The following is a 71,151-nucleotide window of genomic DNA, read 5'->3' on the forward strand; positions in this document are numbered from 1 at the left end:
TGTTGATCAATGGCGGCGCACAAATAGCGCCGAAAAAAGGGGAAGAAACCTACCGGCACAATTGACCGAACAGGTCGTGGGTGGCACGGAAGGGCGGCGGAACCGACAACGTTGGCCCCAAAACAGCTGGCAGGTACGCGCCGGAGCCAACCGCGAGTACGATCCTGCTCTCCCGTGCGGCGACAACGGAGCCAACGGCGAGTACTGCGGCGGGACGGCGGCGGGTGGGGTTGGGGTGGTGGCGTCGCACTAGGGCAGCAAAGAAGGGGAAAAAGAAGCAAATCGAAGTGGTCGATTTCGATGTCCCTGACTTGCGGGACCGGGTAGGAAATGGAGGACGCTCGGCGCGTCCGCGCAGCGTCCGCGGAGACGCAAACCTGACGCATATTTGGACTAGGTTTGCGTCTCCGCAGACGGGTCGGTCATTTTGCGTCGCCCCGCTAAAGCAGGGCCAGAGGCATTTTCGGTTAGAGCATCTCCACTCGTCCCCCGAACAGGCCCCCGGCGAGCGTTTTTTCCATCCGGACGGCGTAATTCGGCCCAGTCGCGCCCCCGGTTCCTCGTTTTCGTCCGGATTTGGGCCTAAATTCATCCGGCGATCCCACGCCATCCCCGGCCACCCGGGAGCGCTCGGGGACTCCGGACGAAACGAAAGCGCGCGAAACGGCGAGGAAACTTCCCGCGCGTGCGGTGGCCCCAACTTGTCGGCGAGAGAAACCGATCGTCGTCCTCATCGCATCGTCTTCCGCGCGCTGTAAAAGCCTGCCGCCGGTGCGCATTCGCCGGCCACGCGGCGAGTTAATGTCGTCGTCTTCCGCGCACGCATCGTCTTCCGCGCGCACTAAAGGCTGCCGCCGGTCGGCTCGCCGCGGACGCGTCGCAATCCACGCGGCATTTAATCCCCGCGCCGGCCACGCCTATATACGCCGGTCCGCTCGCCGCGAGGCGCACCCCGTGCTCCACTCTCCCTCCACTCTCCCTCTACTCTCAAGATGGCGTTCTACGACGACGACGGCGCGGCCAACAACGGCTTCCCCCGCCGGTCGCTCCACGCGTGGGAGGGGCACCTCCTCCACCGGGCGGGGTAGCCCCGCCCGCCGGACACGAGGCCTCCCGGAGGCGGTTGGCGGCTAAGTGCTGGCGGCGTTCCAATCCCGCCGCCGCCGCGGGCCATGCCCTCGACGTCGCCATCGAGGAGGCGAGGATGACGATGACCGACGAGGAGCGCGCCGACCCGCGCCACCACCCCGAGAACTACACGCGGTGGAACTCCTACTTCCTCCGGCGGTGGGAGCGGGAGCTGGCGGCCTACGACGGCCCGCCGCCTCCGCTCGCGCGCAACAACGCCGCGGGCCGCCGACGGTGGTGGAGCGCGCGGAAAGGACGGCGGCGAACGTCCTCGCGCACATCGAGGGCGGCAACTTCCCGGTGCTCACGATGCCCCTCCATCGGCATCGAGGGCATCGGCGAGCCGCCGTCGGGGAAGCGTCCGGCGGCCACGGCGCATGGCCGCCGGCTCGTCGTCTTCCGGATCGGCGTCAAGGTCATCCTTGGCGCCGGTGAAGAGGGAGGAGGCGACGTCGCCTTCGACGCCGGTGCGCGTCAAGAAGGAGCCGGCGTCTCCGCCGGCGACCGAGAGGGCGCAGCGGCGGCGCCCTCGTCATCCGCGAGCGGCCTTCCGCGCCGCGGGCGGCCGGAAGAAGACGAAGAAAGAGGCCGCCGCAAGCCGGCTCGCCGAGGAGGAGGCAAAGCGCGCGGAGGACGCCGCGATGGCGGAGGCGATCGCCGGGTCGCCGCACGACATGGAGGAGGAGAAGCGCGCGGACGACGCCGCACCGGGCCCGGGCCGAGCGCGGCCCGGGAGCGCGAGGAGGCGGAGCGGCGGCGGCGGGCTGCGCCGGACACCGGCCGCCGCACGCCAACTCGCCGCCCGCGCCGCTCCAGCCGCCAACGACGATGTAGCGCGGTACCGCCGTCCTGCGACACCTCCATCCGGCGTCGCTGTCCCCGTCGTCGACCTCGAGTCCTCCGACGACGACTGGTACAAGCCATCCCCGGGGTGGGGAGACGCCGGCCAGGGCAGCAGCAGCCAGGCCGCGCAGCCGACTACACGGTGTTCTACCGCCATTTCGGCATGTAGAGCGCCGTGTTTTAAAATTAGCGTTTGAATTCCCCTAGCCGAATTCGAAATATAGTCGAATTCGGCCTCTATGTATGAACTCCTCCCGTAATGTAATAAATATCATTAAATTTAGTCTATATTCACCCGTTTTTAGCCGTAGTTTGTCAAGTTTCCGTTTTTTAAATTCGCATCGTCGACTTCGTCTGGGCACGCGGCTGGGAAACTACTACTCCCCACGCCAAATCTTTCTCCAATCCGGACGAAAATTTCGCCAGATTTGGACGTGGGAAGCGCCAACGAGTGGGGATGCTCTTAGCTTGCGTCGGCCGCTCGAGATGCAAGCAGCGGGCGTGGCGCAGAAAATCCTTTTCCATATAAACCGCTCTCCACCGCTCAACCGCCGCCCCCTTCTTCTTCTTCTTCCTCCCCAAGCTCGCTCCCCTCCACCTCCTCCTCCCACTCCACGTCTACAAATGCGGTTGCTTTCCAGGTCCCGTCTCCCGCGGACCGCTCCATTAGCTGTAGCCGCAGTCGATTTCTAGGTCATTCTACTGTACTTCTTGTCAAGCAAAACCAATTCGTCGACATCACTTAGGATTTAGAAAAGGGGAAAAGCGGGAGAAGAGATGGAGAAGACAGCAGGTGAGAGTACCATGTCTTTTCTGGATTCGAGATTCACTGCTGATGCGTGTTCTTTGCCCTTTTACTTTGTTATACTACCTGTATGCCGGATTTGTGAGTGATTCTCGCCGGATTCGTTCAGCGGTTCTTGCTCTTTTGCGGGCGGACTCTTGATTCCGTTGTGATCCAGGCCCTCGCTTGCCCATTGACCTGCGCGCTTCTGTACAGATTAGTTAAGAGTGTTTCGTACGTTTTTTTCCAGAGATTGAGTGCTTGTATCTACTCCTGGTATATGCTGATTTTTTGTGCATTTCCCTGCAGTCAGCACTTAGCAAGTTCCCAGTTTACAGTAGATGTGGTTAGGATTTTGTTTTTATTGTTTTGTGTTGAGCTGTGCCCAATAAACAACAGATCCTTATTTTATTCTAAAAAGCAACAGATTCTTATTGATTGGAGTAGTGAGAACACTGAGCAGTCAAAGATTCAGTTTTACGCTTTTCGAGAGATTGTTGCAGCTGGTGTATGCTGAACTTTTGTGTATTCCGCCGCGGCCTGCAGCAATGTTAGAGTAGGGATGTTGTTTTTCTGTTAAGCTATGCTAAACAAACATGAAACTTTTATTGATTTGTGAGAACACTGAACACTGGAAGCTTAAATTCTGCACGTGCTGTTGAGAAACCAATGCTGAATTTCCGTTCGCAGGAATGGAAGACACCCAGTCCCCAGACACCGAATCGTTTGAGTACATGCTGCTGGAGAAGGATCCAGACCACTACCGGACGGTCTTCTCTGGCCCGAGCCAGATTAGCCCGTGGATCGACCCGAGCGTGCTGAACCTGAAGCACCGGATAGGTAGAGGCCCCTTCGGGGATGTCTGGATAGCAACGCACCACCAGAGGACCGAAGATTACGACCGGTACCACGAGGTCGCCGTGAAGATGCTGCACCCGGTCAAGGATGACCAGCTGCAGCTGTTCTCTGCCAGGTTCGATGAGATCTTTGGCAAATGCCAGGGTCTAGGCGATGTTTGCTTCCTGCACGGCGTCTCGACACAGAATGGAAGGGTATGCCCTTGTCTTGTTGATGGTGTGTTGGTCATTCCTTTTGTCTTTGGCAAGGAGAGCCTTGCTGTTGGAGTGCCTGTTCAATTAATTTGGCCTCATAGCTCAATTTTGTTTCATGGTTTTACAGATTTGTATAGCGATGAAGTTTTACGAAGGATCCATTGGGGATAAGATGGCCCGGCTTAAAGGTGGAAGGCTCCATCTGTCAGATGTTTTAAGGTATGGTGGATGTCTATACAGACTATGCAAAATTGATGTTGTGAATATTCATCGTCTTAAATTATTAGCATACAGTCTACCACATAGGCAATTATACCATCTCTAGCTGATAAGGCACATCCAAATTTCCAAATTTCTACCAGTGATGTGCTGAATGTTGGTTGGTTTTGCACTTGTGATCACCTGATAACAGGGCTGCTGACAAAATGCCATGTTTGTTTCTTAGAATGTATATGATGTTCTATTTTATGGGATATTTTCTTGAGCACTTTTTTTTAATGAATCCTATTATTTGCAGATATGGGGCTGATCTGGCACGTGGTGTGCTGGACCTACACTCCAGGGGAATATTTGTTCTAAATCTCAAGCCTTGTAATTTTCTCCTTGATGAGCATGACCATGCAGTGCTGGGGGATTTTGGGATTCCATCCTTGCTGTTTGGACTCTCACTGCCTAATGCCGACCTTATCCAAAGACTTGGTACTCCAAATTACATGGCCCCAGAACAGTGGCAACCAAACATTAGAGGTCCAATTAGTTACGAGACAGACTCATGGGGATTCGCTTGCAGCATCCTTGAGATGTTCAGTGGAGTTCAGCCATGGCGTGGCAAATCACCAGATGAGATCTATCAGTTGGTTGTCCTCAAGAAAGAAAAACCAATATTCCCGTACAATATGCCTCCTGAGATCGAGAATGTCCTTTCTGGCTGCTTTGAGTATGACTTCCGAGACCGGCCCATGATGACAGATATCTTACATGCATTTGAAAGGTAGCATACTAAATTTCTCCTGCTTCTGTGTTGTCAGTAACTTGATTTGGTTAACTTCCGTTAGACGGGTAATTTTACCATTGCTTGTTCACTTCTGCTATTACTATGCACAGTAGCTAAGTTGTACTTGAAGTATGTCATGTGAAATTATGAAACTGCTCTCTCTCTACTCTCTAGTGCTCATATGATCTTAGTCGTGTCATACTCATATATGCTTTATATCCGGTGAATAGGCATTTATTTTTCTTCTGTGGTATATTTTACCATGTCCTTGCAGTACTCATATATTGTTCTTTTGTTTCTTTAGTGCTAAAAACGTGGATTATGACAACACTGACTGGGACAGTTCTGACAATTTAAGGGCAGAAAGGTCAACTCAGCCAAGTCGCATTAATTGGTTACACTTTAAGGATAAACTGCAAATCGGTGACAAGGTCCGCTCAAGAAAGCTTAAAACATCTTGTACTCCTGAAACAATGCAAATTCCTGATGGAACGATAGTTGGGTTGGAGGAGGATGGAGATCATGATGCTTACATTCTTGTGCGCGTCCATGGTTTACATGACCCTTTGAAGGTGCGCTCTACGACAGTGGAGAGGGTAACATATGGTTTTGCAGCTGGAGACTGGGTGCGGCTCAGGGAGGAGGACAAGAAGCGGTCTCAGGTTGGAGTTCTTCATAGCATTGACCGTGATGGCATCGTGTATGTTGGTCTGATAGGAATGGACACCCTCTGGAAGGGGGAATATTCGGACCTCCAGATGGCTGAAGCCTACTGTGTTGGGCAGTTTGTGAGGCTGAGAACCAACATCTCAAGCCCCCGGTTCGAATGGCAGAGGAAGAGGGGCGGAGGGTCTGCTACGGGTCGGATCTCGCAGATACTCTCGAATGGGTGTCTGGTTGTGAAGTTCCCTGGTAAATTCAGCCTTGGTGAGGTATGCAGTTGCTTGGCAGATCCTTCTGAGGTGGAGGCAGTGAGCTTTGACAAGTGTGACGGGGTTGTAAAGAAGTATGAGCACCTCGAGGACTTCCATTGGGCGGTGAGACCTCTGTTCATCGCTATGGGTTTCTTCACTGCTATGAAGCTAGGTATCTTCATTGGGAAGGGCGTCACCAGGCCAAGGAGTCGCAAGGTTGCCAGCGTCTCCGAGCAGGGTGGCGATCATCATAAGTCTCAGCAACAAGAAGTGCAGAATAGTGCGAGCGCAACGTGGCTACCTCCACCCGTCGTAAACATGCTGTTCGGAGAAGGTTATGCGCCTTCAGGGTAAAATCGCAAAATCTGTCTAGCTGAAGATTTCTTGAAGTATCTGCATCAACGCTTGAAACAATTCATAATGTGTATATTTAGGGCTGAAACTTTTTAGTTTTATCGAAACTCCTGTAAATATGTGTCTACCTCTGCAACCTTGCATGCCTGAGCCTGACCATGTATCTGCTTCCAGAATCATGCAACTACATGAGGTTGTTTCTTTATGCCTGACTGTTTCTGCTAACCCAGGTAGGCCTAATTCCTAGTTTAGACCTACCTAATGTTTCCCTAAATTTATCAATTTGACAACGATCTTTGGAGATTATGCTGTCAAAAAAGCACGTCATCAGCTAAATCGGTCACCAGCATATTATATATAGGGATGAAACTTCAGAAGAAGATTTGGTGCAATACATACACATGTTTTGAATATTTGTGCAAAGTTTCGTTAGAAATTGCAATGTATTTTGAGCTACAGCAGAAAAAAAAACAAATTTGTGGCTACATATAAAGGTAGATATTTGTCAGAAATTTATCTTTTTTTGTATAGCTCAAAATACAACATATTTTTCTCCAAAATTTTTACCGTACCTTCGGAATGTTTATATGTATCTAAATATTTAATTTCAACATTTTTAGAATCCAAAAAATATGATTTTTAAAAATCAGGAGCTGCCAAAAACACTTTTCTTTTTTCTTGCCATAGATTCTGCAAATATGTTTCTGCTTCCCCAAACATGCCTAACTATTACTACAGTACTAGTTTACAGCTGCCTCATGTTTTCTGCGAACCTACAATTTACTTAACATTCAAATTCAGAAATCTGTCACCATCATTAATACGAACAATGTCAAATCTGTTGTCATAAGGAATACCCTGTTGAATCCGCTGCCGACAGCAACCATATAGAACTTAAACACAAAAGGTATACAGCAAAACTGAATGATACATGAAACAGGAAAGGCGCCTCCACAACGAACTGAAATTTCTAAAAGTTGCATTCTGACTTCAGAGCGGCAGATACACAATAACCAACAGCCTTTCTCAGCTACTTTTGGTTTCAGTATTCTATAAGCTGAACAAAAGACGCGGTTGCTCCAGTGAATGCTTCCCTCGCTTCTGAAAGACCCAACTCCAGTTTCGATTTAGAAATCAAGCTGTGAGCTCTGGGCTGACGAGGAGCAACTGCCTGATGCACCTGACGAAGGCCCGCTCGACCCGTCCACCGGGGCCTGATTCAACCGTTCGAGCACCAGCGACCTCCTCTTCCGCAGCTTCAGAGAAAATGTGGATGCCTCTAGAATTACAGGAACCTGCTCGTCGATGCAAACAGCGTCAAAACAAGGGAGCACAAAGTTTGTTTACAGCAGCTATGACTACGAGCCTATGACGACCTGCATACCTGGCTATTGTTCTGTGCCACCTTATGCACATGCAGAAAACCAACCATATCCTGATACCCTGTTAGAAGTTTCGCCAAGTCCTTGTCCTCATCTAATGATAAAGGAGATTAGCAGTCAGGTTATGCATGACCGGCAGTCACAGTTGGAATGAACAAACAGATATTGAAGTGTTAGGCTTGCCTGGAATTGCTTTTATTGACATCAGCGTGTCTGCCAGATGCTGCCATCTCTTACAGAAGGAATCTGATAGGACCGTGTATGGAAATGTTATAACGGCAACGGCATTAGAAGCGCGTACCATGGCCTTCAGTGATCTGATAAATGAGACCATGTCCCAGTCCTGCAATGCATATAAAATTGGCTTCAATTTTTGGAGCACAGCATCCACCAATAAAGCATACATTATCTCAGTCATATATACTTGCCTTTCCAAAATATCCACACTGTGGTGCACAGAGTGACTGTATAGCAATCCGTCCAGCATTCAGATTTCCACCATCTTTTCTGAATACAGAGAACACAAGAATGTTCACACCAGTACATCAAAATGCATTCGGTCTAAGAAGACTCAAACTTTGTTGTTACACTAAACAATAAACATCATGTTGACATAGAATAATCTGTCATAAATAGGTACGAAAATCTTTCCCTACAGAAAACAATTTTGATCATAGATCCATGAATTGACCTCACCTTGGATGTCTTGATATGAAAGTGGAACAACGATCCTGGAGGTCACCAAGAGTGTCTGCATCTTGAGTGCTTACACATTCAATATGCTGTGCATTTAGTAAATGTCGTTCCAAGGGCTTCCGCAAATCAAAATCATTGCTAAACTCCTGCTTGTTATCTGCAACAGCGCTACATGGGTCAGCTCTTTTCACAAACATCTTTAGACAGTAATGAGTGCATAAACTAATTACCAGTTTTAGAAATGATGGTTACACAAATGAGGTATAATAGGTATATCAGGCAACAATTATACAAAGAATGCAATATTTCTTTTATTTTAAAAACTTCCAAGCACATTATCCACGAACACTGAAAGAAAGTTAATGGGTCTTTGCGCATTGCAGATTATTAACCAACAAGAAAACAAAGAAGATAAGTATAACCTCTGTGTTCGGCACTAGAAGTCCTCTCATCCCCAAAATATTTCCTGTACTGCCAAGCTATCCTCAAACCCTCATCCTGCAAAATCACACATCCAGATCAGTACAAAAACAGGAACACTACTAAGGACACAGATTTATTTACTGTAAAACACATTCTTCCACAAGACATACGCTTGCTCGTGCATCGCCGCTTCCCATCACCGCTCTTTGCCGCGCGTCCTCCTTTGAGGACGCAACCGGAGCAGGCAGCGCACCGAGGAACGTGCGGGGCTCCTTCATCGGCGCTGCGAAGAGCAGTGGCTGCTTGTGCACAATGCCCTGCGCCATGAAGGCCCGGAGAAGGAGGAGGTGGTGCGGTGCGTCGGAGTCCTCCATGACCATCACAACCGAACCGAGGAGGAAACCGCCGCCCAGAATACCTGCGGCAAAACACTGATAAATAACGATGGTACTTGGTAAAAATTGTCGCCTTTCGTGCTCTCCTGCCCTGACCTCAAGAAAATGTATCCCTCGTGCATACTGAATCATATGTACTAGGTAAAATATGTTGCAGGTAATTTGTACTGCTTGTTAAGGTACGGAGCATCTAATTCACAGTTCACACCCAAATCGCAGGATTTGATTTAAAGGTATGGCCTCTCACGCCGTTCCCACTAATCATTACAACTGGCTAAATCAAACTTCCGCTCTAGTCAACAAAAATTGCAGCCTGGCTGAAGGAGAATGCTTATGGGCACGGTCAGGCTTACTGTCGAGGTCGGGGATGCCGGAAGAAACGAACGCTGCGCCGTTAGGGCCGAGCTTGACGCCGGAAGCGGTGGGGGAGGACGATGAGGAGGCGGTCTTCGACGAGGCGGCGCGGGAGAAGCTGCTCCGGCCGAGGGCTTGCCCCCCTACTCCGGCGGCGGCGGCCATGGTCGTGCTGCGTGAACCGTCCTCGGCAGTCGGCTGCGACCGGGTCGGCCCCTATGGAGTGCCACGAGCCGGGGCAGTTTAGTGGGCCGCGGCCCATCAGATCAGTAAGCTCTCCTTTTTTTTTTCCTTTTTCTCCCTGCTTTTTTTTTGTTTCTGTTCTGTTTATATTTACTTTTTAAAAAAAATCTAACACTTAAAAAAATGCGAGAAAAACTATCTTTCAAAATTTGAACATTTTTAAAATTTGAACATTTTTCTGAAAAAGGCAAAATAGAACTCATGTTTCCCTTCCAACATTGTCTTCTTTCTGTGCATATCACTATTGAAAAGAAGATGGAAATTTGGCCGTCCATACAACACATGTATTTGTACTCCCAAAAAGGATGTCATAGAATCGTCAAAATTGGGATGCATCTAGACGTGATTTAGTGTATATGTACAGCTAAAATTAGATAAAATTATGACATATCTTTTTAGGATGGAGGGGGTAGTATCTATCCAATTACTTAGAACCATCATTAAATATAATCTCATATTATAGGTATTTAAATACTCTATATGTTGCGATTTTTATATTATTGGTCAACTTTATAATTTTGTTTACTATGACCAAAACTAAAACACAGGGTAATTTTATAAAAGATGAAGTACCTATCTAAACATCGAACACTACTGAACGTCTCGGTTCCATGCATATGACCCTACTCAGTTTGAGAATCTCATCTCATTTTATCTAACTATGAGGGGTTTCTGACCATGTTGCTTTTGTTATTGACTCGGGTATTAAAGAACCGGTGGTTTTTAAACAATTTTGTTTTGAGTTGTGTTGGCTCAATTGGCCAGACCTTATTGATATAGTTACAAAAACTTGGAATGGAGTGTATGAGGGTAGAGATGTTCTGCATGTTATACAAAATAGGACGAAGAAGCTTAGACGGGTACTAAAAGGGTGGAATTTAAATATTGAAAGTGTGTACAGAAAAGAGAGGAAGAGATTGTCTGATTTGCTAAATTTTATTGATATTAATAGTGAGACAGTTGGGTTATCGGCTTCTGACTATGAACTAAGAATTTCCTTACATAACCAATTAATTTTTTTACTTAGGGAGGAAGAAATTAAATGGAGACAGAGAGCTAGAGAGATTGATATTGGAGAAGGAGATAGAAACACAAAATACTTCATGGCTAGAGCTAATGGAAGAAATAGAATACATAAAATCTTTCGTTTTAATCAAGATGAGGGTGTTATGGAAGGTGATGAGAACCTGTTAAGATATGCTACAAATTTTTACGTTTGTTTGGATATGTTAAGTTTCTTCCTATTTCTTTGACATGGACCCTTGACTCGGCCTTGTCGGATGAGTCGAAAGAAAAACTCGCTGATAGATTCACCATACAAGAGATCAAAGATGTAATTTTCTCAATGAAAACTAATAAAGCATCTGGTCCTGATGGTTTTTCTTCCTATCGAATTTTATCAAAAAAATTGGAGTTTGAATGCTGGAGACATCTTTGCTTTGTTTCAAGATTTCTATGATGGTAAGATAGACATATCTAGGTTGAATTATGGGACAATTATTCTCATTGCTAAAGGGATGGGGCTGATAAGATTCAGATGCATCGACCAATCTGTCTATTAAATGTGTTGTTTAAAGTCGTAACTAAGGTTATGAATAATAGAGCTATCTTAGTTGCCGATGAAGTCATTTCTAAGATCCAATCTGCTTTCATAAAAGGAAGGTTTATTCTAGATAGTGTGGTCATTCTACATGAAACAATGCACTACATTCATAAGAAGAAGAAGTCTGGGGTTTTCTTCAAAGTGGATTTTGAAAAAGCTGATGATAAAATTAATTGGGAGTTTATGTTTTGAGTGTTGGAAATGAAAGGGTTTCCAACAAAGTTTATTGAATTGACTAGAAAAGTTGTAGAAAATGGTAAGGTTAATATTATGGTTAACGATAAAGTAGGTCCGTATTTTGTTACTAGGAAAGGGTTGCGCCAGGGAGATCCCTTTTTCCCATTACTTTTCAATGTGGTTGCGGGTGTTCTGGAAACCTTGGTTTCAAGGGCCCAAGAACAAAGTTATATTAAAGGTTTGATACCAGAGATGTATGATGGCGGCTTATCTTTATTGCAGTATGCAGACGATACAATTTTCGTGTTCGGGGATAAGCTTGAGTATGCTAGAAATTTAAAAATTATTTTATGCACTTTTGAACATCTAACTAGGTTGAAGATTAACTTTTCTAAAAGTGAGGTTTACTGTTTTGGTTCAACTGTAGAAAAGCAAAAGGAATATACCTATATATTCACTTGCAAAGTTGGAGATGTGCCTTTTAGATATCAAGGGATGCCAGTACATTATAAGAGACTATGTAAAATTGATTGGAGACCAGCAGAGGAAAAAGTAGAAAATAAATGTCCCTGCTGGCAAGGGGGTTGCTTTCTTTTGGAGGGAGAATAATTCTTACAGAAATTTTTCTTAGTAATGTGCCTAGTTTCATGATGCCTTTTTTTAGAGTTCCGAAAGGAGTCCTTAAACGCTTTGATTTCTTTAGGGCTCGAATTTTATGGCAAGAAAGGGAAGGGATCCGCAAGTATCACCTTGTGAAATGGGCTGATGTATGCCAGCCGAGGGATCAAGGTGGATTGGGACTCACAAATCTTGACATAAAAAACATTAGCTTACTCTGCAAATGGTTGTGGAGACTATAAAATGAGGAAGGTGATTGCCAGAAAATCTTAAGTTTAAATACTTTAAGAATGGTATTATTAGACAAGATAGAAAATATGTTGGATGCTCCCATTTTTGGTCAGGTTTGATGGAGGTGAAAGATGTTTTTTATAGTTGTTGTAAAAGGTTTTTAGGGGACGGATGTAAAACTAGATTCTGGGAATATGTGTGGGTGGGAGAGAAACCGTTGTGTGTACTCTTCCCGAGGCTTTATAACTTGACTTTTTCACAAGTTGTTCGGTAGCTAGAGTGTTTGCACAAGATTTTAATCGCATTAGATTTAGAAGATGCTTGTATGAGGAATCTTTGGAGATGTGGAACAAACTACTAGACATGTGTGGTAGCACTACCTTGTCACATGAGCCTGATAGTGTGAGCTGGAAGTTAACTAAGTATAGAGTTTTTTCTGTTAAATCGATGTATACTTATTTGATGGCTAGGCGAGTTCTTTCCCCGTATAAGATGATTTGGAGGATGAAAATGCCTCTCAAGATCAAAGCCTTTATCTGGTTGATAGTGAAGAATAGAATCTTGACTAAGATTAACTTGGCCAAGAAAGGTTGGAAAGGTAGTGTCTTGTGTGAATTCTGTGGGGGAAGTGAAGATATGAACCACCTTTTCTTTGAGTGTCCCATGGCTAAATATAACTGGAGTGTGGCTAGTTGTGCTTTGGGTATAGAGACAAAACATGTGAACTTCTATGATTTGTGCCAAAATTGGCTTCGGAAATTCACTGGCCGTGATAGAACCGTAGTTATGTTGGGTACAGCAGCTTTGTTGTGGAATTTATGGAAGACAAGAAATGCATCGTGTTTTCAACGGAAATTCCCAGACAATCTTGCTGAAGTAATTTTTTCTATGTGTTGACTAACGGATGACTGAAATTTTCTTCAGAAACAAAAGGTTCAAAAGCTTGTGCGACGTGTCTGAACAGATTCGGAGCATTGCGAGCGAGATATTCTGCAGAATACATGTGTGGGCGCCTATGACAAAAGATCTATGACAGTTGACTCGCTTCATCCAAGAAAATATGGATTTCTTTATGTCTTAGAGACTTGCTTGCCAATGTGTTTGTTATACTTTGTTCAAAGATGGCTGGTTGTAGAGATGGTTCTGGAGGTTTTAGTGCTCAGTTTAGATGGTTTTTTAGTTTGTGTGCCTGGAGGGTTTAGCTGCTGTGACTTAAGCACCTTTCTTTTCCCCTGATGTTACACTGACTCCAATTTCTTTATTGAAATTGGGGGCCATGTGGCCCCTACAATAAAAAAAAATCTAACTATATTAAGCAGTACTGTAGTGTATATTCATATTGTTCTCCTGGCTCACTGTCTTCAACACGTCGCGAAGCTATAGAAAGAAAAACGGCCGGCAATGAAATCAAACTCGGTCCGGCAGATGCCGGCCGGCCAAGGTCAACATCATCAGGAGACACGTTAATTTAACCTATCTCTGTACAACAAAATAATTCTATCTTCCTTGTTTCAGTACGGATCACCTCTCTCGCAGATTCTTCCGATATTCCTTACCGGAAGAAGACAAACACCCATGCATTGTACACGTACGTCGGGGGTGCATTATTGCACAAGTTCGTTGGGAATGTGTAGTGCATGTTGCTGTGCCACCCGTGCATGCAAACATGAGAAAAACATGGCCTAATCAGAAAACCGATGCATGTTGATATGAATTTGGTCAAAAGTTAAGCTTCTCAAATATGTTCTCCAAGCATAATTATTTCATATTATAGATATTGATACTTTCTTTTATATATTATAAGTAAAAATTATTTATAAGTTTTACACAAAAATACCCATAGGTTGATCTAGCGCACAATAACCTTGTAGTTTCGTTAACTTAAAACCCTTTTCAGAGAATGTATATGTGTCAATGGCAACGTGAAAATCGTAATATCTAAGTTTACAATCTTGAATAGTTGAATTTCTAACTAACGGAAAGTAGGTAATTATATATTTTCCAAGCTATATATATGACCTACTTCAAGTTTGCATTGTGCAATTAAGGCACATACAAATATAATGAGTCGGATATCCCGACTAGTTAAATAATAAGCGGGTTGCAAAAATCATAAAGAGGAAACCCAAGATCTAGGCACAGCGGAAGAACATCTACGACAATGTTTCCTCCTTGTACCCTCTGCCTAGACAGCCATTTTCCGATGTCTCGCCTAAACAAGGACATCACCGTATAGTCGATACCACCACCCACCGAACGAGAGGGAAACAAACGCCCCTATGGATTGGCCATGCTGACTTTGTTAGAGGTGAAAGTGCACCTCCAGAACTATTGTTTGACCATCCAACATTCCATAGATAATCAGAACTTCATTTGTACACCTAAAAATAAACACATTTTTTTGAAATTGGGTCGACCTAGAAAAAAAATTGAGCGTCTTATTGGAAACATACACAAAAATATATATAGGTTTCTCATCGAATAAAATCGGGCGCCTTTTTTTATGTTCCATTTGCTTACCAATCCACGTCAACGAATAGGTAGAATGCTTACGAATATGTACTATATAGCCGCTTATATAGTTTTTTGGAGCAACCGGCAGGAGCTCTGCCTATTCATTAAGAAGAGGGAAATTTAGCCGGTTTATGAGGAAAACCGCCCGAAAACCGATACAAACTCGACACCCGTGTCCGGTTTATAAGGAAAACCAGACAAAGAAAACCTACACGGCATAGTTTTAAGGAAAACCGGCGAAAACCACACTTGGCCACACGACCTAGCTCAACTAGGTATGGAGCGCCATCGAATGACACCAGCACGACGGCAACGGAGAGCACCACGACTTCCCGGTCCACGTCCCTGGAAAGGAAGTCGGAGCCGAAGGAGACGGCTAGGCCTTTCAAGCTTCGCGGGGAGAGGCAAGCCGCAAGAAGCAAGCCAGCGGCACTCGCACACCGACGGTACCCGAAGACCACGACCCAAACCAGTGGTGCAGGCATCGACAACAAGTGGCTTCCAAGACTCCAAAAAATGACGCCTCCAACGAGGTCACGACATCCAAAGACGCCGCCGTCATCCAATCCGGCAAGCCGGATTTGGGTATTCACCCTGGAATGATGGGCGGAGGGGTGTCGGGACTCCACAACAACGCCTTCAAGAAGGAAAGCGACGCCCGAAGGCGACACCGTTGTCGGCACCGACCAAGTTGGGCAAGATTTTCATCCGGAGACCCATGACCGCCGCCTCCACAAACGCCGGACGAGCACATACCACTAGCCAAAGAGACGTCGCCCACGGAAGCATGCCCTGCCGCCCACGCGGCCAGAGGCATAGCAACACCACCACCGCGCTCCCGGAGCCGCCGCTCCGGCTTCCACGCGCAACAGGCTGACCCCTCGCGTCAACCTGTCACCGTCCCGAGACGCTGGAAACAGCGCCCCGCCCACCAAGAGCCGCGCCGCCATCCTTGCACTATGGCACACCTCCGCCACAGGCCTGCAGAACTAGCAAGGGCTGCCGCACCCCAGCTAGCCTGCCACACGCGGTGGCCCTCCGCAGCCCCCGAACTCCGACCTTCACGCGACCGCCACGCCAAGGAGAAGCCGGGCCGGCACATCCCCGTCGCCACCGCGTCTCCGGGGCCGCTGCCCCGGCATCCTCTTCTCCGGCCAACCGCTGGCGCCGGAGATGCAGACAGGCCTCCCCGCCGGCTGCCCGCTGTCGGGGGCACGACCCCGACACCACCAACGCCACCAAGACGTCCCAGGGCCGCCGCCCTGGCCTCCTTGAGCGAGGCCGACCTGCACGCCCCCAAATCGAGCGGATCTCGATCTGGGAGGACGCCGGCCAGGCCGCCCCGCAAGGCCCCGCGCCGAGGGTGACCGCCGCCGGAGCAGCCGCGACCACCGCAGCGCCGGCGAGCAGCCACCACCGCAGCCCCCCGCCCGAGCCCGCCGGCTCGGCTTCCTCAAGCCCCGACCGCCACCGCCCCCACGAGCCGGCCCTCCACGTCGCGCCCAGAACTCCCCGGCCACCTTCGGCAGCGGGGTGCCGCCACCGCCGCGGAGGAGGCCGGCGGCGGCAGCGGCGGGGTAGGCCCAGGCGGGGAGGAGCTTGGCGGCGCTAGGTTTTCGCCCCTGGCGTCGCCTGGGGGAGCGACGCGAGGGGGTTTTCTCGTTATGGGGAACTCAATTTTAGCCGCTTATATATCAGTATCACATTCACGTACGCCAGGAACTAGATCCGTTCACCGTACGAACGAAATTCTGATTAGTGCCACTCCCACTAGATGCTTTCTTATAGACTATCACTTCGTCAGGCAACTCAAGGAATTTAAGGTTCATGCTCCTATCGTCCTAATTCATAGGGAATGATATTTTGGCACATAGGAGCATGCTCCCTTTATTTTAAAATGCATGTTAAATATATTTTGAAATTTTAAAAAATTTGCACGTACATCTTCATATGCTACACACTCATAAAATCGACTTGTGTGGCGTGCGTAGAAAAGCAAAATTCGGTGCTAAAAAAGCTTATCAGAAGATAAATTTTCTCATTTTACATAGATTACAAAAAATATCGTTTTTTCGCGAAACTTGATGAACACACATATATTATGGACATGTACACGTATATTTTTTTGTCAAAAATTGTTGCCACTTCGAAATATATTTTCTTGGTAGAGGAATCACATACATCTGGAAGCCGAATTGAGTTTCTGTAATTCATAGTAGTATATATCACTCTGCTGATCAGCTGATGTCCACACATCATGCAGGACAAGACATGAGTGACGAGCCTCCAAGTTGCCTGATCAGGTATGCGTTTTGATTACACCATGAAACATGTCATGCTCCTAGATGACAAATCTTGGCTAGTCAACCTTTGTAGAGAGCATCTCTTTTCTTGGAGTCGTCCTAGGTGTACCGAATGCCGGAGTGTCACCAAAAGGTTAGCTTTGAATGCTAGCTCAGAGTATCCCATGGAATAAGCTAGATAGGTACCTCCATGGTAAGACAGAGAAATTAAAGGGCGTACAAGGAGTTGGTAAAACATGACTTATAAAAACCCAAAACTGAAGAAATAGAAATTCCATGTTCTTCACTCATAGAGACGATAAACACGATTTCAGGTACCTAAAAGAGGTAAAATGTATAGTAATATGCAAACAATTTACAGGATTTTTCTCCAGGTGCACCGGTGTTCGCCCGTGGTTCACTGGTCACTGACCGGTTTTACGCACCACACAGGTTATGGGTCAGATGTGACTTTAGTCACCATTGACCAGCAAAGTTTTTTAGAAAATAAAATTCAATGGGTGTTGAGATGCTCAAGCAAAGAACCGGTCTTCACGCAAAATGGATTATTCCGTACAGATTGTAAAATAAGCTTATTTGAGCAAAGCACAAATTTACAATAGAACAGCCCGCTTCCGTGATTACAATGGTTTACAGTAGTACAGTACAATAAAAAAAATAGCACGGCCGGCCGGCCGGCGACATCAAGAGGTGGATTAGACGTCGGGCAGAGGCACGCGCAGGACGGGACGCAGCGAGAGGCCGGCCTTCCTCCTGGAGGTAATGCCGAACGCCTCGGTCATGTCGAACTCCGCCGGATCAGCCACCCCCGGCGCCTCCCAGTCGAAGTGCAGCAGCAGGCTTGCGAGCGCGAGCTCGACGTTGGCGAGGCCGAAGCCCATGCCGGGGCACATCCTCCTGCCGGCGCCGAAGGGCAGCAGCTCGAAGTCCACCCCTCTGAAATCCACCCCGTCCGCCGCCGCGCCGGCCTCGAAGCGCTCCGGCCGGAACTCCTCGGGGTCCTCGGGCCAGTACCGCTCGTCGCGGCCCAGCGCCCAGACGTTGACGAGCACCTGCGTGCCCCGCGGCACGTCGTAGCCCAGCACCTTGCACGCCGGCGCCTCCTGGCACTCCCGCGGGAGGAGCAGAGGCAGGGGCGTGTGCAGCCGGAACGTCTCCCGGATCACCAGGTGCAGGTACGGGACGAGGGTGGCGAGCTGGTCCTCATCCACGGCGCCGTTGGTCTCGAAGGCTTGTCGGACCTCCGCCGTCGCCCGGCGCATCACCTTCGGGTTCCTCACCAGCTCCGCTATGATCCACTCCAGCGTCGTCGCCGACGTCTCGCTGCCCGCGCCGAAGATGTCCTGTGTGCCATGCCATGCGAGCTAGTTAGAGTGATGACGTACACGTACGGAGATAAATGACGGCGCCCTCGCCCTCGTGCACGAGGGTGGCCAGCTGGTCCTCTTCCACGGCGCCCTTGGCGGCTTGGCCTCGAGGGAGAATGTCGACCGGCAGCAGGGATTTATACCTCAATGTGATGGACTTAATTGAAACCTCAATTTGAGCCAATCCGCCGGCCCACTGGGGACATACCCGCCGCAAACGGACGCCTAGTCATTTTCGTGTCTGTGGGCCGACGCAAACTGACACATGCGGTCAATTTGGGTGTCCATTTTGCGCCAGCCCGCTCGAGATGCCATAAATTTGAATGTATCTACACACTATCTATCTACCGTGCGGATACATCCAAGTTTACACAACATTTGTATGTTCCCGACAAAAAAAAGTTTTCTTATAATAAACTTAAGACAACTTTATTCAGGTACTCAACATGTATGATTTATAAAAAAAATGTTAACTCTGCCTTTTACAATAATAACAAGGATAAGAAAAACACCAGGGTCTGAAAACCAGGATACCCTCATGTCATGCCTTGAACTAAAGCGAGCAAGTTCACGCCTACCATTTCATGTGCAATATAGCCCATTGCCACACGTGTAGACTCTTGCTTCATACCTTCTTCAAACAAGGGAGCCACCCCCCAGAGGTTTCAAACGCCGCCAAAATCGCCCCGATAGGACCCATACACATAAGTTACAACACTTTGCGGGTGACCGGTGCACCTTTCGGTTGGAAAGTTAATTTTGCCCATGCATAGCCCATGCAGAGAGCACACGTGTTGCGGACCATTCTGGGACTGCGCGGGAGGCAAGCCACGACGCCACATTGACCTCGAAGATAACGTCGTCACGATGTTTGGGTGGGAAAAAGTGACATCTCTCCAAGTTAGGGCAAGAGGGCAGACCAAGAGGCATGACGTGGCCCTCAGGACTAGAGAGGGAGCACGGATCAAAGACGCCTCGGCATGCACGCTGGTGTACTCAGTGGCGAAGGACGAAAAAAATCTAAGGCAACACGAACCTTGAATGATGAAAGTACCAAAATATATTGGGGAAAAACAGTAATGATGTGTATGGTTCAAACACAATCATTTAATAAAAAATAAAAAACATTTCTAATTATAAATATAACCTAAAAATAACATACCAATAATGCCAACTCAATGGCAAAACTTTACCTCTTTGGAAAAGATCTAATGTAATTTAAACAATCAAGATGTTTGATTATTTCTCTTTCCATAGACAACTCGGTCTTCATTATCTTATTTATCGGGAATTTCGTTTCAATTGTTGATGCCACCATCTGTAAAACCAGTGTAATATTTAATGGTGATAATGGGGCCAGAGAAAGTACGATGCCCCTTTCAAATATCTAGAAATCTCTAAAGTCTCCAGCTCTACGAGTATGAATAATGAATAACATGGGCTTATCTTGTATATACTACTAAGACCCAGTCAATGTTATATCTCTGTAATACAAGCAATGTTATTCACATTGAGTCTACAATATGAGTCTATGTTTGGAGATAAATAGTCTATGTTTTCGGTTTGTGACCAATTTTATGCAGTGTTCACTGAAACAAGCATAACTTTGTCATGCGAAGTCCGTTTTCGATGTATGATCACTCGATTTGTTTAGAAAAACACGCGTATCTAAGTGTATTCACAAAAAATCAAGGTAGGGAGGCTTACCTAAGTTGCCCTACTGGGATCTTCGCCCCTGAGTGTACTCTTCGTCGCTGGCCTCGGTATGAGCAAGAAAGAAACTAACTAGAAACAACTCCTAGAGCAAAGCTCCACTACAAAAAGAGGAAACAAAGGATAGAAAGACTAAAACTCTATTTCTAGTGCATCACAAATGTAAGAAACAGTCTAGCTAAAGAACAACACTCCCATGGCCTAAGGATTAGCACTTCAAATTTTAGAAACAATATTTCTAGATAAGGATGGGGTAAATAAAAATATCTCACTTGGAATCAAACTTTTGACATAAAGCAAGGCGTAGACATTGCATGGTAGGAAAATAACAAAAGGTTAAAACTCGACGAAACTACACCGGGTCCACCATCCACCCCATCGACAGTACTTATGTTGGGTCTCCCTCGTCAAGGACACCGCCCTCCGCAAAGCCCATCAACACCCCGAGGACGCGCCGGCTCTCCCACCACCTCATCGACACAACCAAATGAGCTAAGGCTAGGGCTTGTTCGAGATAGTTTCACCATTGTTTTGGTCAATAGAATATGAATTATGTGTCAACAAATTTTTAGCATTGGAAACATTTGTTTTGAGTTTAATTAGACGGTATTGCAAATATAAATGTGATGGTTTCTTCTCTTTTGAAGCAAGTATACATGTGTTTTGAGTTTAGTTAGGCACGTACCATTGGATTTGCTCCTAGCATGCTGATGGTGACTAGCTAGCTGATGACGTCCAAAACAAGCTGGAGGCATTAAACGAGGCGCGCGCATGCATCGGCCATGATTGTGGAGAAAACTGAGGAGACGTGAATCAGATATAGATTTGGGAGTTGATTAATAATTATGCATGTAATCGAGGCGTCCGGCCGGCTGCCCTCTTAATTAGCCTGCTGCTAATAATGTGATTTGGAGCACTGTTGTGGAGCAGTAGTCGTGAATCAGTCAACAGTCCCACAACGCCCCCCATCTTCCTCCGGTGACCACGCCACCGCCGCTCTCCCTTCCTCGCTCAAGCCACCCAACCCGGAGCTCGCCGGCCGCCAGTAGCCGTCCCCCACCTCTCCTTCGCCAACCCCATCTTCCTCGACAGAAGCCACCCAACCCAGGGCTCGCCGTGCCGCCTCTCCCTCGCCAACCCACCGTCTCGTGCCTCCAATCGAGCGCGGAACCCTAGCGGCCCCTGCCGGCCGTCGTCGAGTGCAGCTCCAGCCCGACCTCGCGCGGCTCTCCTGCTCCCCGACCCCCTCCACTCGCCGATGTGGTCCTGCTCCGGCGCTCGTCCAGGAGGAGGACAACGACCGGTTCCTGCATATGAGCTGCCGGCGACGCGGCCCGCTCTCCTCTGCTCAACACTCCCTCCTCCCTTCACCTCACGTCATCCCTTCTTTTGCAGCTAAATGTTCCCTCTTTGCAGCTCGACGGAGCCGCAGCACCACCCTGGAACGCGAGCCACGCCCTCGCCGCCGCCAAGTTCCCCCACTCCTACCCAACTCCGACCCCTCCCCTCTGACGCGTCCACCGGTGAAACCTCGCATCATCCCTCGCCCCAACCCTCATCGCGTCCTGTCGCACCAAGCTACCCCGGCCCTGGTTGTATGCAGAGAAAAATGCCATCTTTCACCTCTACACGATTGCATCCATCCCGAGTGATGGCGCCGGTCTTTGCTTATTCACAAGGAGTTCTTGACTTGCTCTAGGATTGCTGCAGCTGCTTTGCTAGTTCCGATTCCAAGCTTGCTTGCACACCTATTTGAAAGTTCAGAAGTTGGAGCACCCATGAGGTGTTGCTACTTGAGGCAGCACCCGTAACTAGTAATTGATCTTCTCATTTCGTGAACATGTCCAGTTCAGAAATTTCAGAATTCAAATGCCAGCGCAGATTTTGGATCCCTACCGGTTTATTTCCAAAACCAAGTCCAGATTTTGTTTCTAGATAGATAGAATTACACATTGAATCTCTACTACTTTGCCCTTCAATAATATGCCACTATCTGCAAAAAAGGTTACAGTCAGATAAGGAGTTTGATTCCAAAATAGAAGTAGGAGCCGGATCTGATAACTTCGCCTTTCGATTATATGCCATTTTGTTGTTGTTTATGTCCTTTAGGTTTCAAACATCTCTGAAATTCTCTTTGATTCAAATTATATGAAACACCGAATGATTGCTTTTTCTGCATTCAACTTTTATCTCCTCATCTTCTCTGAAACGGGTATAGCTTGAAATTTTCATCACATTCGTAGACATAAATAAATATGTGAAAATGCGCTTCACATACTTGGATAATTTTTTTCCATTTTTTTGGAACCAGCAATGCTTTTATATGGAAACTCCATAACCTTAATTTTTATATATGTCTTTTAAATTCCATGTATCTCACTTTATGCATATGCAGTGACGTAAGGGAAGAGCTATTGGAGTTGTCTGATGACATGTAGACTAAGGCGGCGGTGGGTGCTAATCTAAATGTTGTAGTCCTCTGCCTCTACCAAAGGCGTCCACGTCATGCAGGAGCTTGCTGCCAAGGCCAACCGCCATGACCCTGACACCGCTGTTCAGGAGCTTGTCGGCATCGACAACATCAGGTCAAGATTCTTCCTTTGAATGCTGGTAATATGTTGGAATATGTATGGCTTATATATATTTCCTTGTAATGTACAATTGTGCATAAACCAGAATGAAGTGAGTTCGGCATCCTATGCCAACCATGAAATTGATAATTTCTTATTTTATTTAATTGGTTTGATTAGTTGATGTATGAGAATTTACTTCTTCTTTTGGCAGAGTTGTAAATTATCTCACAGTTAAATCTGAAGGCTGGTTGACCGAAGGCGTCCACGTCATGCAGGAGCTTGCTGCCATGGCCAACCGCCATGACCCTGACACCGCTGTTCAGGAGCTTGTCGGCATCGACAACATCAGGTCAAGATTCTTCCTTTGAATGCTGGTAATATGTTGGAATATGTATGGCTTATATATTTCCTTGTAATGTACAGTTGTGCATAAACCAGAATGAAGTGAGTTCGGCATCCTATGCCAACCATGAAATTGATAATTTCTTATTTTATTTAATTGGTTTGATTAGTTTATGTATGAGAATTTACTTCTTCTTTTGGTAGAGTTGTAAATTATCTCAGACCTGTGTTTGGGTACGAGTCGGTATTGGAAAAGTGAAGTCAATATAGTGTCCATGCCTATATTTAGTGGTTATTTCTGTCCCCTATTCATCACGTGTTGAAATTTTAAAAAATACTCAACATATTTGTAAAGGTTGGGGGCGGGTGAGAATTTGTGTAACAGATGGGTTTCACTGAAACCCATGGATCACATTAATTTCCGCTTCTGGTAGGCCTCTATTGCCCTTATGATGATGCAACACTACCCTTTTCAAGTCACCGTTCCCGTCGGTGCACGTGATAAGTGTACTATTTCAGTTTCCCTCATTGCAAGGCATGGCGGTGATCGCATTTTGCTGGACGCCACTCAAGCCGTGTATAGAATCATCCAAGAACAAGTTGTGTATAGAATCATCCAAGAACAAGTTGAGATCCTACCGAAATCTAATGCTTCAAATAAAGAGGCCATGAGTGAAGAATCTGCTAAGGCTGGTCATAGTGGGGAGTAACTTAGACTAGTAACATATGCCATGTTACTAGTCTAGGTTACTACCTTCATAGTGGGTAGTAACTTATATGTGGTGTCATGCATTGTATAATTTATTATGTCGTAGACTCATCTTGCCTTGAGGTGTGTGATGTTATGGTAACATAGCTAGTTACCACCTCACTCTCTTTCTTCATTTATTAGCATGCCATGTCACCAAAATGCATTGAGATGTGTGATGTTACTAGCTTGTGTGATGTTACTAGCTATGTTACTCCCACTATGAGCAGTCTAAAGAGAAAGTCTGTTCTTATCTTATTGGTCATCTGGAAAGGCAGCTATATCATTTACACATATTTTATTCAATATTGGACTGCGTCTTGTAGTTTTCTAGTGGACTTGCTTGTCGATCTAAAATCAGATTTGTACTGTGTACTTTTGTGAGTTTGGCTGCTCACCAAAGGTTAGAGTTCTTTTTGTTTGCTGTTTTACGAGATGACAGAGGGAGCGTTATTTCAGCAAGTAACAACAATGTAGACTATGCTCTTGATGCAGCTACGTGCGGGGCGGGGCCAGGATTTAGGTTTAGAGGGGGCAAAATGGTGACACTCAGAATTGAGATATAGTATAAGATGATTTAAGCCTAAAAAGCATAGCAAGCTATATTTTCTAGTGTATAGTGTACCTTGGTAAACAATCTGGTGGAGCGGATGTATGGCAAGAGGGCGGCGATCGATTATGAGCGTCCGGCTGGCCTCCGTTGTCCGCTACTACTTGCTGCATGTACAAGCCATCCAAGTCACCGGCTTGGCAAGCAGGAGCGAGCAGTGGCAGGATCCTAAGCATGGCAGCGGCAGATTGGATCAATCTTTGACATGATTCAAAGCCGAAAATAGACGACGTGAACCAGACGATTGACCATCAATGGCCTAACCTAGCTGGCTTATCATGGGTAAACACGGAGATGGTTTGTTGCCACCAGGCTTCGGTGAATACTACTACTAAACGGAACGTTGATTTCTACCATGGGTGGGCTCCAATACTAGTAAATAGTACGTGATTAACCATGACAAATCAGTACATATATACAATGTACATGTGCTCGCCCCTCCCTCTGCTGATGGCTATGTGTGAGGCACTAGCGGTAAGATATGGGATCTACTTAGCTAATCAGGTAGGCTGCAATAGATTGCTTATTCAATCTGATTGGCTGGAGATTAGTAACTCACTGAACGAGGGGGGTTTCACGGCGTCGGCAGCTGCACCGATCCTTGTAAATATTTTTTTATCCAGGCAACATCTTTTTCTTGAGTGGAGTGATTATGTTCCTAGAATGCCAATAGTGTAGCTCATGTTTTAGCGCAAAACTGTGGAGGTCAACCATGTGTTTGGAGTGAGGAACCACCTAGTTTTATCATCCCTTTGTTAATTGATGATGTAAGTGTGCTTTGATAAATAAAGTCTACAGCAGAGCCGGCTGTTTCCCCTAAAAAAGGTTGGAAATCATTTTCCACTTCTCTGTACTAAACGTTCAATGAATGTTTAATGTACATATTAATATTTTTTAAAATTCCAAGATGGACTGAAGAGAGCAATAAGTGTGTATTCCCATCTACAAGCTCACAATCAAAGGAGCATTCCAAAAGATTAAATTAAGTAGTGAAGGTTTGGAAACAGTGTTACTCATACTCTCCCCTTAATTTCGAAATTGCTAGACAGTAGTTGAGGAAATGCACGATGGATCATTTATATAGTTTGTTTGCAACAAATCATGGTATAATAACTCATATGTTCAGCTCACAAAATGAAAATTCTTATGATATAGCTTATGCCCATGTAGATTTCCTTTTGTTTTCCTTTACTCATGTTAGTTGAGATGATTTTTAAGGTTGCGGTAATGTACTTGTAGGTTGGTCGCTTGATGTGGTGGCTAGTCATTGCTGTAATTTGTTGTAGGTGGCTGTCATATAGTGGGTAGTCTCATGTCCATTACATAGTATTCGGTAGCCACGAGTGATTGAATTCTTGCCGGGTTTATTTCCAAAAGTCAGAGCAGATTTTGATTCTAGATAGAATTAAATACTGAATCTGTACAACTTTTTCCCTTCAAAAATATGCCACTGTTTCTTTATTTGTGCCAGTGCTGTACAAGTTTGCAAGAAAGTTACCGTTAGTGCATAAATGAACAAGTTTTATTCTTTATATGGATTTGATACCAAAATAGAAATAGGACCTGAATCTGACTAATTTTCCTTTTCGTAATATGCCACTATGTTTTTGTTCAGGTCCGTGTTTTATAATTTTGCAAGAAAGCTACGCTAGTGTGTAATTGGCAAGTTTTCTGAATTTTTTATAAAGATTTAAATGGAATTGGAACTTAATATGTTCCACTTCTCAATTCAGTTTGAATATGAGCTGTCTTTATTTGTGCGAGCGTTGTATAATTAGCTAGAAAGCTATATTTTATCTTTATACATAGTGTTAAGTGAAATAGGAATCAACATGGAAAATTATTTTATAATGTCATTTTAATATTTGAATTTGTGCTAATTTACATTCTGTCAGCTTTTGGTTGATCATCATATATTCGATATTTTTAATCAGTTTAGTATTTGTGCCAGCGTAACAAGTTTCCTACTTCGTTTCAAACAAAAGCAGTTGTGTGCTCTAACTCTTGGAAGTGTCTGTTCTAAGTTGTGTTTTGAAATTAAGCAGATATGGGCTGCAATGGCATCTCTAATTTTCTGCTAGCAGACATGCTTAGCTGACCATATTTATCCAAGTAGAAAAACATGTATGAGTTTCTCAACCTTGTTTAGGAGCACTTATTAATGTTCTAGGCTAGATAATCTAAGTCGATTGGTAGTACTACATTATATTCTTAATTGATCAAATTGTTTCTTCCTAGTCATTGCGCTTTAGAACCTGCCTTCACAGGGCAAACTAGAATGTTGAAGGTGTTTTTTTTTCTTGAATGTGTTTCGAAGTTCATTCGGCTACACATTACATCTTATTTGGAAGCCATGACTGGTCTTTAGTTCCACAACACTTGTGTGACCTTAAACCTTCTAACTTCCATGATTTTCACTTCTTAAAGGCCGAGGCGGTAGCGGTGGTGACGGTGAGGATGGGCGGTGACGGGATTCGAAACAATGATTTGCTCCACTTGGATGCCGCTGGGGATAAAAGCGGCTATGACAACTCATAGTAAGGTGCATCCTACTTCCTATTGTGATGACTTTTTTTTGTGATCCCATGCAACACAATAGTTAATGCACAAAAGATTGTAGCTGATATGGGCAAAACGATTAAAATTTAGCTTGTATTTAGTTGTTATTGAGTATTTGGTTTTGGTAACCTGGAGTTAGACCTTTATTTTTTACAGACACCCCTAGATAAAGTCTGCCTGCTTAGCTGTATCTTTCTCTATTTATTCAGAACAGAAAGATGCATGTTGTTACTGGTTAGTATTCCTTTTATGGACGTACTACCTCCGGTCGTGTTTAATCGATGCAGGGCATAGTTAATCAAACATGCAGATAGGCAGTACCGGATGTCAATTAAATATGACCGGAGGGAGTAGGTGTTATGTTCAAATATTTGATAGTTCCAGCATTGTCCACTTAATTTCTATGTTCTAATGCACTACTCTATCCAATGTTTATTTGTTATACCATTCTATCTTTCTTAGTGTTTGGTCTTGAGCTTGAGTTCTTCTTAAACCTGGAGCTTGAGTTCTTAAACAAGAATTTTATCTAGTGCTGACTTCACTTGTCGGAGCTGATCTGGAGTACTAGTTCAAAGGAGTTAAATACTTCATGAGTCAACAGAATTTTGCCACCTTATACGAATAGGTTGTGTTGTTTGAAATGGTTGTGTTGCTCGTGATTATCTAGAAAGACTGTTTTCCCACCTAAGGATGAATTATGTTTGAATAGTACTTGAGGCGAGTTGTTTACAGTTTAGTAATATATATTATTTGCCGTGTGACCTGTATGTGTTTGGAAAAGAGCAAATGTCAGGCCAAAAGTTTGAATTTTTCCTGAAGTTTAGTTTATTATCTAGGCTAAATTTTACTTTTGTGTTCTTAAACTTTTTTGTACTTTGCCCAGCTAGCATCGTGGTTACAATAATTTCTTCTGCTAGAAATAATCTTGATTAGAATGTATAATTTCTGAGTAAACAAGCTTGGCAAACTGCTAGTATTGGGTTGTTGTTCAATTTTGCTCTATGTATAGCATTATGTTAACTTTGAAGGAATAAATGTTGCCTACTTGTTCCCTGATTGCAGACTAACTTGAATTTCTGTTGAATTTGACATGTTCCTGACAACATCCGTTTTCTTTGTGGTTTCGTATTTCAGGGAAGAAATGGAGCTGCACAGGAGAGGTAGCCATTGCCGCTGGATTGGGCCAGCCGACAGCCTGTGGGTTTAGGTATGTTTATGGTTGCTGCCTCCTGGGTCGGTCAAGTCTCCTGGGATTGCAACAAGTGCTTCTTTGCAAATGTCAGGCCAAAATTTGTATTTTTACTGAAGTTTAGTTTATTATCTAGGCTAACTTTTACTTTTGTGTTCTTAAACTTTTTTGTAGTTTGCCCAACCAGCATTGTGGTTACAATATTTTATTCTGCTAGAAATAATCTTTATTAGAATGTATAATTTCTAACTAAGGGCCACTTCTTTTGGGCTTAAGCTTATAGAGAAGCCGGATTATGGTTTTCTGTGGGGAGAAACTCTGGTGGCTAGAAGCTCCCAAAAACTGATCTCCCCATTCTTTTGAGCTTATGAAACTCGGGCTTATGCTCCAGGTCGAGTTGGATAAAGTCTGCAATGCCCCTGAACCAAAAAGATAACTGCAGAATACATGCGAACTCCATCCAGACATGAGCTAATGGGCTAGTAATACTTTTTCATGTGGCAGAAAGAACCAAAACGAAGAGTGGCACAGCACCACATCCATGCCTGCATAATCGAATGGATTGAGAGCAAATCATGCACCGGGGTTAGGAGCAGCTGATCAAACATATTGCATTCTTTATTCCAGCGGACGAGGTGGGTAGAGGGGTAGGAGGTCGTTGCCGGGAATGGAACGAGGTATTCCTGCGACGGCGACAGGAAAACACCGATGGGGAGGACGAGCTTGACGAAGCTGGTTGGGCGCTGGCGGACGAGGTCGTGGCCAGCGCCGGATGGGGAGGTCGCCGCTTGGCAAGGACGACGTTGACGCTTATCCGGCGAGGACGGAGAGGTCAGCTCGGCGCCGGCGCCGGTCTGCCGGAGGAGAGGCTGGCGAGGGTCACAGCTGCTGGTGGAGATGGGGCACGAGATGCGACGGGGCGGCGCCGGTCTGCCGGAGGAGAGGCTGGCGAGGGTCACAGCTGCTGGTGGAGATGGGGCACGAGATGCGACAGGGCGTGCGCTGGCGAGGCGCAACAGTCGGCAGCGGGCTCAGGGGTGGTGGAGCGGCGGCAGCAATGAGGAACCCTAGCTTGGGTTCATACCAGCGATGCTTACCAGGGAGCGAGGCGATGCAAGCGAAGGGAGTTTGCCTTTTTTTTCGTTCACTTCTCCAAACGCTATCTTGTGGAAGGGCATTCGCCTATCAATATAACCAACAAACGGGGCAGCTCCGTGTACTGTTTCGATTCCGAGCGCAGAAGCTCGGGAAACTCTCCAAAAACTGCTATCGATCAGTTTCTCCGTGTACGCACAACTTGGGCTTCTAGGTGGAAATAAGCCGGACCGAAACTAGAGACTTCTTTTGGGCTTCAGCTGTGCACCACCTGGAAGCTGGTCTAGAAGCCCAAAAGAAGTGGCCCTAAACAAGCTTGGCAAAGTGCTAGTATTGGGTGGTTGTTCAATTTTGCTCTATGTATAGCATTATGTTAACTTTGAAGGAATATGTTGCCTACTTGTTCCCTGATTGCAGACTAGCTTGAATTTCTGTTGAATTTGACATGTTCCTGACAACATCCATTTTCTTTGTGGTTTCGAATTTCAGGGGAGAAATGGAGCTGCACAGGAGAGGTAGCCATTGCAGCTGGATCGGGCCAGCCGACAGCCTGTGGGTTTAGGTATGTTTATGGTTGCTGCCTCTTAGGTCATGTGGGGTCAAGTCGCCTGGGATTGCAACAAGTGCTTCTTTGCACTAATCATTGTTGTGAGATGCATCGGAGGCAACATTAACTATTTCGGTGAACTCTTCATGTGTAATGATCTAGATTATAATTTCACTGGAATAGGTAGAGTTCTGAATTCAGGCTTCGCATTCAGAAAAAGTGCTCATAAATACTAGTTTCAGTTACAGTATGAAATTTATAAAGTTCAAGTCTGTGTAAAATTTCGATGAGGCCAATCTCTGTTTGGTCCAGTACATGATGCCATGCTTGATTGTATAAAGTGTGTTGTTGATTAATGGTTTAGCTTTCATATAGGAGCTGCAATACCTAGTTGGGGTATGTATCTACGTTTTTCCTTAGTAATTCCAAACTCCGCACAATTAGTTCTTCGGTTGTATCACCACATCCCGAATCAGTAACTCACTTAAACAATGATTTTTGGTGTTTTATTCTGGGAAAGAGTTTTGCTAATAGAAGGTACTAATAGAGTTCCATCCCTGTTATTTCGAGATATTTGCGAGGCCCTAGTGTCATGTATATGCCTCTTGCTGCCTTCTGATAGATTTTTGCGTTTTTTGGGCTTACTACACACAAGGTTGATTATTTGTGGGATGTGTTTGTGGCTTTGTTATGTATTCTTTCATCAAATGGAATTTCTTTGCTTTATTCTCCAAAAAATATCCTTATTTGTCCTCTTTGTATTGCAAGCTTTTGGTGCCAAGGCTATGTGGGGTGGTGGAAACCAAGGGGACCTCCAGAAGAGGCAAATGGTCACCTACAGTACCAGGTTAGTCTCTAGCTAGTTCCTTGATGTATTCTTATGTGTAAAAGGTCGAAGATAAATTTAGTTGCACAAGTATTGTAATTGTTGTGCATGTGAGTTTTTGCCTCACTGTAGTGCATAGATAGTTTTGATTGATTAGAGAACACATAATTTGTCTCACATGAGGCAATCCCTACAGAGATTTCAAGCGTTTGTCGTATAAATCTGGGATGCAACAATTGTGCTTGATTTGATTTTACTCATTTTCATGTTCCTGTTTTGCAGGTAGCCTCTCTTTTATAGGGTGCCCATCAACTCAAGATCAACGCCTTCAGCTCAATGTTTGCCACAATGTCCTCAAGCAACAGCCGCTTGGAGTTGTTCTGGTCTCTTGGGATCAATTACACTCCATTCCACAACTGGGCTCAGTGAAGATGAAAACCTACTGTATGGCTACCAATAATAATATGATACTTAGCGTTATAGGCTCACTATACTTGTGGCAGTAAGGTGGCTTCTATTGTTTCGTTTTTATGCGTGTGTTCTTGGTCTTGGCAATATAAACCATGGTAATCTGCAAGTTGTACTTTTTTTGTGATTTGTGGATTCATATAGCTATGATTCGTTATTCAGCTAGGCTCATCCTTAGTTAGTTTATTTAAACTTCTACGCATTATAAGAGCAATAAGAATGGCGAAGTATATTGCTGACTGGCAAAATTAGTTGATTGAATTTGTGTTATCTCTAAAATACTATAGACTGTGTCTTCTTATAGTCTGATTTGGCGGATAGTTTTTCTCATCTAAATTAGATAGTTGCAAATCAGTCTTTCAATCTTTTGAAAGCATCCTGAATTGTAAATGTTTTCACTGATGGCTAAGATAGAGTTATGTGTAGCAAATCTGAAGTTAATCTTAGCGAATCTTGATTGAGTAGCAAGTATTCAAGACCACGAGGCTCTGCGAATCATCATTTTCAAAAAATAGTAATTCCATGGGCACGTTTTTAAAATGGTTTTCTAATAAAATGTCTTTATTTCCTAAAAATATCCAAATAGCTATAGGAATAATACCATTAATTGGAGAATATAAATACGTATATTTTATACAAGAGATGTAATGGTAAAAAATATGTTTACATATACCATTTATTTACTTTACTTGCCAAAGGATTTTTGTTAATTTTATCAACTCCTATAGTAGATGCATAACTGTTGCAAGAGGGCCACATCAATGCTCTGTTGGGGTTATATGGTGGTGTTATCAGTTTTAATATGGATTAATGGCTCTATAGTGTGTGGATGTTGCTAATTTTATCAGCTAGTAGATGCATTATTGTTGCAAGAGGGCCACATAAATGCTCTGCTGGGGTTATATGTTCCAGTATGTAAGAGCTTGTCTGTATGGTTAAAAAGAACATGAAACAGATTCACAAGTTCTAATCCACCAACTAGCTGGGTAATTTTATTCTTATGCATGATTTGATAGTTATCAGCTTCTCTCATGCCAAGCTCTTATTACTATGTTCACAGTTTTCTCAGTGCACATATAGTTATTCCTTTGGTTAGGCTAAACTTGCCAAATTACGGCGGGAGTTGCTTACTCCTACAACCAAAGGTGGTGGAGGTGCTGGTGAGGGATTCAACATGACAAAAACTGGTGGTTTGGTTGCTTTCCTTCGGTTGAGGAATCATCGTTGTTGAACAAGTTGACAGGAACTTTTTCGGAGGTCTGCTCTTGTTGTACTAACATTTCCTTGCACTTTCCTTGACTATCGTGTTAGCCTCAAAACTGATATAGTAATACATTTTGTCTCCTTGTCTGGTAGGACGTTGCATCCTATGACTTTAAAACTTTAACATGCATTCGTTGAGTTATTATGTACAAAGAATCTGAAGTTTAGGTGACATTTAACTTTCAAGAAGGAATCTACTAAGTTTCCCTTTGTTACCAGGACATGTTTGTTCTTTGTCTTTAATCGTCGCTACATCGTATTCAGATTCTCGATATCTGAGAATCACTGAAGGAGGTAAAGATGGAAAGGGTAGAGGAAGGCAGATAATATGCCCAACCATTGCTCTATTTTTATGGTGCAGTTAACACATGGTCGCAAACGTGCTATGGCATATTATACATAGATAGGTATAATCTCTACAAGTTCTCATGCTACTAGATAGGTATATGTTTCTGTGAACATTGCGTACTCATATCTCTTTGGAGTTATGTGAGCACCCACTTACCTATTATTAAAATCATCTGTGGCAGCAGTATGTGTATACACGAAAGTGCTTTGTCACTTCCTCCTGATCGTATTTATGTGCCTATATGATCCAGTTGTTATAGTTGGCACTATGTTTTTAAAAATGATGCAGTGTTGCATGCTTGCTATAGTTGTCCCCATTCTGACATATATGAGATTGTGCCTAGCATGTATGCATGGTACTACATGCACTTGTGTTACAATGTTTCTTTGATGGTGAATCTAGGCAGTCATATTTGTAAGTTGATCTCTCAATTTTTTTAGTATTAATGGCCAGTCATTCCTGCTAATGTGTTTGCTTTCCATAATGCTCTGGTGTTTTTTATGTGCACACTTTGTTCAACTGATGGAACCAGGACATAATGGATGATCATCTTCACTTATGTGAATAGGTGTCTGCAAAGACGAGAAGCACCGGAAGATGCACCGGACTATGTTGATGGTGTTGTCAAGTCCGTCAATATATGCATCCAGCTCGGCAGTGAAGTGCAGTTGCAAGCGTCTGGAGGCTGCGACCGGAGTGGGCATGAGTTGACTGTATGGTTGCAACTGGCTTACTATTTTCTGCTTATGGTTGTTTCAGTTAAAGGTTGAATCGATTCCCGCATGAGTGAGCGAGATACAAAGCAGAAAGCTACTAATTACGAGTCTTTTCTTTATTTCCTGCCTCAGTTGTAAATCTAGGCAGACATATTTCTAAATTCATCTCTCCATTTTTTAGTAGTAATGGCCAGTCATGCATGCCTAGTGTGTATGCTTTCCATAATGCTCTATGTTTTGGGTATGCATGTTTTATTCAACTATATATGTGACCTGTTGCTGCAACTTGTGGAAGCAGGACATCATGAATGATCATCTTCATCTATGTGAAAAGGTGTCTTCCAAAGCAGAGAAGCAAGAGACCAATGGTGGTGGAGATGCACCAGACGATATTGATGCGGCTGTGAAGTCCGTCGATGTACGTGGCCAGCTCGGCAGTGAATTGCAAATGGCTTCTTCTTATGGTTGGTTCAGTTCAAGGTTGAATCTATTCCTGCATTAGTGAGCCAGATACAAGGCAGGAAGCTACTAATCTTTCCAGTCCGTTCTTTTTCTCGTTTAGAGGTACCGATGGATTAGGTAGCTCCATGTACTAGTACTAGATGTATTTGCTAGCACAATGTAGTACCAGTAGAGATTGGCTTCGAGTGTGTAAATTGGATGTGGGGTTTCTGTAAGTGGGACTCGTGCGGAGTTGTACTAACACAATACTGCTATAGCAAATAGATTATGGAGCAAGAAGGCATCCTTTATATATATCTGTCCATTCATTCATCCCATGTCATGTGCTGGTTTGTTGTTACAGGCAAGCTGAAGACTGACTGGTCCTGGATGTTTTGTTCAGATTGGTGTCCATGAATAAGTTAGGCATAGTTGTTAAAAAAATAAAATTATCACCTTAGCAATATCCAAAGCTCTCTTCCCATTGTCGTGTATATGTTGTTTTCACCCGTGTCATACTAATGTTATATTCATTTGTCAAGTAGGTTGCTAATAGATGTACAATACCACAAGAACGCTATTTTAGTAGCAATTGATTTTCCAAATGGTATTTGCCTGATGAGAATTGACTTGAGCATGTCTCTGTGCTATACTGCTACTGGTCTTGAGGGGCTATTGTGCAGATCCAGAATTTCTTCCCAATGCAGGACCATGGGTAGAGGTGGGTGTTGGAAAACATGCCAACCGCGACAAGGGCGTGGGAGAAATCCGAGAGCAGCTGGACGGATTGCTCAGGTTCTAGGAATATCCAAGGCGCTGTGGGTTCTGTGTCTAGTGTCCAGTTGGGTCTTTGTTGAATGGTTTAGAGGATAGATTTTGAATTGTTTTACTCTAAGGCTAGCAAAATTCTCGCTGATTTGGGTTGGCATCATGTATGTTTCTACCCTTTGCACTTGTGAAGCGTTGGTACATTGTTTTTGCAAAGTGTACAAGGAATCCTTGTTTGATGATTAAACAGATGTTAGGAGCATTGAGTGCATCCCGCCCCTTGGCATAAGTATATATACTATTCTGTTTGAGCCAAGTATATGTGGAAATAAAAGCACAGTATTTTGAAACTGTATGCCCGGCTCACCTTTGAGTTTAGAACTGCCTTTTTTTTTAATGTAAACCAGTATTTGTATTATCATTGATGTATTGAGTAGTTGTCTTTTCTTAAGAAAGAAAATTCCTTGGGCACTACTCGCTAAATAGCAGCAAAGGTTGGTCCGAGTATCCGCCATTGGCCTGATGCCCCGGTAGTGTTTCATCAGAAAATTAGCATCGGTTATACCAAAGCATACATGCCGTTTCATGAAAACAACAAGGAACATGCAACTTCGTTATTCAACCTAGCGCAACCCAGGAGGCAGCAACAGAAAACACCTATCGATGCGTGAATGCTATTTTTGTTTATATAATTAAGGAACGTCCTAATCCCATCCCATAAAAACAGAGAGAAGAAGGGACATCACATTTATTGTGGGGCAGTGGAAACGATCCGTCGCAAAAGAATAGAATTCTGTGAGATTAAATGATCCTCCAATCCGTGGCCTCATACCGTCTTGGCTATTCATGCTCTCCACCTCTCGCTGACTTTTTCATCTTCTTCCCGCCCAACTTCTTGCAAAAGAAAAAAAATAGAATACAAACAACGAACAGATTAGATAGGCCAATGACTCCAACCGAAATTTCATCTTCTTCCCGCCCAACTTTTTCCCCTCCCTCAAAATTCGAATGGCTTGCTCTCCCTATAAGTATAAGGCCCCTAGTGACAAGCCGCGTGTCGGCGGCTGCGCGTGACTTGTGACTTAGACTTTGACTCTTGCTCGGAGAGGAGAGAAGGCCGCCATGCTCGCTTCATCAGTGCCGCGCCACCGTCGGGGCCATGGTCATCCAGCAGTCCGTCGGAATCGTCATCCACGTCGACTTGTGGTTTCCGGCTGGTCGTACGACCATGCCAATCTCTTTCTTCTTATTCTTGTCATCAGGTACGTACCATCTACTCCTTAATTTCGTTAGCCATGTGTTCTGGTGGACAACCCAGTTACAAGGCTACGTAGGAATCTAATGAGTTCTTTGGGGGAATTTCTAGCTTCTACGAGGCCTGTCTCTGCTTTGCGTTTAGACATTAGGAACCAACATTTCCTGCTATTATTCTGTACAGATTGTAAAATAAGCTCATAAATCGCATTTGAGCAATAAGCTCATAAATATTCTGTACAGCGTCGATGATGGCCGGTCTCAGTCGAATGGCGCAATAGGGTCTCAGTGTCAAACACGTAATGATGAGCGTGTTCACCGGCAATTACTTATTGCGGAGGTATATATGTCCACTCCTAGAGTTTTCCTGGCAGAGCTACGCTGCGCCAAGACTGTTCAATTTGCGTCTGATTTAACAGCATCATCCTGGCAAGAGGGACAGGCAAACGGTTCAGAGACCCGATGATTTCTAGTTCGGCTGCAGCTGCACCTATTAGAAACAGATGTGGGCTCATCGAGGATTAATCTCTACAACATATTCCGTATCAGGTGCTATATTTCTAATTAATTACTATCGCAAAATTTATTTGGTTAAATATTTTTTGCGGCTCGTACTGCTATTCGTGCGCAGATTTCCGCGCTTAATTGGAACTCCGGATCGGAATAAGCTCCGATTACTTCGCCACGTGCATGCTCGGGGGCTCGCCCACCGCGAACTCGACGATTCTCTCTTCCATGCCGATTACTTCCACCTTGTCGGATATTTTCGGCTAAACGCCGCACGGCTCCGCTACATCGGCTGCGTCCATTACATTGACTCCGTATGCTGGGTGACCTACTTCCACGTCGACTCCGTCGCACCCGATAAAAAAGCTAAGTGTTACTTTTCCAAGCGTCAATTATTTATTTACTTTCGCCATACCTGAATATTCGGGGGATGCAACATTGCATCATTGCACCAAATTCACCCAACACCGGGGTTGCCATTACTTCGTTACCACAAATATACTCGGTTACTTGGTGAATTTCTTTTCTTCGGCTCTGGATATATCTTTTCCGGTTTAGTGGAATTATTTTCTCCGGTTCAGTGGAATTATTCTCTTCGGCAGTGGATTTATTTTCTTCGGCTTAGTGAAATTATCTTGTTCGGCTCAGTGGATTCATCTTCTTCGGCTTACTGGATTTTGCCATCGGGAACGCTGTTCGCGTGCCCGATGAAATTAACAAAGGAAAAATAGAACAGCAAGAGAGTATATTTCGAGTTATAATTAACTCTACATATACTCCCATCGGGAGAGCAATATAAGTCATATTTGACTCGATAAAATGTGCCATTCCAACAGCCGGAAAAGCACTCGACAATATATTCTCAGAACGCCAAAGTTGCGATCAATTTCCGAATGCCGCAAATTTGCGAAGGTAAGACCCCGGATCTATTCTCGCCGGGCGTGGCATCGCCGAAGACTGCGCTCGCTACTTTTATCCGTATCAACGGATACGAAGAAAAATCCTAACGGACGCGTTAGGTACTCGATAAATTTGACTGGGACTCGACAGAATGGTAAGACCTTAAGCGGCACCTGTCGAAGTTTACACCAGTATCCCGAGATCATGTCCGGGGACGTGATTTTGAAGTAGGTTTTTGCGGATTGCCACTAGAGCAGTTAACTAGTACCCGATCCGTCGGATGAACTAGCCCCAACTACCAATATCCCTGTACAATATAGAATTTTATGAGAAGAAGTATGAAAGTTAGAGCTTTCGAGTAAAAATAAACGAGAGAGATTTTCCTTGACTCTATGATTCAAGCAAAATCTCGGGGGCTACTGACATAGGCATCCCAAATGGGCATGCCGAATATAGTACCCGGGGTTTATTGAAGGCCCACTACCCGAAGAATAAGAAGATTCGGAAGCCCAAGATATGTTAAAGGAAAAGATAGAGTTGTAATAGGAAGTGTTATTTGTAATCTGGCGGGATGAGTTAGAAACCGTCCCGGACTCTGTAACTTGTACAAAACGAAACCCTCGGCTCCACCTCTTATATAAAGGGGGAGTCGAGGGACGAAGAGATCATCGAATCATTGTCTGCAAAACCTAGTTTTCATATTCGTCGAGTACTTTTCGGCTGAAACCTTCGAGATCTACTTGCCCTCTACTTCTAACTAAACCCTAGCCTACAATCCATAGGCATTGATAAGTTAATCCCTTGTCACCGGGCCTCACACCAAAGGAAGTGTGGACGAGCCTGCAACTCGGTTGGCACCAAGGTTAAGATCTCTTATGGGTAAAGCAACACACATCTGCAGAGTGTAATGAACCGTGACCTGTCACTCCCTGTTCCGGGATATGGAACTGCGAACGCGGCCGGAAAGGAGCTCCATGAAGTTCTAGTAAACCGGTGAAGGCCGACGGACATAGTTCTTCCGAATAAAAGCAACCTTTTGAAGAAATGGTTATGAAAACTTGCATTGGTATTAGACTTTCCGGTCTAATGCCGTAGCTAGTGCATTAAACACCTCTTTCCTATAATGAACTTGTTGAGTACGCTCGTACTCATCCCACTCTTAAATCCCCTGCTTAGATATGGAGGCATCGAAGGAGGATCTACAAGTGCAACTCGAAGACCGAGAAGTCAACAACTACTTCAAGAGACAGGACCCTGTCGGAGGAGTCAAATACCACATCCAAGCAAGGAGAAAACCTAGTTTAGCCATAGAAGGGAACTAGTTTCCTAAACCTAGCTCCTACTTAGCTAGAATCTATTCTTAGCCTCTTTAGCTAGTTAAATACTCTACAAATAGAGTTCGTGATAAGTCTAGACTACGAGTCGTTCTTCTGGAGTTTATTTGCAATTTTACCTCATTGTAAAGTAGGAGCCTGTGCTGATCTTATGTAATAGAGTCAATGTTGTAATTCTATAGACATACCTTGGACCCGCATATGTTTCTGTTGTACCACTCTGAGCGATATAATACTAGTGGAACGGTGTTTCATTGGTGTTATATCAGACTTGCATACTACACCATGCAGTGGTATGCCGGGTCACCACACATAGCAACACCACCACCGCGCTCCCGGAGCCGCCGCTCCGGCTTCCACGCGCAACAGGTTGACCCCTCGCGTCAACCTGTCACCGTCCCGAGACGCTGGAAACAGCGCCCCGCCCACCAAGAGCCGCGCCGCCGCGCCGCCATCCTTGCACTATGGCACACCTCCGCCACAGGCCTGCAGAACTAGCAAGGGCTGTTGCACCCCAGCTAGCCTGCCACACGCGGTGGCCCTCCGCAGCCCCCCGAACTCCGACCTTCACGCGACCGCCACGCCAAGGAGAAGCCGGGCCGGCACATCCCCGTCGCCACCGCGTCTCCGGGGCCGCTGCCCCGGCATCCTCTTCTCCGGCCAACCGCCGGCGCCGGAGATGCAGACAGGCCTCCCCTGCCGGCTGCCCGCTGTCGGGGGCACGACCCCGACACCACCAACGCCACCAAGACGTCCCAGGGCCGCCGCCCTGGCCTCCTTGAGCGAGGCCGACCTGCACGCCCCCAAATCGAGCGGATCTCGATCTGGGAGGACGCCGGCCAGGCCGCCCCGCAAGGCCCCGCGCCGAGGGCGACCGCCGCCGGAGCAGCCGCGACCACCGCAGCGCCGGCGAGCAGCCACCACCGCAGCCCCCGCCCGAGCCCGCCGGCTCGGCTTCCTCAAGCCCCGACCGCCACCGCCCCCACGAGCCGGCCCTCCACCTCGCGCCCAGAACTCCCCGACCACCTTCGGCAGCGGGGTGCCGCCACCGCCGCGGAGGAGGCCGCCGGCGGCAGCGGCGGGGTAGGCCCAGGCGGGGAGGAGCTTGGCGGCGCTAGGTTTTCGCCCCTGGCGTCGCCTGGGGGAGCGACGCGAGGGGGTTTTCTCGTTATGGGGAACTCAATTTTAGCCGCTTATATATCAGTATCACGTTCACGTACGTCAGGAACTAGATCCGTTCACCGTACGAACGAAATTCTGATTAGTGCCACTCCCACTAGATGCTTTCTTATAGACTGTCACCTCGTCAGGTAACTCAAGGAATTTAAGGTTCATGCTCCTATCGTCCTAATTCATAGGGAATGATATTTTGGCACATAGGAGCATGCTCCCTTTATTTTAAAATGCATGTTAAATATATTTTGAAATTTTAAAAAATTTGCACGTACATCTTCATATGCTACACACTCATAAAATCGACTTGTGTGGCGTGCGTAGAAAAGACAAAATTCGGTGCTAAAAAAGCTTATCAGAAGATAAATTTTCTCATTTTACATAGGTTACAAAAAATATCGTTTTTTTCGCGAAACTTGATGAACACACATATATTATGGACATGTACACGTATATTTTTTTTTGTCAAAAATTGTTGCTACTTCGAAATATATTTTCTTGGTAGAGGAATCACATACATCTGGAAGCCGAATTGAGTTTCTGTAATTCGTAGTAGTATATATCACTCTGCTGATCAGCTGATGTCCACACATCATGCAGGACAAGACATGAGTGACGAGCCTCCAAGTTGCCTGATCAGGTATGCGTTTTGATTACACCATGAAACATGTCATGCTCCTAGATGACAAATCTTGGCTAGTCAACCTTTGTAGAGAGCATCTCTTTTCTTGGAGTCGTCCTAGGTGTACCGAATGCCGGAGTGTCACCAAAAGGTTAGCTTTGAATGCTAGCTCAGAGTATCCCATGGAATAAGCTAGATATGTACCTCCATGGTAAGACAGAGAAATTAAAGGGCGTACAAGGAGTTGGTAAAACATGACTTATAAAAACCCAAAACTGAAGAAATAGAAATTCCATGTTCTTCACTCATAGAGACGATAAACACGATTTCAGGTACCTAAAAGAGGTAAAATTTATAGTAATATGCAAACAATTTACAGGATTTTCTCCAGGTGCACCGGTGTTCGCCCGTGGTTCACTGGTCACTGACCGGTTTTACGCACCACACAGGTCGTTATGGGTCAGATATGTGACTTTAGTCACCATTGACCAGCAAAGTTTTTTAGAAAATAAAATTCAATGGGTGTTGAGATGCTCAAGCAAAGAACCGGTCTTCACGCAAAATGGATTATTCCGTACAGATTGTAAAATAAGCTTATTTGAGCAAAGCACAAATTAAGTAACAGTAAAATGTAACCACCTAGGAGCAACCACAGCGATTTCACGTTTTAAACCATCAGATCGACCAACTAAACGCTCCAGATCATCTCTGTTATCCCGCAGCCTCGCTAACCTCGTTTGCTTAGGGAAATCGCTCTAAATGGCTCAGCCCATCGTTACAGGGTGGCTACTCCGGAAACCGAGCTGAGTGTTTTGCAGTTAATTGGGCCTTAACGCATAAAGCCCATCTTCCAGCCACGCATGGGCTCCCTCTCGGTGCGCCTCTTCCACTCCCCGACCAGACAAATCCTCTTCCTAGAGACCTGGGCAGTCCTACTACGCCGCCCCTCCACGAACTCGACCTTCAGCTGCGGCATCTCCCCCGATCTCGACCATGGACGTCCAAGATCCACAGGTGCGCTCTGCCGTTCCAGATGGATACTATAATTTCTGCACTTCCCGACACAATCCATGACTTTACATGGTACCGCTCACCCCTCTCTTTTAGCAAAAGTCTCGCCTGCTCTCCGCCTTCTTCTGGTGAACCAGCGGCAAAGGATGAGCGACCACGTGAAGGTGCTCGAGGCCCTCACGCCGGCCTTCTACATCTAGCGACGTGACCTTACATCCATATTCAATGGTGCTATTGACTTCATCAGGGAGCTGCTGAGTTGCACACGGAGGCCAAAAAAGAAGCACGGGCTGCATGCTACTACACCGATTTTCAAGTAATATTTCAACCAAACTGAACACACTACATGGTTTACTGCAACTTATTTGCAAGTGTGCCCCCTGGAAGCCTTTGGAAATTCGTCACAGATTCACGGGATGCACTCATCTGAAATTTTACTCAACATATATATTCCCAAAGGCTAGCTGGGCTTAGAATTCTTACTTGGCTTTTGTACAAAAGCATCTGGGAGCTACATATAAGAAAACCTCTCATTCTTAGGTTGATAGCCTGATACATGAAAGGAGGATATATAATATGTTTACTTCTTGGCTCTTCCCAAAATATTTGAGGACGATGAGGTGGGTTTAATACATGACCTCTACAGCCCCCTCCTATCATACACTTGATTGTCGTGATATTCTCATCTTTATTTCATGTTGCTGATAGCAAAAGAAAATCCAGCTGTGCTGCAATTGATCAATGTAGTTGAACGGTTTGAGAATACTGAAAGAAGAAAAATCCAGCGGTGTTGCAATTGATCAATGTAGTTGAATGGTTTGAGAATACTGAAAGAATCTGCATTGTATTTGCACTCTACGGTTCCACACCAGAGAGATTTCTAATTCTAATACTTGAAGCTTTTTTAAATAGTAAGAAATGCTAAAATGAAAATAACTCTTTGATCAAGATGGAAGGAGGTTTTCCAGTAGCTAACTGATGGTGATACATTAAGTGAACACTGATAAACAACAGTTAGCCTGAAACATCATTGGTAAATCTCGATAAATAATTTCGCTTGATTTTTCTTTGGCACTATTTCCACGACTTATTCACTTGAAATTTTTCGGTATTTCTACATTCAAATATATTGCATGGGGTAAATACTGATAAGCTGTTCCTAGATTTTACGAGTTGCAGTTTATGTCGCATGTTTCACCGGGTAGACCAAGATATAGTTTTACAAAACAAAACTGGTTTGTTCTATTTGAGAATTGCTAATTTTCTGTGGTGAATAATGCAGGATTTGAAGAATAGAGATTCCCATGGATCCTTCTTGGACATCTGGTCCATGGAATAAGGGTGATTAACATCATAGATCAGATGGTTTGTTTGGTTTTCTTTTTGGAACATATAGTTAATCACAATTTTTTCCAGGTGTTCACAGAACCTAATTAGTTAAGAGTTACATGCCGCTAGCCTCAAACTGGTAATTGATTTTTTAATGTAGGTGGTCACTCTTCATTGCCGGCCTAATGAAATGTTTCATTTTACTTTTTGGACCCGATTGCATTGTTTGTTTTATATTGTAAGCCATAGAAAGATAGCAATATGATCTTTAAATAGATTAGGCCCAAACTGTGCCGTGTGGCCTATGAAGTATTTGATGCTATGTTTGTGATCGAAAACTTATAGGTGACATAATTTTTTTCACATATTTCGACCATTCGTTCTGCAAGTGCTTTCATGTTCAGACCATATGTGATGCTCATTGCTGCACTTGATATTGATATTCAGCTCTTGCGGTTTTGGTTTACACATTTGGCTACCATTCATGCAACTAATACCAAGCTCAAATATGTCCCAATATTGTTATATTTTGAGCCAACCGGAAATAGCCAATACATTAGCATAATACACCTTCTCAATATATTTTAATTTTCATTTTGTGTGTCTCCATAAATTTATTGAGACTACTATAGTTATAATGAATGTAAAAATTGACGGGCGCGGCAACGCGCGCTATCATGGTCTAGTTTACAATAGAACAGCCCGCTTCCGTGATTACAATGGTTTACAGTAGTACAGTACAATAAAAAAAATAGCACGGGCCGGCCGGCGACATCAAGAGGTGAATTAGACGTCGGGGATAGGCACGCGCAGGACGGGACGCAGCGAGAGGCCGGCCTTCCTCCTGGAGGTAATGCCGAACGCCTCGGTCATGTCGAACTCCGCCGGATCAGCCACCCCCGGCGCCTCCCAGTCGAAGTGCAGGAGGAGGCTTGCGAGCGCGAGCTCGACGTTGGCGAGCCCGAAGCCCATGCCGGGGCACATCCTCCTGCCGGCGCCGAAGGGCAGCAGCTCGAAGTCCACCCCTCTGAAATCCACCCCGTCCGCCGCCGCGCCGGCCTCGAAGCGCTCCGGCCGGAACGCGTCGGGGTCCTCGGGCCAGTACCGCTCGTCGCGGCCCAGCGCCCAGACGTTGACGAGCACCTGCGTGCCCCGCGGCACGTCGTAGCCCAGCACCTTGCACGCCGGCGCCTCCTGGCACTCCCGCGGGAGGAGCAGAGGCAGGGGCGTGTGCAGCCGGAACGTCTCCCGGATCACCAGGTGCAGGTACGGGACGAGGGTGGCCAGCTGGTCCTCATCCACGGCGCCGTTGGCCTCGAAGGCTTGTCGGACCTCCGCCGTCGCCCGGCGCATCACCTTCGGGTTCCTCACCAGCTCCGCTATGATCCACTCCAGCGTCGTCGCCGACGTCTCGCTGCCCGCGCCGAAGATGTCCTGCGCGCGACGGAGAAAGTTAGCTAGCTATAGTGATGACTGATGACAGTACACGTACACGTACGGAGATAAATGACGGTCAGCTTAGTTTGATTAGTTGGTTGCTTACGAAGATGACGGCTTTGATGTCGCCCATGTCGAGCGGGAACTGTAGGCCGGCACCGTCCTTCTGGATCCTGAGGAGGATGTCGATGAGGTCCTCATCGTCCCCGGCGACGGCCACCCTCTCCTGGTGCTCCGCGATGATGCGGTCGAGGATCCCGAACACGATGTCGCGGCACTCCTCGGCGCGGCGGACGGCGCCACTGGCCCACACCGCGAGCCGCGAGGACGGCCACAGGTCGGCCGGGTTGAACCCGGCCACGAGCCCGATGGATCGGTCAAGCTCACGGAGGAACAAGTCGCGGTCCTTGCACCGGTCGCCCATAACCGCCCGCACCGTGCTGTCCGCCACCAGCGCAGACAGCCTTGGGCGCATGTCGATCACCTCCCCGGCGGCCGCAGCGGCGCCGACGGCGCGGAGCATGGCGCGGACCTCCTCCTCCCGGATGGCGCGGAAGGAGAGCACGCGGCGCGCGGTAAGGAGCTCGGTCACGGCGATCTTGCGCATCTGGCGCCAGTGGTCGCCGTAGGGCGCGAAGATGATATCCCGGCCGCCGTTGGTCATGACGCGCACGGTGGAGCTGAGCGGGCGCGTGGCGAAGGACGTGTCATGGGTCTTCATCACCTCGCGGGCCGCCTCCCGGGACGACACTACCAGCGTGGGCACCTCGCCGAGCCGGAGCAGCATGACCGGCCACCCGTGCCGCTGCGCGAGGTCGCGCATGGCGCGGTGCGGGAGCTGCCCGGCGAGGTGGTGCATGCTCCCGAACACAGGCAGCGTCCACGGCCCAGGCGGCAGCCGCAGGTCATGGTTCTTGCCGTCCGCCGTCGCCGGGCTGCGGATGCGCCTGGCGAGCAGGAGGAGCAGCGACGCCAGGGCCAGGCCGAGGTACACGACGACGTAGTCCTCCATTTTGGGTTTGTTAGTACGATGAATGGATCGATGTGCTTCCGGACGTGAATGTGATGCCCATATATATATGCGGGATATTGCCGTCGTTTTGCACTTAGCACCGGAGAAACTGCTAGCTGAAAAGATGCCGCCATGGAAAGACAGCAGACTTTTCATCCTAAGTACTCGCTCCATCCAAAAAATATAATATCGGATTAAAAATCATTTTTTGTGAAATTTGATCAATTATATAACAACATATAATCATTTTGTAATATAAAATCAGCTTTATTAAAATAATGTGAAATATATTTTTATGTTATATATGTTTTATATGGCTAAACTTTATAAAGTTTGACTTTGGCTTAAAATTATACGCAACATATTATATTTTGGGACAGAAGAAAAGTACTGAAATTCCTCCTATTCATATTAATTGTCGCAAATATAGACATATCTAGAACTAAAATATGTCTAGATACGTCTATATTAGCGATAATTGATATATCGAAGGGAGTATGTTCATTGAGTATTCTAATACCTACTTGTGGACGTGGACTGATTAGGAAGGGACATGTTCTTCCTAAGGCGATCAGGAAATCTTAGTATGTAAGTTGTGCAAGTTGCATATTTTTAGACCAACTAAATTAGATAAAACAATGTGAACGCAATATCCCATGCCAGGAGGACTGCGTCTTTTGTCATCGGGAGGAGCGTGTGGAGCACGTTTTCTTGCATTGTCAATATGCTCGTGAGGTTTGGCAGGCCCTGAAGGAAGTTTATCCAGTCCGGTTGAAACGCAAATGTTTTGTCTCCTCAAAGGAGTGGATTTTTGATTTTCTCTGTCGTTCAAAGGAGATTGATCAAGTGCTACTAGCTGTTACCTGTTGGCATCTTTGGGATGCGAGGAATGGGGTGCGTAATGGAGACCATATGAAGCAGCCTAACAGTCTAGCTGAGCAGATTAAGGCCTATGTTGAGATGATTGAGCAGCACCTACTGGAACCTGCTTCTACCCAAAGGCGTGTGACTAATCCGACAGTCCCAAGATGGTCGCCGCCGCCGGAAGGTTCAGTGTTTGTTAATGTGGATGCAGCTTTGTTTTCATCATCTTCACGGATGGGGGTGGGCGTCGTGATCAGGAACCACATCGGTATATGTCTGGTTGCTTGCAGCCAAGTCCTTGATGAGGTTACGACGCCGGAGTTAGCTGAAGCACTGGCCATGAGGCGTGCAGTTGCCCTTGCCCATGAAGAAGGTTTTGACAGTATCATCGTGGCCTCGGACTGCTTGTCGGTTATTCAACGGATCCAATCGTCTCGTTGGGATCGCACTGGTATCGGTGTGGTGATCAAAGACATTAAGGTGGTAGCCGCAAGTTTCACATCAGTGAAGTTTACTCATGTGGGTCGCTTGCTAAATGAATCAGCACATCGTCTAGCTCGCAGAGCTGAACACTATGGTTTTTCTATCTTTCGTGATGGAGGTCCGGATTGCATCCGTGATACTCTTTGTAATGATTTGATTTAATCAATAAAGTGCTGCATTCTCAAAAAAAACAATGTGAAAACCTTACATGTAGAAGTGCTGAAGTGCAGGTAGCGGCAAGAAATGTGTTTCATGCGCCCACCTACCATGCACTATTTCATTATGTTTGAATGCATTATCCACATCCAACACACATTTGTAAATCGCGACGAAGCTTGATAATCGTGATGAACTCGTGCAGCGCAGATCACAAATCATCAATCCGATGGCACAAACATGCAGGTGACCTAGTGCACATGCTAGAATCACCGTGTTCCGATAGCGGATGTCGTTTTCACAATAGGTACCGTAGAAGGCACAAAACACAATAGGCACATTTTCAGCCTTTTCGCCGAGGTTGACCAAGACCGCCCCTTTTCACAGCTTTATTGGTTTTAGTATCTTGTTTTGGCGGTGGTTGTCTGCCGTGCTTCATGTCAGATATCTTTTGTATGCCTTTAGGAGCATGTTGATGTTTTCCCTTCCCCTCGGCCATGTCGAATCTAGTTTACACGAGACTTGTCACAACTTGTCTCTCGGTACAACGAGAAAACAATATTCCCTCATTCCCACGAAAGATGTCGAAAGTTTATCAAAATTTGGATGTATCTAGACACTAAGTAGTAATAGGTACATCCAAATTTTGAAAAACTTCGAAATGTTTCGTGGGACGGAGGGAGTATATATGCACCTGCGATCTTAGTTGGCATTTCCTTTGACCGCCGACTTTGTTAGAGCAACACTCATAAAAATGAGCGAGCAATCGACCTTTGGTAAGAACACCAGAAATGTTGATTGGTATGACCTACTACGTCGAGGACATGATTAACGTCCACCTAACATCCAAGAACACGTGACCAAATTAAACAGAGATGCTTTCCCAGGCCTTGTCATCTAGCACCAAGATATATATCTATATACATATGTAATGCCTGACTGACATATGCCAATATGCGAATGCATTTCATATTGTTCTACTCTTATGCGAAAGACAAAACACATGTTTCATGATGTGATGATCAAACTGCTTGAGTAGGTGAACCTATATATACATCGATCTCGTTCCTTGGCGTCTTGCATGATTCGGAGATCAGAAGAGCGATACTGGGATCAGATAACAAATTAACATTTCTTGTGGCAGTACTCACAACTTTGCAATCACGGAAGTGCGTGCATTGTATTCACTGCCATGCTGTCAATTTCTTGTTGCATGTATGGCAATTGGCAACAACATGCACACTACACATCTTAATTGAACTTCCGGCACTCCCACACACGTAAGGTGCGCAATACGTGCATGTGCCTGCTTTGTCTTGTGGGAGTGGCTGGGTCTCAGTCAACTGAGAAATCGGTACGTCTCAGTCGACGTGACGAACGCTAGGCTACCGTACTCGTACAACACATCTCTTTTGGCACTAGTTTCTCAGTGGGCTGTTCTGATTTTTCTGTGTGGGCCTTTCCACGTGTATGTACGTGTTTGTATTGCATGCTCGCGGTCAGTACAATGCATGTAGAACTAATCATCCCAAGCTAATTTTGATCAATAGAATAACTTGGAGGATCTTGTAGGTACTTATCTCTCTTTGAGAAAGAGAAAGCTTAAGAAATATAATATGCAATTCCTATATCGAAGATCCAAAATTAATTCGGTTCAAACTGTTGTGTTCATTAAGCCAAGGCGTACAAAACAATATCACACTTGCATAGGTAAAAAATACAAGAAAAGCCAAAGTATTATTCATGCAAATATACTCAAAATATATTCATGTAATATAATTTGTAACTCAATTTGTCAAATATGCATAAAACTCACCGGTTGCACTTTTCTATCTGCACTTTTCTCAATGAGATAGTTGCACATTTCTAAAGAAAAATGTAACTATTGTATGATAAATAGTGCAATGTATAAATAATTAATAAATACATGGAGGACTTTATTTAATAGTTGCACATTTCTAATGAAAATGCAAGTATGGTGCAGTGAAATGGACAACCTATAAATAATGAGTTGCACATTTTTTGAGAAAAGTGCAACTCGTACGAAAGCCGGTTTAAGCTGCACATTTCTCCAGAAAAGTGCAACTCGTATCGAAAATCGGTTTGAGTTGCACAATTCTCGAGAAAAGCGCAACTCGTACCGAAAACCGGTTTGACTTGCAAATTTCTCAAGAAAAGTGTAACTCCTAGGTTTGAGTTGCACATTTCTCGAGAAAAGTGCAACTCGTACCGAAAAGCAATTTAGTTGCACATTTCTCGAGAAAAGAGCAACTCATGTGAAAAATCATTTGAGTTGCACATTTCTCGAGAAAAGTGTAACTCGTACTGAAAACCGGTTTGAGTTGCACATTTCTCTAGGGAAACCATTTGAGTTGCACATTTCTTGAGAAAAGTGCAACTTGTACCGAACACCGGCTTGAGTTGCTTATTTCTTGAGAAAGGTGCGAGTCGCACCGAAAACTTGGTTGAGTTGCACATGTCTTGACAAAAGTGCAACCCATACCAAAAACCGGTTTGAGTTGCACATTTCCCGAGAAAAGTGTAACTCATAACAAAAACCGGTTGCACGGGTTTTTTTTAGAGAAAGTGCAACTTGTTTTGAAACCGATTGTAAATGTTGCACATTATTTTTTAGAAAAATGCAACTAGTAACCTAAAACCGGTTAGCACATTTTTTAGATATCTGCAACTCAGTGGAAAAAGGATTGCTACTTACATTTTTTGTGAGAAAAAGTGTATCTTTTGTAAAACATAGATTATAGTTACACATATTAAGAAGCAGATACATTTAGAAACTGCCAAATTCTCTAACGTGTTTATACATTTTTGAAAAGATACAACTACATTTTTAGTGAATGTGCAGGAAAAATATACACACATCGTTAAGCATATTAAGAAAATAAAGAAAAAGGGAAGAGAAATAACACACATAATGACAAGAATAGAGAAACGAATCAAAATAGAAAAACTTACAATGACACATGACAAAGGACATTACTATGGCTATTCACAACCAAGTTTGTTACCTTTAAACAAAGCCAAGTTTGTTTAAATTGCTGAGAAAAATAAATATTTCCATACAGATGCAAGCAAGCAAACAACCAATCTTATAGCCCAGTGGTAAGTAGTGCGATCCAAACCAGGGGTTTAGAACTCTCGACTCATAGCTTCAGAGATTACTTTTTCGTACCCGCGCGCCAACACAGAAAAGGAAACAAAATACAGAGTATGCACGAAGCATGACGCGAGAACGGATGGCTATCTACATCGACTGAGACATTAGCAAATCTCAGTCGCCTGAGGATTAGCAAATCCGTTGTCTTGTTGCGGTAGAGAATACAAGAAGAATCTGCCAGCGGGGTGATCCTTGCTGAAACAAGAATATCTTGTATGAATACAAATATAGGCTGACCGTGTATGGAGATGATGTGACCTTTGTTGGCCAGCATCTGCCCTACTGAGTTTGATCTCATGCCGGCCGTTTTCCCCATCCTCGAAACCAGTTGAAACGAGACAGCTGGATGCGAGCTATGAAAACTATATACAAACCATATATTTGTATTTGTAGAAGATATTCTTGTTTGGCCACTTATGTTCCATATATTAAAGCTCTTATCAATAATGAGACTGTTCCATTGATCGTGAATGTTTAAAGTGACACACACCTTGCTCCTCCATCTCGTGATGGATTGTATCGAGGTCACCACCACCCCCATCTACGAAGAATGTTTGTTCAAGGGAGGTGGATGCAGTGAGGTGGATGCAGGTGCTTCTAACTCATCGAATAAGAAGAAATACAATGCACTTATGAAAGCACTCAAGCACTACAGGAAACGGACAAGGTGCCGACGGCCATCCTCTGTGCCGACGGCTAAATGTCGGGGCCTCGTCACACGGCCCATTCCGGCCAGGTCAGCAGGCAAGCCGTCGGCACAGGAAAGCAGTCGTCGTGCAGGAACCCCCTGTACCGACTACAACCATCGGCACAATTTTGGCAGTTGACATAGCCTCTCCGCCGTGACGGCGAGGTCAACACAAATCTGACGTTGTTACCTCGCCGTGCCGTCGGAGCTATTTTCCTTTTTACCAGATTAATTTTAGAAAAATCATAACTAAATAATTATAATTCATAAAAATACAAATAATATACCAAAATATGCATAACATTAAGATCTATCTTGGAAAAATATCAAACTTGGAATATTGCAAATATCTCAAAAAAACCTTCTGATAAATGAGCAACCATGTTCGATGTTTCATGGCTTTTAGGCCGAACGACCAATGTTATGACTAGAACCGTGGCATAATTTGCGATAATGTGAACATATTGTGCAGACATTCGCATATTAGGATAGCGAACAATGTTGCAGGAGGAACTTTCCTTTTCGTTGCACCAAAAAGCTATTTTTCATTTTTCGAGTCGCACAAACGGGGTGTTTTGTGAAGCAACCATCAAATGAAAGTTTCACAATGGTACCTCCTCATTAAAAAAAAACTAGACCACCTTACATGCAAAATTTCCCAACCAAGGTATCTTAAACATTTCCGTCCACCCTGCGTGAAAAATATAAATTCATGCCATATCGGTAGGAAGTCGGTCAGATTTGGACTACATGTATATGATCTAATGCTCATGATTTTTTGAAAAAATCATTTTTAGTTCACAATATGCTATTTCATTAGAGATCCACTACAAATTTAGCGAGGCTCAGCCCCAAGCTAAGAATCTTCATGCCTGCCGTTTTGACCATAGTTTGAAACGGGCATAATAAATTCAAAAACGATTAAAACAGTGAAAAACCTTCACGTGGTGTCATATTATGTGATATAGTTGCAAGGGAAAATATCAAAATTATAATATTGCAAATATCTCAAATAAACCTTCTCAGAAATGAGCTATCATGTTCGAGATTTTATGGCTTTGAAAGACAGAGACATAAGGAACAAACATCACACGTCGAGGCTTCACCACATAAGGCACTAGAGTACAAATATTTATATTTTGCAAATGGTCATATGTTACAGTTGCTAATTTTGGTGTTAGTATGGTTCAGCTTGTTTGCATCTGTCGTTATGTCAATACTTCATTTTACAGTATCTAACCCTATGTTTAACTTGTCTGCAGCGAGTAGCAACCCATCCAACTTTGCCAAGCACCAAGCAGACCAGAATGTGGATCCCATATGAGCTCACCGCGGTATTGTGACGCTTGGCCTCGCCTACAACCTATCTGGTGAGCTACTAGTTTATCCTTGTTGTACACAGATTCGAAATTTTGGATTTATCTAGATCTTCTACGTTGTAATAACAGATTCAAAGCTTGTACACATATTCAAAATTCTGAATTTGTCTGGATCTTCTACGTTGTAATATCAGTAAGGTTCTACTGCAAATTGGAGCACCCATGTGGTGTTACTACTTGCAAGGCAGCATAACTAGTTCTCTCCTAAAAGATGCTTCGGTTTTGTAGGCATAGGTTTCCTGTATGTGTGTTGTCTCCGCATGAAACAACTTATATATACTTCTATGTGCTGTGTTTTCTTGATAAAAAACAGGCTCCAGAAGGATGATGTTGTCTGCCATGTTGCTTAAGACAACCCTTCTCGATCACATCTCATAGGTGACTCATGGTTTGGCTCGCAGCCTTCAAGTTTGCCATGTTCTTGATCACGTATTAGTTTGGTTAACTTGGTTAGTATCCATAGCAGGGAAATTGACATGTAGCCAGATATGATGGTATCTTATGACATGTGTGTATGCCCGCAGGTGATGTTTGACACCTATCTCGCTGCTCGCACTCGAAGCGGCGATTGTGTGGTAATGGCTTCTTCATGCTCGACACCTTGAAGGTAACATGCCAGATCTCCCAATCCTCCACACTTCCCCACTCTTGTTGTGATGTCCATTGTATGATGTGATTGATGAATCATGATTGTGTGGTTGTGGACAAAATTTTAGTTAGCATATTGTAGGTGTTGTAGTGTGTTGTCATATTCAAGCTGGTGCTACATTGGCGATATGTCATGTTGTTATATAATGGTTACCGTGATCCACTGGGACACTCGAATACAAATACTAGTACATATATATGCAATGCTATCTGATATGTCCATTGTCCTGGATGGATGCATGCTCTACCTGATTATCATGTGTGAAAGAAGTAAGCACGTGGTCATATGCTTTGTATCTAACTCAAGCACCAAACTGTAGCTGGTATAGAACACTTAAGTAATAGTCGTAATAGTGTCGTAGATGTTTCATTTGCCACATTTGTAATAGTATTCATAAGACTTGTGTGTCTAGTTGAAATGTATTATTGAATTCACTTAAATTGTTTATTTTTTTCATCTGCGATCTCAATGCCCCCCGCCCCTTCCAAAAAAAGCATCATGGCAATATTTTGAACGTTATTATGTTCTCTGATATATAGGAGCCTGCCAAAGCTGAGAAGCAAGAGATCAGTGGCGGCTGCTGCTACATGAGCCTGCCAAAGCTGGGAAGGAAGAGACCTGTGTCAGCTGCTGCCTGTGTGAAAGGACGAGATGTCGCCTAGAGGGGGGGTGAATAGGCGTATTAAAAACTCTTACGGATTTGGCTTGTAAGAATGCGGAATTAAACTAACGTTTATTTTACAAGAGAAAATCCTAAATATGCTAGACTCACCTAAGTGCAGCAACAACAACTAGAGCTAAGCAAGATAGGCACAAGATATATGTAGCACAAGTGATAGCAAGATATATGTACTTCAAGCACGATGGCTATCACAAGGAAGGTAAGCTCGGGTATAAAAATAACCGAGGCACGCGGAGACGAGGATGTATTCCCGTGTTCCCTTCCTTTGCAAGAAGGTACGTCACGTTTGGAGGAGTGGAGGTCTCACGAAGGATTCCCCAACGCCACGAAGGCTCACCCTATTCTCCGAGCCAAACCCACGAAGGATAATGACCCTTTCCTTATGGTTAGCTTTTCCTCCACTCCGGAGATGGCAAGCTCCAAAATCACTTCACAAGCTCCACGAAGGAGAAGCCCGGGCCTCTTCACAATCTTCCTTGAAGAGATCACCGGAGCACCAACCGCCAAGCCAACTAGGAGGTCTCCCTCCAAGAGTAACAAGCTCACGGTCTCTCACTCGAACAAATCGTGGTGGAGAGCTCAACACTATGCAATGATGCAAAGCAAGAACATTAGAGATGTTCAAATCCTTCACACTGAAATCCCACCAAAGCAACAAATGCTAGGATGAGATTAGAGAGGAAGAACAAAGGAGTAAATCAACAAATGACTCCAAGATCTAGATCCCAAGAGTTCCCCTCACTTAGAGGAGAAATGGATTGGTGGAGGTTATAGATCTAGATCTTCTCTCTTAGATCCCTCAAGAATGAGCAAGAATCATGGGAGGGAAGGGAGAGGAAGCAAGCTTAAGAGGTTCAACAATGGTGGTAAAAAACGTGCTCAAGAACCCTAGAAAACTGTTGGGGAAGAAGCCCCTTTTATAGCCAAATGAAATATGACCGTTTGGGGCAGATCTGGGAGTTTTTCGTACAGCCTGGTCACGCCTAGCATGAGAGCTGGTCGACTGGGCCAGGCACCGGGACGCCTAGCATGAGAGCTGGTCCAACCGGGCCAGGCACCGGGAGCCTGGCGTGACTGCCGGTCCGACCGGCGTATGACCGGACCAGGCCGGTCAAGACCGGGCCTGAGACCGGACCACGACCGGGTTCGTTCTGTTGACATACTGGACATGCCCCGGTTGGCACCAGTCCAGGGGCCGGTTGAAACCGGGCCATCCGGTGGGACGGCCGGTCACGCCGGGCGAGGCACCTGGCCAATCATGAAAACATGTTTTACGAAAACCATGATAACTTTTGCGTCCGGACTCCGATTTTGATGATCTTGGGCTTGTTGGAATCAGAACAACAAGCCCTACAACTTTATGCATAGAAACATCATTATCCACCCACGGAGTAAAAAAACCACAATATGAATGATTTGACCTATCTATGAAAGAGACACGGTAAAACCTCCAAGCTCGAAACCGTAATAGAAGATGCATATGGATTCCGTTTTCCATGAACTTGAGCTTGTTGTAAAGCTAGAAACAAGCTCAAGAACCTCACACGGAGAAACACCAAGAAGCAACCAGATTTATGGAATGCAAAGCATGCAAAGGGTTGAGCTCCCTATGACGACGTGATCAAGTTCCCCAACCGAAAGCCCCTCTTGATAGTGCGGCTATGTATCCTATAACCCGGTCTCCCAACAACCACCTTGAGACCGGTAAAAGGAAAACCTATCAAGGCCATACCTTTTCCTTGCGCATCCCGCTTGATCTTGATGATAACTCTTCAAGCTCCACTCAAGCCGGAATGCCTCACTTGATCATTGTTGCTTCGTGAAGACTCACAAATGCTCCCCCATACACTATGATGGGAAAGCTCCATTGATGAACATCTTCACATGTCCATTATCACCAAATGGACGGCAAGCTTCAAGCATGTGATCCACTTGAGATGCTCATCTTAAACTTGCCCAACTCAACCTTGATGACGATCACCACTTGCCGTCATCCTCTCATGGGCAATATGAGATCTCACTTTTGATGCATGCCCATGGAAAGATACCTAACCCACATAGACAACACAAAGGCACATATATGATGGGTTAGTTCATGAAGCATAATTGACAAGGCTTACCATACCACGTGACTTCACGTGGCACATTCTTCATGCTTCATGTGTTGACCAAACTTGAATCTATTCTTCACTCTTTGTATTGGTCAACCTGGTATCTTCTCATACTCTATCATACTATCTTGAGGTGTATAAATAATTCTTCATTTGTTTGCATGCTCTAAATCTTAGTCAATCATAGCTCAACTTATGAGACTACCATGACACCGACTTAGAGTCATAACTTGAATTCTTCACTTGGAATCAAGCTCTCAAGATCTTGATCATTCATTTCTTATCACATAAGCTAGACCATGGCTAATGTTGAGTTCCACATAAGAACTCTATCTCCATTTCTTCTTCTTGATCATATCACGTATATATCATCAAAATCGATGATCTTGATGCCAATACGCAAGGTATATCATTATCTTCATGCCATCCATACTTGAATCCAACACATGGAATACAAGTAGTTGTTGCGGTCAGAAACCCACCGGCGAGCAACGACGGGCAACACAGTAGAGCCGGGAGGCTCCCAGAATTGCGGCTGACCCTGGTCCCTCGGGCGACGGCCCGCAATGCCTTCTGGCACACGCGTCCTGGTGATTACGAGGGCGTGCCACCTGACCTATACCTGGTCAGGAAGGTGATGGATTGCTCCGACTAGTTTCCTGCATGGCAAACACGTAAACATTAAATACGAGCCCCGATCGGCTCTTAAGTTGTTCTGTGGATCGGCTCAAAGAGCCGATTGCCCCATGGTTCATGTTAGATTTATAAGGACATGGGGATCATGCTTTATCAATATCAAGCTAAGCTAATCTACGATAGTCTAGGGTTTTCACCGTATAATCGGAACATCCTATGCGTAATTGAGCCTAACAGATACGTAAGATGATAGAAAACCGAGCACTAAAGAGGCCTAAAAACCAACGTGTAGTTGATCTCCGGAACAATCCCTCTAGAGCTTAGTAAACCACACCTTACGCACTACCGGATCCTTCAACCCGTTTATAAGGCCTAACCATACGGATATCAAACCAATCCTTGAAGAACAAGGAGCAACTATAACAGATTAGATCTACTAAATATCGAACAAGCAAGGTGCTGCCCTTACACCTAAAATAGGTGTAAGGGCAGCTAGATATCGAGGGGAAGCGTAGCTGAACAAGTGCATCGTGAAAGCATTGTGATCAACCCCAAAACACCTAAGATAAGGGTGTTGCTCGCCATCAAAAAGGCTTCAGCACGAGCAACACCAAAAACGAATAAGCGATACTTGCCTAGATCGCAAGATACGATCTAGGCAGCATGTTGCTTACCCGGGAGAAACCCTCGAAACAAGGGGTGGCGATGCGCCTAGATTGATTTGTTGTGAACGTGATCGTCCTCCTTCTCAATAACCCTAGATACATATTTATAGTCCGTAGACTCTCTAACTTGGGAAAAAACCCAACCGTGTACGAGCTAAACTCTATCTCTTAATTCTAACCGACACGTATACTACTATATTTACAGATACACGGGCAATCTTGCCCAAACCTCTTGTACAAGGCCGATTCGGGAATATTTTCCATGCAAATCCTCTAAGCCCATTTAATCACGGCCCATCTCCAGACTTGGTCAAATTCTGGTGATAACACATGCCCCCTGGTTTTGGCAATGATAATTTCAAAACCACTCTGTTTTTTCTTCGTAGGGTCACGTCGTGGCAGAGCAGAACCGCCGCAGTATCCTTCATCATGATGCCTTGCCTTCTCAACTTCTCTGCACGATTTGACAGTTCTTTGGCACCACTTCCTCGGAAACCGCTGTAACATTAACTCTCCCCCATATCCCATTATTTAACCGCGTCGAGCAGTTCGCCTCTTCATCCTCTTGCTCCGTACTAGCCATCGGCAAAAAACCCCCTTCCTCTGTAGCCATGTCTTCTTCCTCCTCCTCCTCCTCTGCCTCCTCAAGCCTCTCCTACGTATCTTCTCCCCTCCGTGAGCCCACGCCGGAGTGGGACCCGGTGGCGGCGTACAACCGCCGCGCCCCGGAGGAGTGGGACATCGAGTCCCATGATTCCTCCGTCTGGTCCGAGGACGACAAGTCCTTGACCGACGGAGAGGACGACTTCCAGTTCCTCGTCGACGGGGAGCTGGAGGCGGGGAGCGAAGACGATCGCTTCTCGTGGGACGGCTACACCTCCTCCGACGAGGAGGACGAAGAGGAGGACGACGAGTCCTCCGACGAATATCCCCCGGCGAAGTGCTTCCGCGCCGGGTCGGACGACGACAGCGATGACGACGACGAGGAGGACGAGGCTCCCGTAGAGGGCTACGGGAGCAGCGACGAGGAGCCCACCAGCAGCTGCGCCGGCGGCAGCGATGACGACGATGAGGGCAGCAACGGCCCTTAGATTAGGGACTACTAGCATAGGACTAGTAGTAGTAGTAATCGGCTTTTGTTCTTTCTTCCTTGAGCAATCGGCTCTTCTCTGTAAAAGCACTTTTATTAATGAAGAAAATATCTCTAAGCCGATTTTGTCTTTTTACCAGTTTTGCCGATTGTCAAAGCAAGTCAACACACCAAGAGCCGATGGCAGCGCATCGGCCCTTGCCATAAAACGCGAGCAAGGCCAGCTCTGTTGCCTATTCAAACGGTAACCTGCAACTTATCCGAAAGAGCAACACTCAGATCCCCAAATCGCCGCTCGAACAGATCCAACTCACGGCCACACGAACCTCAGATCTCAATCGCGCAAGCTCGAACCCGCAGCGGATCCAATGGCGGAATCATCCAACGCCAACGCTATGGTCTCCGGCCTGAAGGTAATCCTCAACCGCTCCTCGCTGTCCGAACATAGTGCTAGAATTAACAACACACATCTGAATTAATGCTTCGTTCCATCATTAATTTCTAGGTATCAGACATTCTACTGCCACATCCTTCTCTTCCAACTTCTCTCTGTCTCGGCCCTCGTTCTACCGAGAGTCCTGCCCATCTGATTTCATGTGAGGCAAATAGAATTCCCTTCGTGAACCAAAACCTAGATCTGACTTCTTGGGCCGACTGCTTACGAGCCTGGCCTAATCCTCCTGAAGATTGGGTTTCATGGTACAATAGAGTCTCCAAAACTCACCACGCCACTTGGGAATAGCCGATGCTTTAGCTTTATCGCTGTCTCCCCTTGAGAAACATGAAAACCTTCTGAAAACCATCGGCTATTTTTGGTCTGATGCCATGAATTGCTTCATGTTCGGTCATGGCCCCATGACGCCAACCTTACTAGATGTGGCCATGATCATCTGGTTTAGACATTGCATCCCCAAGCCCATCTCGCCTTTAGGCTGCCAAAGGTCCCCTTCGCGCTTTCTTCCAAAACGAGTGCACAAGCCGGGGTGCTTACCTTCGGCGCCACATGAAAAACAAAGGCCCAATAACAGAGAAAGAACACACGGCCTTCCTGAATTTCTGGTTGGAACACTTCATATTTTGTGGTCCTTCACTTGCTCCAACCAAGAATTATCTTTCCCTGGCCTATGAACTTGCCAGAGGCACTCAGCTTGGCATTGGCAATCTGTTTCTTGGAGAGGTCTATAGATATCTCCAGCTAATGTCCGTTAAACTGTTCTCCCAAAAGACGGTCAAAGCTGGTGGTCCCCGGTGGTTTATTCAACTCGGGCTCAGCTGTACTTCCAAAACCAGATCCCAAACCTTCCACCCTTGGCCACTTGCACCTTCCCAGATACCAACGGGAGGCAGATCCAATGCACTAGCTACGGCCAAGCTCTATATAGCCTCCCAGGCAGCAAACTGACCTCTAAGGGAGCATCAGAGTGGTTCAGAACTTTCTACCAAGGCCTGGACGACCCTCTCTTCTTTCCTTATACGGAGTCTGGAAATTTTGAAAATCCAGTCTCCTTCAGGTTAGATAGTTTTGCCGATGATGCTGACACTCAGCAATTGTATTCCATCATGATCTATCCCTGCTTCCTTCCAGTTGGCATGAGCACTTCAAACAGGATCATCAAACCTGGTTATGAGTCTTATCAGCCGGTCGTAGCAGCCCGGCAACTTGGCCTCGGACAGGTATCTCCTCACTTCTTTCTACACCACCGACGGAGAGCAGAGCTGATCTACCCGATGTCCTCACTAGTCGAGGTGTTATACCTTCTTTGACGCTCTAGCCACCCCAATTCCTCACAACCTCTCTTTTACCTCGTCAACCGATGGTTTTGAGACTTGGTGGTCAATGTGGAAGACTCACGCCTTCAGGAGAGCTCTGGGACCATTGCTGAAACAGCTTGATGCTGAATATGACATCCCTGCAGAGCAGGTACCATTACTCACAATTTATTTTGAAGTGGTTTGCGATGATTTCCCTTTATAACCTTGCTCTGTCTCCTTGCAGCAACAGGACGGTCCGGACCACGTAGATGATGACGGCTCCCCTTCAGATTCCTCCCAGCAGCTCCGGTGGTCCTCTTCTGCAAAAACTCACCACCTTTGAAGAAGGTTGTGATGCAGAGCCAGCCGATGACACCCAAATCGGCTTCCAAAAGCAGAGTGTCTACTAGGTCAGCTGCCCCCCGAGCCTCAGTCAAGGCGAGAACAGCGGTGAGGAAAGTAGCTGCCAGGAAGACTACGAAGCGCCAAAGCCCTACTCCGGCTCAAGAAGGCTCGCACGTAAGTTTCACCCATGCTTTGGCTGATTTCATTCATCCTTCTAGGCTTCTGCAAGCATACTTGTACTTCTTCTACAGACCTCCACTGAAGAAAACTCTAGTGAGGACACACAGTCCAGTCGAAGGGACTCGAGCTCGGGCAATTCTGAGAAAACCACCACGCAGAGCCAGCCAGACTTGCCACCGTCGGCTTCCAAGAAAAGGTCAGCCCCTGAACCTGCTGTCTCCCAAACTCCCATCAAAGCGGGGCAGGGCAGCCTACGCACAAAGAGCCGATGCATCAAGAGAGCTCGCAAGGAACCGCAAGCCTCTCCATCAAACCAGGAGATATCAAACGTAACTCCATCCTCTCCTTGGCTCATTTTGCATGCTGACCCCTTGTCGTTCTCATCGGCTAATCATTCCCTTTGCATACTGATGACACCTCCAGTGGGGAAGTCGAGGAGGTACCAATGCCATCCGCCACCCTGGACCTAGCAACTTCTACGAGTGTAGTTGAGAAGGTGGCCAACTTGGCCAAACCGACAGCAGAAACACCAGAGCCGATCACCTCTTCATCGGCTGTTCCTCTGGTCTTAGGAGAGGTACGATCCTTCCCTTTAGCTCTACCTCACTCCTTTGCTGTCTCATGACGTTTTCTTGTTGTCTGTCAGGGTTATGACCTTTCAAGCCTGCTAACATTTGACCCCGAATCCATCGAGCCGGCTATTGCTAAAACGAGCGAAGAGCCAGGACCCAGCACTACACATGGTCAACTCCGAGCATCTCAAGGCCTCGCTCTCCTCCTCCATCGAGACATTGGTTGAAGACTCCGAGGCGGTGAAGAGCATTCTGGAGGATATCCAGCCTCATCTTCCGGTGACGCTGCAGGTGAAACTTTGGCCAGTCGTAACTCTGTCTGCCTACAGGTCAAGAGTGGCATCGGCTCGTCAGAGAATCGACCTGCGCCACGCCCAGCTTTCGTTGAAAGCCGATATTGCAGACAAATGCCAACGGCTTAATGAGAAAAAGGCCGCCTTGGACGCCAAAACTGACACATCTGACAGCACGGCTGAACTGGCGACCTTGCGCAAAGAATTGGAGGCCCTTGAAGAGAAGGTTCGGGCAACAAAACAGCTCATTGAAGCCAAGGAAGCTCTTATCGCCCACTCCCTTGAGGAAGCGGAAGGTCTCAAAGCTGAACTGAAGACTGATCTGGCCGAAATCCGCGCCTTGAACAAGCAGGCTGGTAGCAGGCAAAGACGAAGATGATGAGGCCGAGATCGCCGAGGTGGATCGTGTTCGTGCTGATGCCCTCCATGCCCTTGAGATGTTCCTTCAGTAGAGTCTCCCTGTGTAATCTGAGAAACAAGTTTGTACAAGTTTGTACTCCAGAGTCGATGGCTGTGCATCGGCTTTGCTCCCTAGTTCTAAAGTCGATGATGCGCATCGGCTGTTATCGTCCATTATTCCATTTTTTTTACCGGCCGATTTCATGCATCGGTCTACATATGTTATCTATCGTCCATTATTCCATATTATGTGCCCCCCGAGCCGAATCTTTCAAGTGAATGAAGATATCGGCTCTTGCTACTGCATGTTGTTCGTAGCTGATGACGGCATGTAGATCTCTTCTAGCTCATCAACTGACGTAAACCCATACCCTAGCTTTCCGTCGCCTGTTAGATCGACGTTGAACACAGGTAGAACGTATGGCGAGGATAATTTTGGCCGTTTGCTGGAATCGGCCTCCATGTTGATTGAATTGCTCAATGAAGGTTTACAACTTGTATGTGCTCCCTTACAGGAGGAAGCCTCCCTACCACGACTACGTGACATGTTTGAAGTGAGATCCTTGCTTTTTATTTTTTGGGGCCGGTCGCAGGGATCGGCCTTGCCACGTGTGTCGATGGATGTTGCTCTTGCTACTCTATCAGGCCGGTGGATAAGACCAGCCTCACCCCGTTTTTTGTCACCTCGATGCGATCACAGCCGTCCAAACTGATTCCAGAGAGCGGTTCTTGGTCGTCCGAGTCCCAAATGTTCATGCCGGCTATCGAGACGTCGATCGAGTCATCTGCATGCACTACTTCTACGTCGTCTTCATCCCACTGTATCAGGCATTGGTGCATTGTAGATGGAATGCAGCAGTTAGCGTGAATCCAATCCCTTCCTAACAGGGCAGCGTAGGTGCTCTTGATGTCGACGATGAAGAATGTCGTTGGGATCGTCTTTCGGCCTATGGTTAGATCCACGTTCAGGACCCCTTGCGTCCCTGATGCTTGGCCGTTGAAGTCGTTTAGTGTGACGTTGGTCTTGATCAGATCGGCATTAGAGCGTCCTAAACGCCGTAGCATGGAATAAGGCATTATATTGACCGCCGCTCCCGTGTCAACCAACATCCTGCCGACGGGCTGCCCATTGATATAACCCTTTAGGTACATGGACTTCATATGTTTGTATCCCTTCTCCCGTGGCTTTTCGAAGATGACGGGCTGTGGACCGCAGTCAAACTGTGCTATCGGCACTTCTTCGGTCCTCGGGGCACGAAACTCGATGGAAGGAAGAACACCATGTTTGTGCCAGCCCGATGTACCCGCATCGGCTTTTTCTTGCTTGGGACGCCAAACTTTCTTTGGTGGACGTGTTTCTTCGTCCAAAGTCCGTTGAATTTTCACGGCCGGATCAGGCCGCGCTTTCCTCAACGTGTGCAAGTATCGCGCTTCGGCTTGCTCCAAGCTGCGTAGCCGCCGAACCCTACGCTTTTGGGAGTGGCCGAGTCCATCGGGGCACCACCTTGGCCGGTGGTACCTATCCTCTTCTTCATCTTCTCGACTCCTCAAAGTCTTCATCTTGAGAGGACTCAGCGACGTTTGTTCTGTGGCGGGAGAGGTCCTAGACGCTTGAAAACTGAAACGTCTCCCGCATCCTTCTTCCGGCGTCTACACTCGGCGGTTATCGATCGTAGGCAATCGGCTCATCCCCGAGTCCCAGCAGTTGTTTAAAGAAGGGACAGTCCCAGGTGTCTATCCATGTCCTCCTGCTCCCTTGACCTCTCCTTAGCGCGGTGCTCCCATCCTTCGTCGCCTCTGTCATGCCAACGGTACCTTCCTTTGTCTTCATCGGACCGATTGTATCTCTCGTCGTTCCTGTCGTACTGCCGACGTCGGTCATACTGATATTCATATTTGTTGAGGAGGTGCGTGGAAAGTGGTTTCTGGTATCGCACGCTTCTCACTTGTTCCTTGGTAAGGTACCGTTTGTCATCATATCGGGGCCGGTCGCGTGGATCGGCCTCCTCCTTTTCCTTGTTGCGGGAGTGATCGCTTTCCTCTTTATCCTTGCCATGGTGGCGCACAGGCCCTGCCATGTTAACATCAAACGAGAAATCCAATCGACGCCTCGCGGAGTGGTTTGGTTCCACCATGTTGACGCCAGGGAACGGATGCGTGTCCACTTTCATGGCAAACTGTCCGAAGAGCAATCGGCCTTGTTCTATCGCCACTTGGATCTACTGACGAAACACCTTGCAGTCATTGGTGGTATGGGTGCACGAGTGATGCCATTTGCAGTACGGCCTCCCGTTCATTTCTTGTGCTGTAGGGATTTTATGGCCTTCGGGTAACTTCAGCTGTTTTTCCTTAAGCAAAAGATCGAAAATCTGCTCAGCCTTGCTCAAATCGAAGTCAAACCCTCTTGGAGGCCCTTGTGGTTTTACCCACTTGCAGGACACGGGGTTTGCCCCCCGAGTCCACTCAGCTACAGCCACCTCTAGGTCTGGCGCCGGATCTTCAGCTTCTTCCATCTCAACGAGGCCTACCGGACGCTTGAACTTGTCCTGGTACAATTCAGGGTGCCGCTGCTCATACGATGTGAGTTTCTGTACCATGTGCGACAATGAACTGTACTCTGCTTGGGAAGTTAGATCCTTGATCGGCGTTGCGAGGCCCAAGATCGCCGGATCGATCGCTTCCTTCTCAGATAAACGAACCGAATAACATTGGTTCCTGACAGTCCTGAAACGTTGGATGTATTCAGATACTGTTTCTCCCCGCTTCTGCCGCACCTGTGTCAGATCGGCAATGTCGGCCTCGGTAGCTTCTGAGTGATATTGCACGTGAAATTGTTCCTCCATTTGCTTCCACGTCCGGACTGAGTTTGGTGGCAACGACGTGTACCATCCAAAGGCTGATCCCGTGAGAGATTGTGCGAAAAAACTCACACGTAACTGGTCTGATGCTGAAATCATGCCTAGTTGCGCCAAATATCGGCTTACGTGCTCTATTGAGCTAGATCCTTCTGCTCCATTGAATTTTGAAAATTCAGGGAGCCGATACTTGGGTGGCAGCGGGATCAGGTCATACTCGTCAGGGTATGGCTTGGAATAGCCGATTGTCTTCCTCTTCGGCAGGATGCCGAATTGGTCTCTCAAGATAGTGCTGATCTGCTCCATGGTATTAGCTGTAGGGTCCGAGCCTTCATGACTCGTTCCAGTAGCATATTTAGCCAGCCATGCTTGTTTATCAGCATCTACTCCAGAAATCCCTGTTGGTGCGATCTGGCCTGTGCGCGCCAAGGCATTGCAGTCCGGCACGTATGTGCACACGTATCCATGTGGGATCTCCTTAGGTGGCTCATACAGAACCGGCAATCGCTAGGATCGCCTCCAACCTTGTAGACGACGTACGCCGGTGAACCCGGCGGCTCGGTGCCGCAAGCGCGAATGGTAGCGGCGGCCCGATCCGGAGCGGTACTTCTCCCCGGTGAGTCCCTAGGGTAGGTCCCGACGGGGAGTACCGATGCTTCATGATTTCCTGCACCACACGGACCGCGACGCGCTCGAGAGTATTCACCAGGCTCTCGGAATAGCGGTGTAGAGAATGAGCCGCCATGTAATTGATTTCCGGCGCGCAGCTCCGGTACGTTCCTCCGAAGGGGTAGACAGGTCTACTCCATCAAGAACACCTTCAGGGGAGAACCCCTTCCACCTTACGCCATGTGAACGGGTCCTCACGAAAGAGCCGATGAGATCGGCTTCCAAGATGGCTTTTATCTCGTCATACTTCTTCTTCTACTCTTCTGGCAGATCTGCGTACGTGACTGGTTCGCCAACCACCTCCTCCGCAGCTTTTGACATGGTTGCTGCAGACGTCGATGTTGTTGCAGAGTGTCCCACCGGGCGTGCCGAATGTGTTGCGGTCGAAACCCACCGGCGAGCAACGACGGGCAACACAAGAGAGCCGGGAGGCTCCCGGGATTGCGGCCGACCCCGGTCCCTCGGGCGACGGCCCGCAATGCCTTCCGGCACACGCGTCCCGGTGATTACGAGGGCGTGCCACCCGACCTATACCCGGTCGGAAGGTGATGGATTGCTTCGACTAGTTTCCTGCATGGCAAACACATAAACATTAAATACGAGCCCCGATCGGCTCTTAAGTTGTTCTGTGGATCGGCTCAAAGAGCCGATTGCCCCATGGTTCATGTTAGATTTATAAGGACATGGGGATCATGCTTTATCAATATCAAGCTAAGCTAATCTACGATAGTCTAGGGTTTTCACCGTATAATCGGAACATCCTATGCGTAATTGAGCCTAACAGATACGTAAGATGATAGAAAACCAGCACTAAAGAGGCCTAAAAACCAACGTGCAGTTGATCTCCGGAACAATCCCTCTAGAGCTTAGTAAACCACACCTTACGCACTACCGGATCCTTCAACCCGTTTATAAGGCCTAACCATACGGATATCAAAACAATCCTTGAAGAACAAGGAGCAACTATAACAGATTAGATCTACTAAATATCGAACAAGCAAGGTGCTGCCCTTACACCTAAAATAGGTGTAAGGGCAGCTAGATATCGAGGGGAAGCGTAGCTGAACAAGTGCATCGTGAAAGCATTGTGATCAACCCCAAAACACCTAAGATAAGGGTGTTGCTCGCCATCAAAAAGGCTTCAAGCACGAGCAACACCAAAAACGAATAAAGCGATATCGCCTAGATCGCAAGATACGATCTAGGCAAGCATGTTGCTTACCCGGGAGAAACCCTCGAAACAAGGGGTGGCGATGCGCCTAGATTGATTTGTTGTGAACGTGATCGTCCTCCTTCTCAATAACCCTAGATACATATTTATAGTCCGTAGACTCTCTAACTTGGGAAAAAACCCAACCGTGTACGAGCTAAACTCTATCTCTTAATTCTAACCGACACGTATCCTACTATATTTACAGATACACGGGCAATCTTGCCCAAACCTCTTGTACAAGGCCGATTCGGGAATATTTTCCATGCAAATCCTCTAAGCCCATTTAATCACGGCCCATCTCCAGACTTGGTCAAATTCTGGTGATAATACATGCCCCCTGGTTTTGGTAATGATAATTTCAAAACCACTCTGTTTTTTCTTCGTAGGGTCACGTCGTGGCAGAGCAGAACCGCCGCAGTATCCTTCATCATGATGCCTTGCCTTCTCAACTTCTCTCGCACGATTTGACAGCTTCTTTGGCACCACTTCCTCGGAAACCGCCGTAACATTAACTCTCCCCCATATCCCATTATTTAACCGCGTCGAGCAGTTCACCTCTTCATCCTCTTGCTCCGTACTAGCCATCGGCAAAAAAACCCCTTCCTCTGTAGCCATGTCTTCTTCCTCCTCCTCCTCCTCTGCCTCCTCAAGCCTCTCCTACGTATCTTCTCCCCTCCGTGAGCCCACGCCGGAGTGGGACCCGGTGGCGGCGTACAACCGCCGCGCCCCGGAGGAGTGGGACATCGAGTCCCATGATTCCTCCGTCTGGTCCGAGGACGACAAGTCCTTGACCGACGGAGAGGACGACTTCCAGTTCCTCGTCGACGGGGAGCTGGAGGCGGGGAGCGAAGACGATCGCTTCTCGTGGGACGGCTACACCTCCTCCGACGAGGAGGACGAAGAGGAGGACGACGAGTCCTCCGACGAATATCCCCCGGCGAAGCGCTTCCGCGCCGGGTCGGACGACGACAGCGATGACGACGACGAGGAGGACGAGGCTCCCGTAGAGGGCTACGGGAGCAGCAACGAGGAGCCCACCAGCAGCTGCGCCGGCGGCAGCGATGACGACGATGAGGGCAGGAACGGCCCGTAGATTAGGGACTACTAGCATAGGACTAGTCGTAGTAGTAATCGGCTTTTGTTCTTTCTTCCTTGAGCAATCGGCTCTTCTCTGTAAAAGCACTTTTATTAATGAAGAAAATATCTCTAAGCCGATTTTGTCTTTTTACCAGTTTTGCCGATTGTCAAAGCAAGTCAACACACCAAGAGCCGATGGCAGCGCATCGGCCCTTGCCATAAAACGCGAGCAAGGCCAGCTCTGTTGCCTATTCAAACGGTAACCTGCAACTTATCCGAAAGAGCAACACTCAGATCCCCAAATCGCCGCTCGAACAGATCCAACTCACGGCCACACGAACCTCAGATCTCAATCGCGCAAGCTCGAACCCGCAGCGGATCCAATGGCGGAATCATCCAACGCCAACGCTATGGTCTCCGGCCTGAAGGTAATCCTCAACCGCTCCTCGCTGTCCGAACATAGTGCTAGAATTAACAACACACATCTGAATTAATGCTTCGTTCCGTCATTAATTTCTAGGTATCAGACATTCTACTGCCACATCCTTCTCTTCCAACTTCTCTCTGTCTCGGCCCTCGTTCTACCGAGAGTCCTGCCCATCTGATTTCATGTGAGGCAAATAGAATTCCCTTCGTGAACCAAAACCTAGATCTGACTTCTTGGGCCGACTGCTTACGAGCCTGGCCTAATCCTTGTAGGATAACGTAGCATAGAAAACAAAAATTTTCCTACCGCGAACACGCAATCCAAGCCAAGATGCAATCTAGAAGACGGTAGCAACGAGGGGGTATCGAGTCTCACCCTTGAAGAGATTCCAAAGCCTACAAGATGAGGCTCTTGTTGCTGCGGTAGACGTTCACTTGCCGCTTGCAAAAGCGCGTAGAAGATCTTGATCACGATCGGTTCCGGCGCCACGAACGGGCAGCACCTCCGTACTCGGTCACACGTTCGGTTGTTGATGAAGACGACGTCCACCTCCCCGTTCCAGCCGAGCAGCGGAAGTAGTAGCTCCTTCTTGAATCCGACAAGCACGACGGCGTGGTGTCGGTGGTGGTGGAGAAGTCCGGCGGAGCTTCGCTAAGCGTGCGGGAAGTGGAGGAGCGAGGCGGCTAGGGTTTGGGGAGAGGGGGCGCCGGCCACTATAGGGGTGCGGCCACCTTGGTGGTGTTTGAGGTGGCCGGCCCCCTCCCCCTTGTCCCTCATTATATAGGTGGAACCCCAAGAGGTGGTGTCCAAGTCTTCGAATAAGACCCGAACCAAATCCTTCCATAGGAGGGGGCAATCCTAGCCCAACTAGGACTCCCACCCAAAGGTGGGATTCCCACCTCCCATGTGGGGGTGGTCGGCCCCTAAGGGGAGTCCACTTGGGACTCCTCCCCCACTAGGGTTGGCCGGCCATGGGGGTGGAGTCCCTTGTGGACTCCACCTTCCTTGGTGGTTTCTTCCGGACTTTTCTAGAACCTTCTAGAACCTTCCATAGAACCTTCCGCGACATTTTATTCACATAAAATGACATCCTATATATGAATCTTATTCTCCGACCATTCCGGACTCCTCGTGATGTCCGGGATCACATCCGGGACTCCGAACAAATATTCCAACTTCATTCCATATTCAAGAACTACCATTTCAACATCCAACTTTAAGTGTGTCACCCTACGGTTCGAGAACTATGCGGACATGGTTGAGTACTCACTCCGACCAATAACCAATAGCGGGATCCGGAGATCCATAATGGCTCCCACATATTCAACGATGACTTTAGTGATCGAATGAACCATTCACATACATTACCAATTCCCTTTGTCTCGCGATATTTTACTTGTCCGAGGTTTGATCTTCGGTATCACTCTATACCTTGTTCAACCTCGTCTCCTGACAAGTACTCTTTTACTCGTACCGTGGTGTGTGGTCTCTTATGAACTCATTCATATGCTTGCAAGACATTAGACGACATTCCACCGAGAGGGCCCGGAGTATATCTATCCGTCATCGGGATGGACAAATCCCACTATTGATCCATATGCCTCAACTCATACTTTCCGGATACTTAATCCCACCTTTATAGCCACCCATTTACGCAGTGGTGTTTGGTGTAATCAAAGTACCTTTCCGGTATAAGTGATTTACATGATCTCATGGTCATAAGGACTAGGTAACTATGTATCGAAAGCTTATAGCAAATAACTTAATGACGAGATCTTATGCTACGCTTAATTGGGTGTGTCCATTACATCATTCATATAATGATATAACCTTGTTATTAATAACATCCAATGTTCATGATTATGAAACTAATCATCCATTAATCAACAAGCTAGTTTAAGAGGCATACTAGGGACTTCTTGTTGTCTACATATCACACATGTACTAATGTTTCGGTTAATACAATTCTAGCATGATATATAAACATTTATCATAAACATAAAGATATAAATAATAACCACTTTATTATTGCCTCTAGGGCATATCTCCTTCAGTCTCCCACTTGCACTAGAGTCAATAATCTAGATTACATAGTAATATACCTAACACCCATGGCATTCTCGGTGTTGGTCATGCTTTGCCCTAGGGAGAGCTTTAGTCAACGGATCTGCTACATTCAGATCGGTGTGTACTTTGCAAATCTTTACTTCTCCATCTTCGATGTACTCGCGAATCGAGTGGTAACGCAGCTTGATATGCTTCGACCTCTTGTGTGACCTTGGTTCTTGTGCATTGGCGATGGCACCCATGTTATCACAAGAAATGATTAATGGGTCCAATGCACTAGGAACCACACCGAGCTCTACAATGAACCTCTTCATCCATACCGCTTCGATGAAGCCTCGAAGCCGCTATGTACTCGATTCCGTTGAAGACTTCGCCACCGTGCACCGCTTCGAGCTTGCCCAGCTTATCGCAGAGACCATTCAATATAAACACGTACCTGCATTGTGACTTAGAGTCATCGGATCGTTGTTCCAACTTGCATCGGTGTAACCGTTTACAACGAGCTCTTGGTCACCTCCATAACAAAGAAACATATCCTTAGTTCTTTTCAAGTACTTCAGGATATTCTTGACCGCTGTCCAATGTTCCATTCCTGGATCACTTTGATATCTGCTAGTCAAACTAACAAGCATGTGCTATATCCGGTCTAGTACATAGCATGGCATACATGATAGATCCTATCGCCGAGGCATAGGGGATATTATTCATCCTTTCTCTTTCTTCTCGCCGTAGCCGGTCCTTGAGTCTTACTCAATACCTTGCCTCGGTAACATAGGTAAGAACCCTTTCTTACTTTCGTCCATTCTAAATTTCTTTAGAATCTTGTCCAGATATGTACTCGTGATAGCCCTATTAGGCGTCTTGATCTATCTCTATAAATCTTGATGCCTAATATATATGATGCTTCACCAAGGTCTTTCATTGAAAAACTATTATTCAAATAACCCTTAACACTGCTTAATAGTTCTATATCATTCCCGATCAATAATATGTCATCTACATATAATATCGGGAATGCTACGAGCTCCCACTCACTTTCTTGTAAATACAGGCCTCTCCATGACACTCGTATAAACCCGAAGTCTTTGATCACCTTATCAAAGCGTCGGTTCCAACTTCTTGATGCTTGCTTCGATCCATAGATTGAACGCTGAAGTTTGCATACTTTGTCAGCATTTTTAGGATCGACAAAACCTTTGGGTTGTACCATATACAACTCTTCCTCAATGTCTCCATTAAGGAACGCCGTTTTGACATCCATCTGCCAAATCTCATAATCGAAAAATGCAGCTATTGCTAACAAAATCCTCACAGATTTTAGCTTCGCTACCGGTGAGAAAGTCTCATCGCAGTCAACTCCTTGAATTTGTCGGAAACCCTTTGCGACAAGTCGAGCTTTATAGACAAGTAATATTACCATCAGCATCTGTTTTTCTCTTGAAGATCCATTTATTCTCGACAGCCTTTCGGCTCTCGAGTAAGTCTACCAAAGTCCATACTTTGTTATCATACATGGATCCCATTTCGGATTTCATGGCTTCTTGCCATTTGTTGGAATCTGGG

At 46.1% G+C, this 71,151-nt stretch overlaps 4 protein-coding genes and 1 long non-coding RNA gene across 12 annotated transcripts; 2 read left to right on the forward strand and 3 right to left on the reverse strand.

Annotated features, from left to right (window-relative positions):
- Positions 1 to 2,509: 2,509 nt before the first annotated feature.
- LOC124685359 (E3 ubiquitin-protein ligase KEG-like) lies at positions 2,510 to 6,242 on the forward strand. The gene is made up of 5 exons (XM_047219708.1): positions 2,510 to 2,764; positions 3,446 to 3,807; positions 3,935 to 4,026; positions 4,325 to 4,798; positions 5,106 to 6,242. The coding sequence occupies exons 1-5, from the start codon at positions 2,749 to 2,751 to the stop codon at positions 6,067 to 6,069; spliced, it is 1,908 nt and encodes a 635-aa protein (XP_047075664.1). The 5' UTR covers positions 2,510 to 2,748; the 3' UTR covers positions 6,070 to 6,242.
- Positions 6,243 to 6,865: 623 nt separating this feature from the next.
- LOC124673190 (elongator complex protein 4-like) lies at positions 6,866 to 9,484 on the reverse strand. Its single transcript, XM_047209316.1, has 8 exons — positions 9,319 to 9,484; positions 8,741 to 8,988; positions 8,570 to 8,645; positions 8,148 to 8,304; positions 7,880 to 7,958; positions 7,635 to 7,794; positions 7,454 to 7,545; positions 6,866 to 7,364 (listed from the first exon to the last, which is right to left on the reverse strand). The coding sequence occupies exons 1-8, from the start codon at positions 9,482 to 9,484 to the stop codon at positions 7,197 to 7,199; spliced, it is 1,146 nt and encodes a 381-aa protein (XP_047065272.1). The 3' UTR covers positions 6,866 to 7,196.
- Positions 9,485 to 17,703: 8,219 nt separating this feature from the next.
- On the reverse strand, positions 17,704 to 18,977 carry LOC124708005 (zealexin A1 synthase-like). The gene is made up of 2 exons (XM_047239698.1): positions 18,954 to 18,977; positions 17,704 to 18,351 (listed from the first exon to the last, which is right to left on the reverse strand). The coding sequence occupies exons 1-2, from the start codon at positions 18,975 to 18,977 to the stop codon at positions 17,704 to 17,706; spliced, it is 672 nt and encodes a 223-aa protein (XP_047095654.1).
- Positions 18,978 to 21,333: 2,356 nt separating this feature from the next.
- On the forward strand, positions 21,334 to 34,147 carry LOC124685361. Of its 8 annotated transcripts, none has more exons than XR_006997413.1 (9): positions 21,334 to 22,673; positions 22,873 to 23,035; positions 26,789 to 26,903; positions 28,055 to 28,127; positions 29,694 to 29,766; positions 30,520 to 30,598; positions 30,860 to 32,302; positions 32,528 to 32,715; positions 33,226 to 34,147. It is a non-coding gene; the product is annotated as an uncharacterized LOC124685361 (long non-coding RNA). The 8 variants fall into 8 exon arrangements; XR_006997412.1 differs by lacking the exon at positions 32,528 to 32,715 and having other exon boundaries at positions 33,226 to 33,422; positions 33,672 to 34,147; XR_006997409.1 differs by lacking the exon at positions 32,528 to 32,715 and having other exon boundaries at positions 33,226 to 33,370; positions 33,672 to 34,147.
- A 9,351-nt stretch (positions 34,148 to 43,498) lies between these two features.
- On the reverse strand, positions 43,499 to 45,161 carry LOC124685360 (zealexin A1 synthase-like). The gene is made up of 2 exons (XM_047219709.1): positions 44,256 to 45,161; positions 43,499 to 44,146 (listed from the first exon to the last, which is right to left on the reverse strand). Exons 1-2 carry the CDS (start codon positions 45,159 to 45,161, stop codon positions 43,499 to 43,501), a joined length of 1,554 nt encoding a protein of 517 aa, XP_047075665.1.
- Positions 45,162 to 71,151: the final 25,990 nt, after the last annotated feature.

This window comes from Lolium rigidum, chromosome 1 (genome assembly GCF_022539505.1).
Source record: "Lolium rigidum isolate FL_2022 chromosome 1, APGP_CSIRO_Lrig_0.1, whole genome shotgun sequence".
Taxonomy (NCBI): Eukaryota; Viridiplantae; Streptophyta; class Magnoliopsida; order Poales; family Poaceae; genus Lolium; species Lolium rigidum.

What these genes read in the sequence shown, in the direction of transcription:
- LOC124685359 (XM_047219708.1), top strand. An exon ending in CATCTGTCAGATGTTTTAAG is followed by an intron (nt 4,027 to 4,324) that starts GTATGGTGGATG and finishes TATTATTTGCAG; the next exon opens with ATATGGGGCTGATCTGGCAC. An exon ending in ATCTTACATGCATTTGAAAG is followed by an intron (nt 4,799 to 5,105) that starts GTAGCATACTAA and finishes TTGTTTCTTTAG; the next exon opens with TGCTAAAAACGTGGATTATG.
- LOC124673190 (XM_047209316.1), bottom strand. Translation starts at nt 9,484, where the DNA reads ATGGCCGCCGCCGCCGGAGTAGGGGGGCAAGCCCTCGGCCGGAGCAGC. An exon ending in CGGCATCCCCGACCTCGACA is followed by an intron (nt 8,989 to 9,318) that starts GTAAGCCTGACC and finishes GTTTTGCCGCAG; the next exon opens with GTATTCTGGGCGGCGGTTTC. An exon ending in GTCAATAAAAGCAATTCCAG is followed by an intron (nt 7,546 to 7,634) that starts GCAAGCCTAACA and finishes CTTTATCATTAG; the next exon opens with ATGAGGACAAGGACTTGGCG.
- LOC124708005 (XM_047239698.1), bottom strand. Translation starts at nt 18,977, where the DNA reads ATGGGCTATATTGCACATGAAATG. An exon ending in GCTATATTGCACATGAAATG is followed by an intron (nt 18,352 to 18,953) that starts GTAGGCGTGAAC and finishes CATGGCACACAG; the next exon opens with GACATCTTCGGCGCGGGCAG.
- LOC124685360 (XM_047219709.1), bottom strand. Translation starts at nt 45,161, where the DNA reads ATGGAGGACTACGTCGTCGTGTACCTCGGCCTGGCCCTGGCGTCGCTG. An exon ending in ACATCAAAGCCGTCATCTTC is followed by an intron (nt 44,147 to 44,255) that starts GTAAGCAACCAA and finishes CGTCGCGCGCAG; the next exon opens with GACATCTTCGGCGCGGGCAG.